The 72089-nt window shown below is 36.4% G+C and overlaps 4 protein-coding genes across 4 annotated transcripts; all 4 read left to right on the top strand.

Moving 5' to 3' along the window:
• Positions 1-24330: 24330 nt before the first annotated feature.
• LOC134749054 (pancreatic triacylglycerol lipase-like) lies at positions 24331-28026 on the top strand. The gene is made up of 6 exons (XM_063683960.1): positions 24331-24344; positions 25238-25444; positions 25828-25976; positions 26493-26738; positions 27161-27503; positions 27905-28026. Exons 1-6 carry the CDS (start codon positions 24331-24333, stop codon positions 27948-27950), a joined length of 1005 nt encoding a protein of 334 aa, XP_063540030.1. The 3' UTR covers positions 27951-28026.
• A 4561-nt stretch (positions 28027-32587) lies between these two features.
• LOC134748854 (pancreatic triacylglycerol lipase-like) lies at positions 32588-36684 on the top strand. Its single transcript, XM_063683677.1, has 6 exons — positions 32588-32625; positions 33338-33518; positions 33935-34083; positions 34607-34852; positions 35236-35578; positions 36627-36684. The coding sequence occupies exons 1-6, from the start codon at positions 32592-32594 to the stop codon at positions 36670-36672; spliced, it is 999 nt and encodes a 332-aa protein (XP_063539747.1). The 5' UTR covers positions 32588-32591; the 3' UTR covers positions 36673-36684.
• Positions 36685-45971: 9287 nt separating this feature from the next.
• LOC134748756 (pancreatic triacylglycerol lipase-like) lies at positions 45972-51370 on the top strand. Its single transcript, XM_063683530.1, has 6 exons — positions 45972-46009; positions 46715-46895; positions 47316-47464; positions 49654-49899; positions 50454-50793; positions 51240-51370. Exons 1-6 carry the CDS (start codon positions 45976-45978, stop codon positions 51283-51285), a joined length of 996 nt encoding a protein of 331 aa, XP_063539600.1. The 5' UTR covers positions 45972-45975; the 3' UTR covers positions 51286-51370.
• Positions 51371-60035: 8665 nt separating this feature from the next.
• LOC134748695 (putative odorant receptor 85d) lies at positions 60036-64857 on the top strand. Its single transcript, XM_063683462.1, has 7 exons — positions 60036-60622; positions 60807-60972; positions 61586-61682; positions 63148-63249; positions 63330-63418; positions 64061-64127; positions 64744-64857. Exons 1-7 carry the CDS (start codon positions 60061-60063, stop codon positions 64807-64809), a joined length of 1149 nt encoding a protein of 382 aa, XP_063539532.1. The 5' UTR covers positions 60036-60060; the 3' UTR covers positions 64810-64857.
• Positions 64858-72089: the final 7232 nt, after the last annotated feature.

The raw sequence follows: 72089 nt of genomic DNA, 5'->3' as shown, positions 1-72089 counted from the left end.
GTTATGGCTCGATAGAAACAGGGAATGGTCGTTTGGCGTTGCGATTGCTGTAGAACATTTATTCTCACTAATGTCAACAGCGCCCATTACCACTGCATCTTACTCGAACCGAAAGGTTGCATAAGTAGTAATAAGTACGAGCGTGATCATGAGGTGAACGTCACACTTACTATTTAAAATCTAAGTAGTCTAAGTCTCAGATAAAATACATTGAGAAAAGTAGTCAGGAATACAATATTGCATCAACTTGCTTATTTAATCTACTTATTTCTTACATAATAATGAAATACTAGGACGATTCATACACTAACGCCAATATCAGCGGTGGCGTGCGGAGTGACATGGTTATCTATCTGCCCGTGCTTCGAATCCTCATGTGTTATCAACTTATCATACAGAGAGTGATGCATAAAAAATACTAATGTACTCCGATGTATCTACTTGGTTTTATTTGTTCATTCTGTCGCTACTGCTACGACACAACACTGAAAGAAATTTTGCATCAGTAACAAAATTTACTTGCGAACTATGTTTGTGATATATCTAATGACCAACAAGTCGGGTTGTAACAGAAATATTGGTTTTAAGATATTGATCAAAATTTATTTCTTTATTAAGGCGTCCGCTAGCTAGCGTAGCGGGTGAGCGGATCAACGAAAATTAGTATGAGGAAAAATAGGCGCGGAAGCGTGCTACGGATTTTACCTACCCGGAACCTACCTATGGAACCCGCGCGTGCGTGCACGCGCTCCGTGCACCCGCGCCAGGTAGTGGACGCCCTTGTTTGATTAGTTATTTTTTGGATTACTCAATTTATATACATATGTGTTGTTTAAAATATTTACTTGTTGTACATATGTAAAAAAAAAATACTAATCAATAAGTTAGGCAATTTTTTTCATGAAGTTGTTAGTGTGTGAACAGCATGAAATCCAGCTTAGAAGTTACACGTGTCCCGTAGTTAATCAAGAATCATAGGACTTATACTTTATTTGCAGACAGTTCTCAAAGCTGTATTATCGTACTGCAGTTGGTAACTATATTGATTGGTGTTATTGCTAATCAAAATTGTATTACTAGTCTGTCTGAAGCTCAAAGCTGATGGATAATGCACTTAGAAACTAGACTCCGATATCGTCTTAATATTCTGATTGTGTTATTATTGATAGATTGCATAAAGTCGATCCACGGTTAACTGACGTGTTGTGATGTGACTCAGTAACGGGCACTCTTTGTCTTTGTTTGTTGTTTGTCTTTGTTTGTTGTAGTTTTGATCCTACATAGTTAAAATGCTCAATACCATCCCTGTGTTCATGATAATACACTGCGAAACATTAGTTTCATAGTAATAAATTAGGCGCGTGAATTCCCGCTCAATACGTTGTCTTTAACCGGTTTTCCGTAAAACTTAAAATGCTTCCGTTGCCTCAAAACTTGCTAATCTATACTACGTCTTACGTAAGCGAACAACTCGCGAACGCGAAGCGGCGCGGCGGGCCCACGGCGTACGCGTTCGCAACGAGATCGCCCACGTAGGACAGTTCTATAGGTATCAAAGGATTGATGCCGCTTCGCGTTCGCGTCTTGTTCGCCTACGTCGTACGCTGCGTAAGAGGCTCAGCTATGCGTTAGAACTAGATCGCAATAACGTACCTATACAGTACGTTCCATACAGTGTGTAAATCTAATAGGGGCAATAAATTAATCCAGATATATAATTTATCCATGTAATCATTAATCAGGAAGTTTTTTAAGTGACAATTAACTTTGACCCCGTATGCCTCGTAATTGATTTTTTAAAAATTTACCGAGCAGCAATGTATGTACTCCAAAAATCACGAGACATAACATGACATTACGAGATACAAGTATTTTATAGTAACTGCCAACAAGCGTTGACAGCTACTTTAAAAAGCTCTCATAACTTGTGTGTAGCTTTACATTGCGGGCCGGTATTTTATATGGTTTATATTTTCATTGTATTAATAAGCAAAATTTTTATCAAACATACCTCTTAGCCCGTATTGCATTTACACACTATAAGTATATTGGTTAACGTTGACGCAATGTGTACGGCTTTTTAGAAGCGATATTTTATAATTGATGAACGTTTGCTTATAAATTGTTTGCATTGTGATGTTTTAAGTTAACCTACCTATTTCGGCCGAAATTAGTCTACATGCCCCGTAAAGCAGGTCCGCTTACGCACGCTTCTTAACTCATACTAAGCCGGTAATCCCTTATTTTCCGGCTTTTGTAGTAACGTATTATACTACTAGTAATATGTAGGTACATATTACGAGTTGTTATCTTACATTAATTAAGTTGGTATCTTTTACAACAACTTGCGGTAAGATACAGCACATTATATCTATTACGGTGAGAAATCATCAAAGCTTCATTGATTATATCTGGGAGACCGAGCTTTGCTCGGTAAATATAAAAACTCAAAAATGCCATTTGATTTGCCACCACCAGTACGTAATTCGAAAACCGTGTCCACCTTTAAAATTCACCTCCGTAAATTCATACTGGCTAAGCAAAAATGCAACACTTAGGCAACCGTGCACACTCAGTCACTCACACACAAATCGCAGACACTTACATACATACACACAAACATTCATAAGACTTAGGTATAGGCTAATTTTAATTAGGTAATTTGATTGTTATTTGTATTTAAGCTTTCCCTTATTTATTTTTTACATTGTGTTTACTAGTCCATCTACTGGGCCTTACTGAAAATCAGCGTCGCGGAGTGTGCCATGTTGGCTCACACCGTGACACCAAGCTGAGTAAGGACCATTTAGCGCAACCTCATTCTGTTTAATTATTTCTAGTTTTAGTCTTGTTATGTTGTGCTAATAAATGCTTTTTCTTTCTTTCTTTCTTTCTTTCTTTCTTTCTATTTTTCGCCCGCGAAAACCCCCATATAGCAAATTTTATCGAAATCGTTAGAGACCTTTTCAAGTTCCCCGAAATATATATATGTATATACAAGAATTGCTCGTTTAAAAGTAAGATATACTTAAATTAGATTTGTAAAGTCTAAGACAAATTATAGATGGCGCTATATGGCTCCGTGCATTAGGCGACAAAACTTATTTCACGATAAAAAAAAACTTGGACTCCTCGTCTCATTCTTAGTATACCTACTCACTATACATATACTTAAATAGGTACCAAGATATATATGTTCTTGTGGCCTGAGGAAGCATCTTCAATGCTTCAGCGAACACTTACTTTGATCACCTTCAAATTCAAATAGCAGTCTCTCGTATGTTTGCACACTCGTACACCACAAAGCGCCAAGTAACAACGTTTATTTGAATTGTGAGACAATCGCGACATAGGTTTATTGGAGACCTTTATTAGTCTGAGTACGAGATGCTCTACGGGGAAACGTAGACGACGAATTTTGAGGAAATGAAAGGATATATCGTGTTCATTTCACTCACAAATATATGTTTTTGAATATTGTTACTTGGTATTTGTACAATCAAAATTGAGTGTCATGAGAGGAGAGGCTTTTCTTTTTGTAATAATGTACAATTTTTGAGCTTCCGGGTGCTTAAGGAACAAAGAAGTATCTAAGTAGTGACAGTGTGGAAAGAATGAATGGGCCCTAGAGGGAAAGTATCTCAAAACATTATATTATTTTTGAAAATAAGCAAAATCGCATTCAAAGATTTTTTTTTTGCTCGTCTAAAAATACGACAGACAAGTGTAAGAGCTAATGTTTCTTGGAGATATGTTATCATTAACATTAACTGTATCGAATAGTAGAATAAAATAGCGTGTTTATTATTTTTATTTTTAGTCGGTTCGATTCCCGGGTGAAACAAGGTTTTTAAAAAAATCCTTGAATGCTGTTTTGTTTCTTTTTAAAAATAAAATAATCGTATCGTATCGTAACGTAATCGTTTATTGCAGACAAATAGTCCATATTATGTACCTACACACTATTTACAAGTAGAATTAAAAATAATTAAAAATAATCAATCACAAAATTCATAAACCAATTAAAAAAATATAAATAAACGAACAATTAAATCATTAAAAAAATATTAAATAAAAATTGAAATAAAAATTAAAAGGATTAAAATTCAAAGATTCAAAATTTCAAATTTAAAATGATTATATATGTATATGCATTTAATATAATATAATAATGTTTCCTTTAAGTAAATTGAGCTAACTTAAGGTTTTAAGGCACTTTCCCTCCAGAGCCCATTTATTCTTTCCACATTGTATACATTATATATAATGTTATGTAAGAGTGCACACATCTTGAACAGGTAACCGCCGACCTGTGCGCTGTGTGCCCACTTTTGGCAGAGCAAATAAAATTGAATTGAAAGTAAGTCTCTGACCAACACTATGAGAAGGGTGCGTCACTGAATAATAATTAGCACGAAGTAAGTAATAAACTACTAGCTTCTGTTCGCGACTTCTTCTTCTTCTTCTTCGTCGGCGTGATGATTGATAAAAATTATCCTCTATGTCCTTCCCCGGGCCTCAAATTCCAAATTTAATCTAAATTGCTTCATCGATTTAAGCATAAAGAGGTCAGAGAGACAACAGAGTTACTATCCCATTTACTTATAATACCTAATAACTACTATTAGTAGGGCTTACTTTACAAAGTTACGACTTGGAGCTCCAAATACTTTACGGTATCAATTTTGTAAAAAAGTAACAGTAATCATCAATCTCATTAAAGTACACCAGTGAGCGGATGAACGCTCTATGACGATCTATTAGCGGCATTCCTGAGTTTCCTGACTGATACTGAGTATCGAATATATTCCGCGAGGCGTATACTGATTGTAATAGCAGGTTATGAATTTGATCTGCATTTGTTATGGGAACGAGCTGTCAGATCTCTTCAACCAGAATAGTAGATTGTGTCACAAGGGAGCAAAGTGATGTCTTTACGGCGAGGGCGTACATTGAATCCTGAACGAAGCAAAGGGTTCTACAATAGAATCTCGCGCGTAGTGAGGGATTCAAGTGTTAACGCCCAAGGTGGAAATAATTTTGCTACCATGTGACACATACTTCTTTTCACATCTGACAATCTGACATTGTGTACGAGAGGTTCAACAGTGGTTACTTATAGAGTACGTCTGAATGTCTGCCAAGTTAAACCAATTCACCATTTACCATGAGGAAATTATTATGTTACAAATCTATAAGGCTAAAAAAACATGTAGGTATGCAAAAAATGAATAAATCGTGTCCTAGAACAGAAAAGTGTCACTTTGATCTCTCCTAGCAGGGAAGAAAAGTAGCACTTTGATCCCTCCTAGCAGGGAAGAAAAGGCCGTTTTTCGAATGGGTGATGTGAAAATGTCACTTTTGTCGCTGAAAAATCATATCCATAACAAATTCAGATCAAATTCAGAACCTGTATTACAATCAGAATACGCCCCCAGTCTCAGTTTATTGTTATGTTAGCGCGTATTACTAGGTCTGGGCTCTGATACATTAATCAACCGCATTTGTATGGATAATGAAAGGATAACGTTACTACCTAATTCCAGTCTGTTAATACTGTTACGTGTCTGTGTACGGTTTAGCTCATAAAAAAAGATTGGTCATCTAGATAGATTTAGAATCTTAGGTAATATTATAAAAACTTTACAAAAAAGTGAAATTATCTCCGTAGTATTAATAAAATAATTAAGCCCTGATTTTAAAATAGCAATTGATCATTGAAACATTGATCTTATTTTATTTTTCGTCAATAGGTATTTAATTTGTACCCGAGCGCACAAGTACCGTACGTGTCCTTTCCATTTAATTTATCTGTTTCTGTCAATTTCCTTGATAAAATGCGGGACGTTCGTTCGTAGCTCCATTACTGCCGCGATTAGAACGAACAAAATTGACAGACACAGTGGCGACTTCAACGCCGCAGCAGTTATGTCGCAACAGTACTGCAACTGCAGCTTGCAGTTGACATCCGAATGTCACCTTAAATAATTTCCAACAAACAATACTGAATAAGATTGTGTGTGTGTGCATCAAATAATCCCTAGCGACGGTATCAATTTCCCAAACTACTAATAACGGTTCGGAACGAGTCTTTGATCAACATTACTTGACATTACGAATGTGTAGCAAGCCGTCATCGTGTAAATGAGCATTAGTGAGCGGATGACGTCGCTATTTGCGACGTCACCGATTAATTACATTCCCGGCTGCTGTTGATGGCTCTGTGTCTCGCGTTATTGCAATGTTAGCGCAAATTACCTCATGTTACGAAGGCGCAGAGCTTCTACTCACTAGATGGAGCAATGGGACTGGGTCACCATTACCTCCTCCACATTTATGAGCCTGGGCAGCCTAAACAGAAGAATTGGCATTAGCTAGAAAACACACAGAGGAAACTAGACCTTATTGGTATTAGTTCGGTTTCTTTACGATGTGTTTGTCCAGTAAAATAATAATCGATATGTATGTTCAAAAACTTATCTTAAGTACATAAGTTAAAAAAAAAAACATATTTTTTTTTGAAAAAAAATCATTACATAAATGTAGACTTTTGCTGTGTATACGCACCTCTAACCTTTTCCGCATGTTTCGAAATAAGTGTAAAGTAAGTACGATATGCTTCAATTAGCTCTGACGGCAAGCGATCCATTTTTACTAATCAATCCGTCGAAAATTGTTTCAATTTAAAATCGGAAATCTGACGCTGCAAGCCCTGTACCTGCGCATACTATATTTTATATTGATAGTTTTTTGGTCTCCCTTAAAATATTTATTATGTTAAATCTATGGAAGGAAGTCTATGTCCACATCATAACATATAGTTAGCCACATGTATTGGTGGTGAAAGACTAATGTTTCTAACCCTGGCCTGTTGATACTGCTAGTACATATTAGCGTAGTTAATTTCACTGATAATAATAAAAATGAAATTACTTTAGACAAGGTACATGGTTTATCATAAATAAGGTATATTTTTTAGTATTTAAAAAACATAGTTAGGTAGGTATTCGTCTTTGATCTCACATTTGTAACATTGTTTCACGTTTAACATAGGAAACAAAATAATTATTAAAAGTATATTGTGAAAGGGGCTGGAAAGTATCCTTTTTGAAGTTTGCTATAGATGGACTGTTCCTCTTTTTATGTTTCTTATGAAAGACGCAAAATATTTTGTGTAAGTACTTATGTTTTGTTTTCTTATGAAAGACGCAAAATATTTTGTGTAAGTACTTATGTTTTGTAATTGTTTAGTTCTGAGCAATCAGCGATTGGAAAGTAACCTCCCCCATACACACTTCATACACCATACACACACGAACACGCACTAACTTAACCACAATTACACACATACTTACACTTATTAGCTGGCTTATTTTCTCTCTTTTAGTATTTGTTGTTGTTGTTTGTATACTTCTTTTCTTTATTTTCTCTTCTTCATTTGCTTTATATCCCTGTTTAAGAACGTATATTGCTACGTGTATACTATTATTGTTATTAAATTGAGAGCTCAAATGTACCTAGGAGGAATCACTGACTCCCGAGACACAGGCTTGCACCTAGTTCGGGAGGCAGAGACTCAACCCCACTACCTAAATGTGTTACAAACCTGTTACACCTGTTTCATATTGTCAAACTTTATAATGTGAAATGTATATCCAAGGTTTAAAGCAATAAAGATTTTTTTTTTTTTTTTAATACAGTTTCACTTTTAAAACATTGTTTGACTTCTGATTTAGATATAGTCGCTACTTTCTAGCCTCCATTTAGACCATCTCACAAACATGATTATTAAATAGGTATGTTATAGTATTTACCCATTTCTAAAACGTTTGATATTTAAATATGGTCGGAAACACATTGGAGGCCTTGATTTCAAGGCCTATTAGGCCATTATATATATAAGTAGGTACGTATGTAGTACTCGTAGGTAGTTTAAAAACAAGACGTATAGCTCAGGAAAACTAAACAACTCAAATCATTAGCGCGTACAGCTAAATTTTTTCATGCCAACATTTATTTTACGACTGTAACATTAATAAATGAAAAATATTTTCTAACGTTAAAAGTTGGTTTTGAGAAGTTTGCAGAATTAGGAAAATAAAACGAAACGCTCCGTTTGTTTTGCGAAGTCCTTTGATAAATATTGAGGTACAGAAATAACGTGGAAATGAAACTTCACTAAATTTAATAGAAGAGGAACGGATGACCGCTGAGGCAGAAATGTTCTTGATTGGCGGAAGGTAGCTATTACTATGTTACCTAGAACTTTTTCTAGCAAAACGGAGTGCCTGACAAAATAAAACGTCGACAAACCTGTTCTAGATAAGCAAAGCAAGATAATATAAAATAAAAATATATTAAAGGAAGGATTTGTAGTAGGTATCGCTCGCTATCTTTTTGATAAAAAATAGTCAAATATAACATTAATGTTGCTTTCCATTTAAATTACTGTTAGGATTTCATATAAAAAGGACCTTCTTGCACTCGAGGCATAAGGACCAGAAAATTACAGACAAGTTCTCCATTTGGTCATATTCTCCAAGATTTCGTAGGCGTAGAAATCAAAACTCAAACTTTCAAGTGTTACGGACACACAATACGTGTCTGCTGTAATATGAGAATCTAATTGAACATAAATATCTTGGTAGTATCTGTGTAGGTTAGGTGGTTGTTGATAGTTACCACAGAACACGTATTTCTAAAGAACTCGTGTAGAGCAATTATTTCATGAAACCGATGCTGCCAGAAATACAGGGGTGCGGGGGACGAGGTGAGCGAATCCCGTGCCGTGATTGGTCTGTTCAAAGACATGTGGTCCGCCGACAAGTATGATTGGTGGCGTGATTCAAAATTCGAAAATTTATAGAGTAAAGCTACCGTATGCGTGGCAGGGGGGTAGCGGGACTATGCTATGTCTTTAGAATACGTGGTCTGTGATAGTTACCTACGTCAGGTAGGTCTTATAAGGGGGATAACGAGGATACGAGACATCCAGGCAACGCTGACAGGTGTTTATATTGCACTTGCACTGCACCCAGGGGCGCGTCAAAGCTTATAATTGTAACAATAAGCCGGAGTGCGCCAGGGAACTGTTAGTATAATATTGTAATTATACGGCTGCAATAGAAAGCGAGTTCAAACAAGATGTTCCGGTATAACTACGTTTGCAAAGCGCCTTGAACGCACTTCAAACGGAGAAGGAAACCACTACTTAACAAGACAGTACACTTCTGATTTTAATCGGGTGCCCATATGTAATTGATATTTTTGCATCTCAAACAAACTTATATAATAACAAGCAAAATGTTATCAACAAAACTGCGATAACTCGGGGCACATACTTGGGATTTGATATCGATAAAAAAGATGTCGATATATATGTTGCATCCATCAGCCGCCTATTAGTCATTATATTGTCAAAATAGTTTTGATAGAGAACTCCTTTCAAGCATATTTTACAAAATAAATAAGGTTTGTGTAGGTACCTAATGGTATTTTTATGATGAGTGAAATTTCACTTTTTATGTACCTACTTTTAGCAATAAATGAAGATTGAGTAATGTTTAAGAAATAATAAATAACGATATAAAATGATTAAAATAAAACATTTAGTGTTAATGTGGAAATACTGACCTGGTTTATAAATGAAATAAATTCTTCGAAAAAACACCGTTTTAGAATTTAAGAAGCAGTATACCTACAAAGCGATTTTGTATTAATATATTTATTTTGTAGAATATTTAGATGTTGACAGTAAAATCGATATATTTAATGTCAGGTGCAATTTATTTAATTAAAAAACACAGTCATCATACAAGGAACATTATCAAATATTAATTGTCGATAAAATATTTTGCTACGTCACTTTAGTATAAGTGCCCCGAGTTACCCCAGGTTTGGTTGTCATTAATATTTATTATTAACAATGATTAATTAATATGGATTTGTAAAGATCGAATAGGCCTCCACGTTAAGAAATACAGCCTTGGAAATTTAAGGACATTTAACAGTCTATGAAGCTATACATTTGCTCTCTAATTGTGGTTCAGTATAATTCATATTTTCACATCAAAGCCAACCGAAATAAACGTTCCTTTTGTACCTCTTTGGTAAATGACGACACGAGATTTTGGCTAAAATAATACAATACAATTATAATTAGGATTCCATACACAAAGGGTAAAAACGGGACCCTATTACTAAGAATCCGCTGTCTGTCTGTCTGTCTGACTGACTGTCTGTCTGTCTGTCCGTCTGTCTGTCTGTCCGTTTGTCACCAGGCTGTATCTCATGAACCGTGACAGCTAGACAGTTGAAATTTTCACAGATGATGTATTTCTGTTGCCGCTATAACAACAAATACTAAAAACAGAATAAAATAAATAGTTAAGTGGGGCTCCCATACAACAATCGTGATTTTTTTGCCGCTTTTTGCGCAATGGTACGGAACCCTTCGTACGCGAGCCCGACTCGCACTTGGCCGGTTTTATTACTCATTTATTATTTGCTCACCAATATGAAAACGAACTTAAACTATGGTAGACAACAGGCGGTCTTATCGCTAAAGAGCAATTTCTACCAGACAACCTTATGGTAGTAGGGACAAGGCAAAAAAAAAACAAGTAATGGAATAATGTGAGTAAGTATTTTAGGTGATGCAATGAGTGATAGAAGTTGAGAAAGTAATAAAGTAATAATACATATTGTCCTGATGACTTCTTTGAAATAGCCTAGTCTTATTTTCCATCCAAACTTAAACCATAGACCAGTACCTACTCTGTTTATATTCTCTACAATAATAGCTTCCAATGCAATGCCTGCTGAAACCGGTTCACGGGTACCCTTGAATGGGTTCCAGCAGGCGGCGTTCTGCATGTCATCAAATCTTTCCAAACGGCCTCTACGTGTTGGATCTATATCCGCACGCACGCCTTATAAATTACCTGGCTCGAAAGACCCTAGAGTTTTAAAACGGAGATACACAGTCATAATAATACACATAAGGCGTAGGGATCTGACAACCCCATCGCCATATATTTAGAAGTATATCTTTCAGCCGTGCTAGCACATGATTGGCGCGAGAGTATCTCGCCGCGACATAGACTACCCGTCCCCCTTTAATTCATACAGTAGGAAAAGACGGGTAGTCTATCTCGTGGCGAGATACTGTCGCGTCAATCATGTGCTCGGCCTACAGTAGGTATTAGTGCGACGCGAAACAGAAAATATGTTAGACGTTCTTAACATTTTCATGGTATAAATAACATGACCCCACTTAGTAGTAATCACTTGAGTCTGAAAGGAAAACATATATTTGGTCGGATGATTGATTGTAATATAAGAATAGTTTAGTTTGAAAAAAAACGGCAGGGTATAAATACAAGATTGAAAATTGTTAGGGCGCTTTATTATACCTATTGTTTTTTAAACCTTTTCTTGGAAAATTTAAAAACATTTTGAGTTTAGGCCTCATTTGGGCCTGATAGAGGAAAAAACATGCTCTTAGAAAATATAACAAAAAGAGGGTGTGAGGGCAAGAAAAGAGAAAGCTTTTTATTCTCCTGGAGCTTCTTATGATGCCTTAAATACGTAAGTCACAAATAATAGCGATGACGCTTTTGATGTTACCAGCAATGTAGAAAGAGTTGATATTTAACAGTACGATACGCAAATATAGCGTAGATAATATTCTAGCGGAGACAATAGTCTTTTGCATACAAATACCAGAGGCCGCGGCGCGGTAGCAGTAAAATTAAATTTTCGTTTAACATTATTTAAATCGGGCCTTTTACGGCCTGGTGGCTTAGATAGTAACGTAATCAAAGCATGGAATAAATGAACACTTCATTTTTGGTGTAAAATGTGTTTTAGCAGCCTATTTTTAAACTCTGATAAGACTTGTAAGTGTGCACATTTCTATATTCTTATCTGTTTTGTAAGTAGGAACCGGGATCATAAGCATTTGGTTCCAATAATTTTACCATGGTTCGAAAGTTCGTAGCAAAATATTTAAAACTTTTACTCCTCTGGTTTCGGATAAATAAACGCGAGTATGCTTAATGTTAAAATCCTCAATGGAGAACACGAATCAATCACAGAAAACAAAGACACATTTAGCAATTGGAGCATATCGTATTGACTGTGTTGCTTCCAAATTGTCGTCAACAAAATTGCAAACTGTGTACAAGTACACCTAAACGCCACTTTTTAATTGCTGCCATCAAACAGCATTCAATATTGAACTTTGAATGTATAGAGTTTAAGAAGTGTTTCGCTTGACCTGTTCACAATTCTCTCGGGCATTTCCCGGAGGACGGCTCTTGGATTGATTGTACATAGTAGGCAATAATGTATCCAATCTCTCCTAAATACCTATAATCATGTTGTGCTGAGAACAAGATTTGTACAGTCGCCATCAGATATATCGGAACCAGGGACCGGACAACCCTTTCCGCGATAAAACCCTTTCAATGGGCAACACTTAAACACGGCTAACACATTGAAAGACTTTCCCTTTTGAACTGCAAGCCCATTCATACCCTTACCTTTGACTAACCCTTACCGAAAAGCTAACCAAAAATAAGGCTAGCCCTTAATAAGGGTTACCCTTATCTTTAAGCGCTTTTTATAAAGGTTTCCCTTTGCGTGAATGAGACAGGATTAGTATATATCTACGGTAGTGTATGAAAAGGAAAGAAAATACGTGCCTAGTCAAAGAACGCCGCCGTCGCCGCCGACGATCGCTCGGATTCGAAGTAATGTGTGCTTTATGAACAAGGTAGACGACTTAAATTAGCACGCTTATATGCTAAAAGTGAAGCCCTTTATAAGGCTAACCCTTATAAGCAATATGCAAGGTGTTGGTGAGCGGGTGATAAGGGTTTTGTAAGGGTATTTGGGCTACCGATTACTCAAATGTGGTAGCTTTATATAAGGGTTTTTAAAACCAAAACAAAGGGTTTCGTCTGGCAAAGGGTATGGTGAGTTAAGCCTTATGCAATACCCTTATAAAACCCCGATAAGGGATAGCGGGCCGGTCCCTGATCGGAACAGTCATGGTGCTCACAAATATCTGAACACGCCTCTATTGTCAAGGCGCTAGAGTGCGTGTTCAGATATTTTTGAGCACCTCGGCCGCTCCGATATATCTGATGGCGACTGGATATAGATAGAGCAATGTGAGCGATTTCAAAATGTTATCCTATTTTTTACTTTCTAAAAATCAGTTATTTCATGAATAGGCACCTAGAGTAAGGTTGCTTGTAATATTATATGACATCCGTACGAGTGATTGTTATTTTAAAAAATATACCTAATTTTGGGCGCAAAAAATAGTGTGAGTTAGCTGTTGTAAAAATAATTATTAGTTATTAATAAGTTATTATTAAAAGAGTTATTAGTTTCATTATGAAGTAGGTGTTTATTTCAATGCGAAAAAATCAGGACTCAATTAGCGTGAGCAAAGGCTAAAATAGATTACACTTATTTTTGTGACAACAATGTCGCAAGATAGAAAAAAACAGGCACGAAGACGTCGAAAACCTATCTCAAGATTGCAAATGCATCTACAACCAGCCGTGTTCGAATAAACCCCATTTAAGGGGCCCCCTGATAATCAGTCCGCTGGATGATATCAACCTGCTAGTTAGAACAAAAATTGGACAGTTCCGAACAACTGACAGGCCGATATCGTTAGGCGGACTGGACACTGGTAATCAGTGGGCCCCTTTAGACGTCATGAACTTGTGATTTTCGTTACAAATGCGGTACTTGGTCGATCGACTGATGATTTAATTATTCTCTCTAGTTAGCAATTGTATTGAATATTGCATGAAAATTCTTGATCCATCTAAATGGGATTCTTGAAAATGAGAGGAAAAGAAAGACACATTTTGCAGTAATTAACAGCGTAAAACATGATACCATTCTGATTTCTTGACAACCCATTTTTTACAGTTCAAAGAAAAATAAAATGAGTATATTATTACACCCATCATTCGTTTATAAAAGAACAAGCGGCCGGTTTAGGCGGAGTATGTCACATTCTTGGGAGATCACTTTCGTGTTAGGTCACGTTCTGAGGTTGTCACATTCTGAGCTTGTCACTTTCTGATTTCGACACATTCTGAGTCAGAGTACGTCACTTTTTATGCTACTATGCTAAAAAAAGTGACGTACTCAGAATGTGACGAACTCAGAAAGTGACAAAGTCAGAATGTGACTTGCGGTTGCTCTAGAATGCAGTTACCTATGGAAAAGCACGACAGACAGATTAAACTGATATCTCATTTCATGTTTCCTGATTTGTACACACAGGAACCTCTTAAGTTTTGAGTTAAAGATTACGAATGCATTGACCATCAGCCGTGTTCGATTAGCGTCACATTTGCTCCCGCACATCGGCTAATAGCGCGCGCGTTTCACGCCCGAACGCGCCAGTGGGCAGACAGCCGTCTAGGCTGAGCTGCGGCTCAAGCCACTCGGAATGATTAATTCCGTCTTGCACATGGCCGTCTCGTCCGGCCTGTGTCTGGGCGCGTTTCGATTGAAACTGAAAGGAAAGGGAAGAGACCTTTGGCCGTAATGAAATGCGTGAAACTTGATACCAAACAGATTTATTGACAACCCATTTTTTTGGTTTAGCTTGAGGAAAAATAGTATGAGAATATTAAAAGTTTCGTTTATAAAATAATGTAAACAAATTTCTCCATCAACATATTTTTTTCTACAGAAAAGCAACCATATTTTAATGCATTTCGGTTATTCTAGAATGAAAATTGGTTTAGAAGCTCGAGGCACTGATATTCATATTAAATTTATATTTTATTTCAAGTTTCCTAGTTTGTCCACATAGGAACGTCTTCAGTTTTGAGTTAATATTGAGAGCAATTGCAATCTCAAGATTGCTAATGCACTGACTATCAGTTGTGTTCGATTAGCGTCACATTTGCTCCCGCACGTCGGTTAATAGTGCGCGCGTCTCACGGTCGAACGCGCCAGTGGGCAGACAGTGTCTGTTTAGGCTGCGTCTCAAACCACTCGGAATGATTAATTTCGTCTTGCACATGGCGGCCTCGTCCGGTGTGTGTCTGGTAGCGACTCGATTAAAACTCTGCAAGTGAGAACCTGCAATTATTGTCTCTGTAACTTAATTATAATTTATAATAAAATGTCACTGTGTCACAATAGCACATTACGAGTACGAAGTACGAAAGGTAGGTCTTCCCTAGGATTCCTAGGAAAGGTAGTTCTATCCTGTTATTGAAATTAGAACACGCCTGTAGCATTTTTTGCAGTAATGCAGTCTGTAACAGTAACAATGCAGTGCAGTGCGAATCCGAATTTAACCTTTAGGCCGTGGACTGGACGGACGTGACCGGCGGCGCGGCGAGCGGTATTACACCTAAAGGCAATGATGATAATATACATCCTGATAATAGCCGGCTAGGAAGGAATAGTTAATTGAACTCTGGCAGTGACGCTGAGCCATTTCTGGGAACGTCTTTAACTTAGACAATGTCGAAGGCACTTCTAAATCTGGAGTAGGTAAGTACAGTCTAAATGGGTCACTGGTGAAAATTGGAAATGGTAAACGGACAAATCCATTTAGAAGACAAGGAAAACTTTATTCATTGCCTTTAAAACATCTATAAAAACCGTAAGTAGTTTTACTGCAAAATAATAAAGCCACACGCACGTCCAGGATCGTACTTTAATCTATGTAAGAAAATGAAGAAGAGTTGAGTTTTGCATTTCATTTTTAGTTGGTATGCCCAAGAAAAATTATATAGTTGATAATAACGATGTCAATCTGTTGATTATATAAAAACGATTGGCCGAGATAGGCATACCCAAATAAAATTCCAATGAGATAAACTTTTATGAAAATGAATAGGTATAATTGGCAAACTGAGAACCTATTCATGTTTGTTTTGTTCCCATGCTAATAATAGACGATGTACTTCATGTACTTATTGATAGCAAAACAGAGGTTAAAATATGTATTAAGTGATTAAAGAGATAATGACTGCTCGGTATGAATTGTATAACCCAAGGGCGCATCGTTTAATCGACAAATTACACATGTCTAAAGCGGCAATACTGGCAAAAAAAACCGGACAAGTGCGAGTCGTACTCGCGCACGAAGGGTTCCGTACCATTACGCAAAAACGGCAAATAATCACGTGTGTTGTATGGGAGCCCCACTTAAATATTTATTTTATTCTGTTTTTAGTATTTGTTGTTATAGCGGCAACAGAAATACATCATCTGTGAAAATTTCAACTGCCTAGCTATCACGGTTTATGAGATACATTCTGGTGACAGACAGAAAGACGGACAGATAGACAGACGGGCAGACAGACAGACGGACAGACGGACAGACGGACAGACGGACAGACGGACAGACGGACAGACAGACAGATAGACAGACGGACAGTGGAGTCTTAGTAATCGGGTACCGTTTTTACCCTATGGGTACGGAACCCTAAAAACAAACCTTGAGACCAATTCAAACTTACACTTTGTTGTCGAAGCGAATACAATGAAATAAATTCGCTTCAAACAAATTCAGCACTACGCGAGAATTTTGAAAGCATGCATTACTCGTACCGCTTCAAAGGGCAGATTATTTTGGCGTGTTAGGAAGGTTGAGTTTAATAATTACGAAGCCTTAGCTCAGGAAGCTTAGTTGAACTAATCAATTGATAACCGTTTGATCTTATTTTGCTATTTAGCCTGTGCATCTCGTGCGTAGTTAAAAAATAGTGCGGGCGAGATTCACTGCGAGTAACATAACAATAATCAATCAATATCCGATTTTTAACTTTGATCGCCGCTGTTACTCAAGTACCATGCAGTTACTCGAGCGACGGCTCCTCCCAGCTCCCTGCCAGTGTTGCCGACCAAATGAGCGCCTAAACTGAATCCGACCAGATGCAAAGAGCTATACGGAGCTCCAGTAGTCTCATGGAGGAACCGCAGGAACTGTCCCAGCCCGCGACCAACGGCGGGGACTCCTTTAGCGGCCGACGTGGAGACGAATGGCGAGGCGGCTCCAGTCAAGGACGATTTTATTGTAATAGTCACCTTTCTCGAGGTACATCTCGGGAAATAGGCGTGATTATATGTATGTATATATGTACATACATACATATAATCACGCCTATTTCCCGGAGGGGTAGGCAGAGACCACGGATTTCCACTTGCTAAGATCCTGACATACCTACTCTTTCGCTTCCTTCACTTTCATAACATTCCCCATACACGCTCGCCGGTTTAGGGTGCTCTTGACCTGGCCTTTCTTTCTTGGCCTTTTTTCTCGAGGTAAGCTGCAAATTAAAGTCATTATCAGACACTGTCTAGGATTTTTCGTACTTGATTTATTTCGTATACTATGATCAAGTTTGGTAAGCTCTCGCACAAGGCTTATCTACCGAAAATACCAGGTAGCATTAAACCTCCATGAATTCATGCACTTCTTTGTGTAGCTTTAACCGGTGGGGCGACACTCCTCCTTTAGGGCATTCACGGCTCCGTTTTCCTCTCCGGCTCCGAGCAATTATTAGGGTTGGCACAACTTGACGTTCCTTTGCGTGCACAACCACAAATAAGATAAACATGAATTTTGACAACCCTAAATAGCTGAAAGGGATAGTTTCATACATTAGAAAGGGACAAACGTGGTAAAGAGGTGTGATTTTTGAAAAACTCCGCTCTCTGAACCTAGGGCACCTAAAAATCGAAAAGTCGATAAAAAGTAGATTTATTATATCTTGTCGTACGTCAATAATTAGTAGAGATTATGGTTATTTGTTTGGCAGGGGTTGCGGTATAATTCATCATCATCTTCCTCGCCTTGTCCCGGCATTTTACCACGGCTCAGGGAGCCTGGGGTCCGCTTGGCAACTAATCCCAGGTATTGACGTGGGCACTAGATTTTACGAAAGCGACTGCTATCTGACCTTCCAACCCAGAGGGGAAACTAGGCCCTATTGGGATTAGTCCAGTTTCCTTACGAACCGTAAAATTTTCCAGCAACTTGCTTCCACAAAGCACCTACATGGCGCGAAAACTTCATTTTCTCCAGAAATCCTCAAAGATCCAACGAGTTATGTGCCTTCGTAAGGGTTTTAAATCGGATGTCCAATTCAAGCTAAACTGGCGGGTCGAGTCCTGCGCAAGTTTTCTGGAAATTATGTACGAGACCTAAGATAAGCTACCAGTGAAAAACGCCGCTAGCGAACGCGCGCGTTTCGTTACAGTATACTTAGGAAGAAGCAGTACCAATCCTCAATGTAAATAATACCTACTGGCGTTTACTTTCCTAAGTAAAACAATTCGACTGCTGGAGTAATTACTTAATTAATGTAATCAAGCTAATATTATTCGACACCTCGCTCATGGTGTCATTTGCCTGATAGATAATGAGTCAAATTTGGGACCGTGCACGACGACACGGCACACAGCGGTTGCAACTATAGGCCCATATTTTGTCAAAACTATTAAGCAAGAAGCAAGTAAATCGTAATAATTTTAGTGAAAACTACTGAACGGATTTTTACGCGGTTTCCACCTATCAATTAAATAGAGTGATTCTTGAGGAAGTTTAAGGCGTGTAATTTGTTGTTTTTGTGTAAATTGGTTGAAATATGACAATATTTGCTTACGAACTTAGAAAAAATTCACGCTGGCCAAGAGCTTTAATCGAAAACGCTGTCCAATCCGTTTGAGATATAACAACATAATGTATGGTGGAAAGGGAGGAAACTAGGCCGTGTTGGGATTAGTCCGGTTTCCTCACGATGTTTTCCTTCATCGAAAAGCGACTGGTATTACATTAAATTTTGTAAATAGATCCGTAATAAGTTCCGAAAAACTCATTGGTACGAGCCGGGGTTTGAACCCGCGGCGACCTCCGGATTGAAAGTAGCACGCTCTTACCGCTAGGCCATCAGCGCTTCTTCTTCTTCTTAATCTTTAAAAAAAAAATAGTTTGTCAAAGGACTATCTCCTTTCAAACATAGACAGAGAGAATCATACTATCTTTCTCTTACACTAGTACTAGCACCCAAAAGAAAGGGATGAAAATAATTTTCCTGGTTGTTACTGACTGACAAATTGGTTTGACCAACTATACATTATTATATTTTATATATAAGTAAAATATGCCCCTCAATTGTTTTACTGTCAGCTAAGAATAGATCTGTGAAGAAAATTTGTTAGGAATTTGCGATAAAAGGAGCGTCGTCGCCAGTATCTTGAAACTGGAATGAGATCGTGCTTAGTAGAACCCGTCAAAGGATATCGGCGTGGTAAAATATCAGTTTGGATTTGATTGTTTTTGTTTTGTTTCAATCTTTAATTCTGATTGTATGTATTATATCTACCGCATAAAGAGTTTCGGCATCCTTAGCTGTTAGTTTATGCATGTGACTGAAATAAAGAAACTAAAGAAATAAGCTGCCCAGCTGCCTTAAAAGTTCACTGAGTTCTTTGATTTAGATAGTCGATTAAATGCATATATTTGACCGAGCGTCAGCGAAGGTCTCCGTTTCAGTTTGGGCGGAAACTGTTCACCGATTCTCGGGAAATTTTGTGAGCAGGTTCGTTGATTAAATAGTTCTTTGTCGATTCATTTTCCAGTATTTTTTTTGGAAACGGACATTTATTTAGTTGTAAACTATGCTCGCGACGTCTACAGCTACAGAGCCACTAGTTTACCTATATTTTATTAAAATAAATATCTATCATAAAAAATATTGGCAGGACGCTGCTAGGTCATTAGGCACCTAACAAAACTTGCCATAGCATCTACTTTATCAGACGCTTTTTATAAATGTGATTATATGCCGTTTAAATAAGTCGAATTGGCCTGCCACTGAGGCAATATGCTCGTCCAATAATACCAAATTATCTTTATTATTCGAACAACCTTTCTATCTTCAAATCCTAATGAACCGAAAAAAAACAATAGCACACCCGTAATGAATCCAAATACTAAATGTGTTTGGTTATATATTGGAAAAAATGAAGTCGTAAACCAAATTACACATATCCCTGCACACGCACTCAGAAAACCAATAATGTAATTTTATTGAAGACAGAGATAAGAAAACGAAGACGTAGATGATTTTATTTCCAAATTCTTCGGTTTGTTAATCTAGAGCAGCGAATTGGTGTGTGTCCACGCACATATAGGGGTGGACGAGATGATCTCGGGGTCGTAGGAGGTGAGTTAAATGACCCTCGTAGTCCAATACATGCATGATTTACTTTGGTGATACATAGGTGTTGGAATATCATTGATTGTAAGCGGACGGGCACGACCGTCCATCGCAAGATTGCTGAGAATGACCGCAGCGCTGCTGGCCCCACTACTCCGCGCCCCGCATGAATTGCGTCGGCGGCGGCTTCCGAAGATGCCCGAACAAAGAAGAGGCGTTAACAGTGTTTTTTGGGTGCTAGGATGCCTAGGATATATCATGCGTTGGGACGTTGGTAAGTACAGGAGACCGCCTAAATACCTAGGTAGACTGCCTACGGCTAGCGGTATATTGGTAGAAGCAGCTATAGGCAGACAGTAGGCATATTTCTGATCCCATTATTCGGCAATATTTTTTATGAAATGATTATTATGTGACTTTTAAGGCCAGAGGTGAGACTCGCCTAGATAATGTAGGCCATTTTGTGATTTACTTAAGTTTGTTCACAATGTTTTTGTTTAACGAATGTATCGGCAGGTAACTCATCACCATCTTCCCAGCTTTGTCCCGGCATTTTGCTACCGTTCATTCGGAAGACACACTTTTCTGTTCGGTGTCCAGATGTGGCACGTTCCTTTACATATGAATAATAAATATATCAATAGCGCATTCGAAAATCGACGTTCTGGAGCATTCGAAGCGACGAAACCTTATTATCCAACTTGATAATGATATTATAAACTGTACTTATGCCTGAATTGGTGCACGCAAGATGGTTTGAGCGTGGCATGTAATGTCATATCAGGTTCTGATTTTTAAAGCTCAAACGTAGCTTTCATGTTTCATTCAGCTTTCATGTGTTTTATTTATAGGTATGTTTCACTTTCCACTGGTTACGCGGATGTTCCTCTAAAGATGCACATTTCAGTGCGCTAAACGGAATTCGACAATGTTGTTTTGTAACTAGTATCCGACAAAAATTGGTTTTAAATTTCGATTTGCTGCCGTATTCATGAGATAAAAATGTTTGTTAGCATACATTTTTTCGTTTTGCGTTTGACATGACTAGTTGCCTGTTTCCCTTAGATGAAGTTCATTGTTTCACACCATACACCTACATGAAAATGTACCTAATTCAAAAAATACACGAAAAATAACTATATTTAACTATAACAAAAAAAAACGGATTAAAGAACTTAAACCTGACTAGTACATACCTACTGTTATTATTCATAAAAAAATGGTTGCCTGTAAAGTCGGTTTACGGACGATAATTTTGCGTGATAACGTCATAAGAAAACATTGATTATGGATGGTATAGAAAGGATGCCAATCTCTTATGGTAGAATTGTTGCAAAGGTGACCGCTTTCTGCTTTAAATAATAGTTCCTAATCTCTCCGGTGGCGCTAGTTAGGCTCTGAGACATGAGTATAACATGAACCATATAAGGCAACAAATAATCCGACCAAATTACGTAGGTTGTTTTTCGTAGTATTTTGGTGTATGGTGGCGCCGCCTAATTACTGTTTTTTGAAGGACACTTTTCATACATAGAGATTTGGCTCCTTAATATAGTCTCCATGACATTGATGAAACGTGGCCGTAACGTTACCATGGAGATCTGCCCACAATGTGACACTTTTTCGTGCATGCTACCGGTGTTCATCGATTTATAAGACTAATCACGTCAAAAACTTCCTCTTTTAAAGTCGTTTTAATTGTAGCCTATCTATGTCACTCACGCCATAGAGACTACTCGATTGAGAAACAAGTTTAAGCATATTTTTTGCGCTTTCAATTATAACAAAATCAATAAAAACTAATGCATCTAAAGAAGCGACTCCTTAAAAGTCACTATGATTATTACTCATACTCATACTCATTTATTTATATCATTTATTTCATATTACACGTCATAATTGGATTTACATAATATATTCAATTCATTCAAATAATCATTAATTAAATTAAAGTAAAATAATACAATATAAAAATAATCAACACATTTAAAATTTCCAATAATTAATAAAAATACAAAATATAAAATTAAATTAAGATTAAATCATTATTATTATATTCTGACATGTCATAAAAAGCTTTTGTGGTCAACCATTTTTTTAACTGTTTATAGAATGTCAGGTTACAGCTCACTTTTCTTTAATTAAGTTCGTAAAAAGTAAAATAAAAAATATAATGTTTCATGTCGAATGGCGACTGCAGCAATGGCTGTTGCAGAGTTAACGCGGACGATGTTACTGTCTTTGATAAATTGCCTTGATATCGTTGCCGCATTGTTGTCGCTATTAGAATATTGCATGTGACATCGCCCGCTTCACAACACTGCTGCAGTCACCATCCGGATGCTTTTACACTTTACAGGCACATGTTTTATTTATACTTTAGACTCGTACACACATCATAATTAATTCATCAACTTTAATCCCATCATAATATTAATCAGGAACATTTATTTTGATTGCGATATGACCTAAGATAACCATCAGACAAATCCTTTTCAGACAAACGATAAGTGTAATTTTAGTTGTAGATAGTTCCGGAAAGTGTTTTTTTGAACTATAGTAGCAAACAAGCATACAAGGGGGGTCTGGCCAAGTTGACAATCGTTTATCGACTATAGAAAACCTTATAAAAATGTATCGGGATGACATAACAGATGCGACGAAAAGTTTCGGCAAAATTTTGATTCATTATTTAAGTTCGATTGTTAAATAAACGTAGCGGCACTACCACTTAGAATATGAACCTGGAACTATTTATGGACTACAGCAATGCATATAGACATTGTGCTAAATTCGGAGCAACGGCTTGCGGCTGCTGAAGATACATATTTGATTGAAATACACAGCTTTAATAGATTCAGAAGGAAACGCGTCATATACGCATTTGGAAAACGTATTAACCGTGAAGAAATGTATGAACGCAAGTTGGATATGGCTACGGAGCGGTAACGATTGGCACAAAGGAAAAACTGAAAACTGATTTTTTTTTGATATTTGACCGAGCGTTAGCGAGGGTTTCCTTTTCAACTTGGGCAAAATTGCTTTCTTATGTCCGGATGTTCTCATCTGTAGGCCGCAAATACAAGTATTTTCTGTACAAAAAGTAATGATATCCCAACAAAAACATAAATGTGAAATGAGAGCAAGTTCAATATTAAGAATATGTGTAGTTGTTGACTCGCTGACAAAAGAATTGAGAACTTAGTATATGGGTGCCAAGTTATTTTTAATTTTAGATTTCGTTATTTCTTATCCCAACAAAAAAATAAATGTAAAATGAGAGCCAAGTTCAATATTGAGAATATGTGTCGTTGTTGACTCGCTGACAAAAGAATTGAGATGTAAGTATATGGATGTCAAGTTCTAGTCTGTGCTGTGTAGAAAATCCTGTAATTATAAAGTATTTTACTTGGCTAGTTTTTACCAACAAAAGAAATTAAAAAACATAGCCAAATACACCCTATGCCCATTACGTAAAAACTAGCCAAGACAAATTCTTTATATTTTAAGGTTTTTTCTACAAAGCACAGACTAGAACTTGACACCCATATACTTACATCTCAATTCTTTTGTCAGCGAGTCAACAACGACACATATTCTCAATATTGAACTTGGCTCTCATTTTACATTTATTTTTTTGTTGGGATAAGAAATAACGAAATCTAAAATTAAAACGTTGTGTCAATGTGAAATTTCATATCGTATAAAATATGCTTGCGCTCTTTGAAATCTCTAAAATTGTAGTTTTTTTTATTTTTCATGCTTTGAAAGTGGCTCATTGTTATATGAAGCGGTTTGAAAGTGACACATTTTGATCCTAAGAAGATTTACTTTCCATGTATATTTTTCTTGTTTTATGATTAGCAATGAAAAGGTACAAAATGAACTTGTAAAATTTCCATTCCGATGTTTAACTCGCGTTTCCATAGTATATATCTACCTATGTATATATCTAAATTGTTCAATAAAAGTTACCGCACTTAACTCATGTTTTTTTTTGTTTGTCACCTGTTTTTCAATTTCCAGTCGATTTTAATCGAATTATCTGTTTTTACATGTAATTACAACAATAATAATACGTACAGGATAAGATAAAGAATCAGAAATGATTACCTACCCGTAAGTATAAAACATTGTTGGCGGGTGGTAGCTTCAGTATAGTTCAACTGGCAGAACTGAACATGAGTACCGGTACCGCCATAATGCTCCTTGCCTTTTCGGGTACGTCGCTAAAATTCAGTTTTGTATAAATACATAATTATTTTTTTATAAACCGTTGCAAAATATAATTTTCATCAGACAAGATTCAAGTTGAGCTACATTATTTTATTTAGGATTTAACTTTTGCTAGGTACTGTTTAAAAATGGTGCAACAAGATCATACAAACAATAATAAATACTTTCGAAACCATGGGCGTAAAAAGTTGCGTTCAAAACGTTGATATGTAAACAAATAAATTATCTGAATATTCATATACTCCCGATTATGTTCCATTTAGTCGAAAAAAGTTAGAAACATTATGAAAAGTATAACCTTAGAATTAGCAATGTAACTAGTTAAAGTTCTAAGTCCCCACTTATAATGAATTTATAATGATTATGATTGGGTACAAGTCCCGTACAGGATAACAGTGCCACCTAGCGTTATCACTATCAGTTGTTTGGGATAGTTATGTAAAATACTTATTTAATTATTTCTTACTTTCAAATGCTGAGGAAGACAATACGAGTATTCCATTATTGTCTTTAAGAGTGCCTTAGGGGCTAACGCAATATTGTAGTTTTTATATCGCATTTTTACACGTTTTAGTCAAGATGGCAAGTGCCACTAAAAATTTGTCATGGAAACGAGACTAAGTATATTTGCAAGGGAAGATTCCAACCAAAACCTTAAAAGGTTGGCCTGATAGAAAAAAAATCCTTTTCCTTTCTTTTAAATTTCCTGGCTCGCCCCCTCTTGAGCTTTTTTTTGTTTGTTTTGTACAATAAAGTGTTATAGAAACTACGCGTAGCTACTACTTAAAATTAACATATTCAGCGTTCGCCTCGGCGGTGCCCGTGCGTGAAGAGCAGGCTGACTTCGAGTACCCGAGGTTCATCCAGTTTCCCGACGGTGACGGCGTTCCTCACACGGTGGACCTTCAGGAGGAAGTCGACCAAAACCTCCTCGAAGAGGTGCAGCGGAACGCGAACAATAATCTGTACCTACTCTTTACCAGGTAAGTTGGCGTTTTTCTACGCAAATATTGATGGATACCCACAGGCTTGTCAGAATTTGGGTCTATATCTATATACATTATATGGGCTGCATACAAAATGCATTTTTAATTAGCTCGAATTTAGCTTCATACTCTACTACTATTAAGATATGCAAGCGTTCATTGATTATAGTATCCGCTTGGCATGGATTAAACGCTAGCTTGTTTACTTTCTGGAACTATCTACAAGTAACATTACACATCCATTTTGGCGTGATATTTATTGTTTGTCTGAAAAACATACTCAACAAATATAATGGTAACTCTTGGTGAACTAATCGCAAATGGCAGGACCCATAACTTCTTGTTTAATCTATTTAAACACCCTTATTTCTGTACTACAGACGGAACCCCCTTACCTCGCAAACGCTGGTCATCAACGACAGGGACTCTGTCCTGAACTCCAACTTCGACCCCAGCCATCCCACTGTGGTCATCGCGCACGGATGGCTCAGCCACCAGAACACCGACCTCAACCCCTTTATCAGAAACGGTAGGTTTTAAACTATCTGATACATTTGATTTTCAAAAACAAACATTAATAAAAATAAATTTAAAGCAGAAAATAATTATTTAAGTACAAGTTGCCTCACCTCATAACTCGTAAACGTTTTACTGTCTTAGGTTTTGCAATAAAATTTGCCTTTGAATCTGATGGACTTGAAATGAATTTATGCAAATTGGAAATAAATCAAATTATTATATAGCCGCAAAAGCTGAAGACGCTAGAGAGCTTGGCCACTTTTTCTCTTGTATATGATGGATATTACAGTTAATAAATGTGAATTTACCTCCTACAATAAATCATCATTATCACGAAATTGTGACCATAATCAAGATCCTTTCGCAAACTACTATAAATTTATTCCTAAACTAATACCTATTAGGGGTTAACTCAAAATGGATAATACTGGCAGAAATATAGACAGGTACAGGCATCGATATAAACGAAATGTAATTGGTGTCTGCTTAGAAATACACACAATAATAAATGAAAACTGATTTCTAGCTTACCTTGACAAAGGCGATGCTAACGTCATCATTCTGGACTGGCGCCGCGTCGCCATCGGCGGTTACGCGTTGGCTGTGAAGGCAGTCCCTGCGGTCGGTCGCGGCCTAGGCCAGTTCCTGCGATTCGTCCATGAAACCACTGGCGCCCCATACAGCTCCATGCATCTCGTTGGATTCAGCCTGGGTGCTCATCTGGTCGGCAATGCAGGAAGAGAGCTGGGAGGAGCTGTTGCTCGTGTAACTGGTAAGTAAATCAATATGAGTTTAAAACATTCATCACGATTTCTGGGGGCCGTATCCAAGATCACCAACGTTTATCGACAAACGCCAAACAAAAAGTAAAAACGTAGGTACCTGGAACACATATGCAATGAAAAGTTCCGTCGTCAGCTTCATACTCGTAAAGTACCTACTTCAATTTTGATTGCTTTTTCTAAAATGTTGTCGCTTGGCTAGGGCCGAAAAATCATAATTAACTATATTGAACGAATGTTTTTCTGAAAGAGGATTGCATTTGTCAGTATAAAACGGAATACTTAGTACCTAAGAACCAGAGATTTTTCCTAATATAACATTAATAGAAATCACTAAAACACAATGCAAGTCAGCTTGTACATAAGGGACTTAACGTTGTTACCTTAACTTTGAGACACTTTTGTCCATTAGGTCTAGACCCTGCCGGTCCCCTATGGAATTTGAACAGCAACCGTCTAGGTCCCAACGACGGCGTCTACGTGGAGGCGATTCATACTGATGGCGGCTATACTGCCGGCGGTCTTGGCATCGGGAAGGCTATTGCCAATGCCGACTTTTTCCCCAACGGTGGTATCTCTCAGCCTCGGTGCCTCACCAACATCTGCAACCACAACCGCGCGTGGGAGCTGTTTGCTGCTTCTGTATCGTACAATCACCTTCTCGGACAAGAGTGCTTATCCAACTTGCAGATCACTTTAAACACCTGCAGAGGACGGTCTCTTCATATGGGCAATGATGATTTGAGAAAGATGGGGTAAGTTAAATTTCTTTTGGTATTCTATGGTTTAAAAATACAAACTTTTATCTACGTGTTGACGCAATTAAATTGTTTATTTGTATATTATTTTCTTAGTGATGAAAGTGTCGTCAAAATGTTTTTAATTCAAACACTTTAAATCACATTTTATGCTAATCTGAGGTGCATAGGTACTCGTGTAATAAAATTGGCATCAGATACATCGAAGCGGACAAAGTGAATACAGATGTCTAAGCATGGTGGAATAAACCTACATTAGATTACGCACATATTTTAAGCACACTGTATAGGTATAGTACAGATATTTTACCAGCATGGACATAATAGTTTTTATCAGATAGGTACGCTACGCTGATTTCCTTCTATTTAAGCATTTATGTGTTTTTTTTTGTCGCCAGGTCTGGCAAATACCGATTGGACACTGCACGAAGATATCCCTTCTAAAATTAGGTATATTGTAAGGATTTGATTATACGACGACTATTATGACGTGTAATATGTAATATTATTATAAATAAATGAGTATGAGTATGAGAGTTTACAAGTTCTGCTATTTAAAACTTGCTAAAATCAAGAATAATCATTTTTTTTAAACCGGAATCTAGGATTTAAATTGGTATTCTCTAGGCGTTCATTGACAAATCATACCTATTCCCGGTGAACCACCTTAAGGGCAAAAATCGTTTAAACGTCTTGCAGACGGTCAGGCTGTAAAAAAAGGTAATACTTATAAATCAGTATAAATTAACCCATTAAAGGATAATTCACGCTAGAACGGTCCGGGTCCGGGCCGAGGCGTCCGACACTTCGTTTTCCATAGAAAGCATCACGTGATCACCGATCACTCATCTTTTCTATGATGAGTGATCGGTGATCACGTGATGCTTTCTATGGAAAACGAAGTGTCGGACGCCTCGACCCGGACCCAGACCGTTCTACCGCGAGTGATCCTTAATACCTACCTATTATTAACTTAAAAATGTTAATCACTGTAGGTGAAGAGGCACGTAATAAATAAATAAAAGGAATTATAATATTCCTTTCTGCCCGTCACATGCATACTAAAAATTTCATAACTAAATATTGTAAATGGCAAATAAAGTACACTAGCGGCCTGATTCGAACTTTAAGATACGTCAAAAATTTGCTAAAGATACGACATGAATCGGATGTCAGTGTCAAAAGTGACGTTTCTTCAAAATCGTCACTTTTGACACTAACATATTCTATCCATATCGTATCTTTAGCAAATTGTTGACGTATCTTAGTTCGAATCAGGCCGTAGATCTATGCATTACTAACAGTACATTACCGTACGCTATTTTCCATTACAAGTTGTGATAGAACTTCACAAGTTTGCGCCGAGACGGCGACAGCGACCGAACAGAGACTCTGGAATGGAATTAACTTTGGAATTTAATTTTAATTATTTACTTACATTATAATTTTACGATTTACTCACTTGTTTTAGTGAGTCTAAACCGTAAAATTATTTATTGTTAGTATGACTTACAACAGTTTAAATTCGATTAGTATAACTTATACCTAGATATTAACGATTTCTACTTCCCGTACCCAAAGTATAAAAACGGGACCCTATTACTAAGGCTCCACTGTCCGTCCGTCCGTCTGTCTGTCCGTCTGTCTGTCACCAGGCTGTATCTCATGAACCGTGATAGGTAAACAATTGAAACTTTCACAGATGATGTATTTCTGTTGCCGCTATAACAACAAATACAAAAAGTACGGAACCCTCGCACTTGTCCGGTTTTTTCATGCACTTACAGAGACAGAAATTACATAATTAATAATAATTCTCATAGGTTAGAGCAACTTTGACCGAGCCAGACCGAGATCTTCGGTTAATCTGATTTGGCACGAATTGGGTAGGGTAGAGCTGGGAGCGATAGATAATATTTTATAATTACCTATTCTACTGCATTATTTTGTTAAAAACTCATGTCCTATCCGTCTCAACAGGCTGGGTATCTTTCGTGCTATCCTTGATTGATCGATAATTATAAAAGGACATTCTCAAGATACTAAGTAGGTACAGGTATTTAATTAATCCAAAAAAAAAAAAAGAGGTAGGTATTTTGTAATAATAATAAAAATGCTTGCAAATAGAAGACACTATTCCTTTAGCAAAGCGATATTAAATCACTATGCCACCATACTAAGCCCAAAAGTGGTAAGCAATTACAAAAGGTAGGTATTAGGTATGAATGGCTTTTTTCTGTAGCGCGACAGAATCCTCCTTGGCAAAAATCTACCAAAATTCGAATGATCCTAATCGGAAATATAATATTACCTACCTACATCATTCAAGCCGAATGGCCTACTTATATAAATCAAATTGGAATGTAATAGAGCAGGCAATTGCGCGTGTAATTCTCGAAGTGCTACTATCACCGACATTCGTACCGCTGAGATATTGCAATCTGATTTCGAGAATCAAATTTCCTTACGGCGCAATAATGTTGTAACAGGAACAAGTAAATAATAAAGACTCGCAATCTGTAAGTAAAGTTACAGCAGTCTTATTTATTTTAGCAGTCTTCATTACTGTGGATAATTCAATAAGATTTTAAATTGCAACAATGAGGATGGAAACTTTCCTTCAGTGCTGAAAAACAACAAGTTACATTGTGATATATCTACCAATGGGCGCGGTCATAAGGCGTCAAGTTCTAAATACCAAAGATAGTAAATACTTACCCATTTCTTCAAATACAACGTATACGGACATACAGACTTTATAATTTACTTATCTCTTATAGCAGTGATACCGCTCACTGTAAGTTTCAAATCCAATAGTAGATAGTTTTGAATGCACCCTTAAAACGGTTGCTGTGATACGAGTATCGTCAAACGCGTTTGCATTGAAGGTGAAATATGATGAGAAGTGAAATCGATTTGATCTTGGTACAAATTAGAAAACTTGTTGAAGGACTGTACTTTTTTTGCTGCAAGTCCATGAAACCTGTAAAATGGAAAATAATATTTAAATTTAGAAGGTCAACAAATAAATCCTGCAGGTGGTAGACACACTCTACAAAAGGTTGATACCCATAAAAATACATCTAAGATAGCTCAAGACCAATACCGCTGAAGATGGTTGAGATAAAAAAGGTGTCACTGAACTTGAAACAGATTTACAACAAGCTCGCTACTTGTGTTTGCTCATTTACAAAAAGTTCGCTCTGGCTCTTCTTCGGTCAGTTAGGAGAAGCCCGAGGTGGGGAACCTTCCTACCAACAGATCTCCCCTCAGAGCGCTCTGGCAAGTGGAGTCGCTATACTTTAATAGCCCGCTGCTACTTGCGGTACACTACTACCAACTGCTCAATAATAAGGTCGACAATCCAACTGTCTTAGAGCGTATCGGTTTGTTTGTACCGCAGGCGCGACTGAGCGCGGAAGACACTGGTGAGGGCGAGGTGCTCTTCGCGCCCTTAAGATTTTTTTGATTGAATTGTGTTTTTACGAGCGGCTTTATGCTATTTTAATTTTTTTTCTTTAGTGTATGATGTCTATTTCAGTATATAATTTATATATAGTTGTGTGACAACTTAAAAAAACACAAATCAAAATATTTCATAAAATAATTTTATTTGTTCCCTAGTTGGAAAACCTAGTTCAATAAAACATTTTTTTTTTAAATAACAAATTAGGTTTATATGTCAATCAGAGTTTAATTTCAGCCCACAGTGCATCGCCCGCTTCGCAACGCTGCTGCTACAGTCACCATCCGGATGCTTTTACACTTTACAGGCACATGTTTTATTTTATACTTTAGACCCGTCATGTAGTCTGATAACACACACGCATCATAACTAATTCATCAACTTATTAATTAGGGTTAATTACATTTATTTTGCTTGCGATATGACCTAAGATAACCATCATACAATTTTTTTTCAGACAAACAATTTTATATATATTAACCTGTTATAATCAGCAGATAAGATATCAGATAGATAGTAGGTAGTTCTGGAAAGTGTTTTTATATCACTATGGCAGCAAACAAGCATGCCAGGTGGTCTCGCCAAGTTGGCAATCGTTCATCGACTATAGAAAACTAAAAATATATTCTGTGTGCATGTGCCTAGTTTTAAGATTTTAAACACAATGTAATATTGTTACTGAATAAATTGATGATGATGATGATGAATGTATCGGGATAACATAACAAATGCGACGAAAAGTTACGGCAAAATTTCCATTCGTTATTTCAGTTCGATTGACGTTTTCTGTACATATACGATTATCATTTGGCTATACCCGTTGACGGTAAAGGGATACGATATAATACTTGCGACTTCTAATATGTTCATAAGGATTATAATATGTGTCTAAAGATTCACCGAAAGCTACGGGTCTGCTAGACGCTACCGTCCGCGGCGGGCGACTGGCAGCGACCGCGGCCGACGACGCTGACTACCAAATACTATGTATTTTTGTTGGGATAAGAAATAACGCCATCTGAAATTAAAACGTTGATGAGGCATGCAACGTTGTATTGTATGGAAGTGAACACTCTATTATACTTTTCTCCGATTGTGCCGTTGCCGGTGTGTCAATGTGAAATTTAATATCGATCATCAAAATATGCCACTCTTTGTATAGTAGTTGTATTTTTTTTAATTTCTTGTGCTTTGAAAGTTGGTCATTGTTTACCTATGAAGCGATTTGAAAGTTGAAAGTGACCCATTTTGATCCTAGGAAGATTTACTTTTCATGTATTTATTTGTTGTTTTACGATTACCAATGAAAAGATAAAAATTAACTTGTAAAATTTCCATTACGATATTTTTTAACTCACGTTTCCATAGAATACTTTTATATCTCAATTGTTTACTGAAAGTTACCGCACGTAACTCGTTGTTTGCTGTTTTGTTTGCTTTGTCACCTGTTTTCCAATTTCCAGCCGATTTTAATTTAATTATCTGTTTTGTACATGTAATGAAAACAAAAATAATACGTACAGGATCAGATAAGGAATCAGAAGCGATTACCTACCCGTAAGTATAAAAGATTGTTGGCGGGTGGTAGCTTCAGTATAGTTCAATTGGCAGAACAGAACATGCGTACCGCCATAGTGCTCTTTGCTTTTTCGGGTACGTCGCTATAATTCCGTTTTGTTTATTTAAATACACATTTTTTTATAAACCGTGTTAAATATAATTTTCATCAGACGTAAGAATAAGATTATGTAAGGTTGGGCTAGATTACTTTAATTGGGATTTAACTTTTGCCAGGTACTGTTTAAAAATGGTGCAACAAGATTATACAAATGGGCGTAAAAAGTTGCGTTCAAAACGTTGATATAAACGAATAAATTAACTGAATATATGTATACTCCCGATTATGTTGCATTTAGTTGAAAAAAAGTCAGAAACATTATAAAACGTATAACCTTAGAATTAGCATGAATTTATAATGATTATGATTGGGTACAAGTACTCTACGCCAATTTACAAAGGACCTTTTTAATCGAGTTGGGGACCGAACAGGACAACATCAGTGCCAGCGTTATCAGCTATTTGGGATAGTTATATTGAATACTTATTTAATTATTTCTTACTTTCAAATACTGAGGAAGACAATACAAAAGTTCAATCTACTAGTTTAGTACTGTTTTTTTAACTATAAAATTATATTGTATAAAAGATTGATTATTAATAATTCTTAACTTAGACCAAGAAAAGTTTGCAGAGATTTTAACGGCACACGCAGTGCCAGTGTTATTTATACGTCATAATTTCATATAAGTTTGACGTTTAAAATAACTCCTGCACTGCTGATACTCATTAAAATTAATATATTCAGCGTTCGCCTCGGCGGTGCCCGTGCGTGAAGAGCAGGCTGACTTCGAGTACCCGAGGTTCATCCAGTTTCCCGACGGTGACGGCGTTCTTCACACGGTGGACCTTCAGGAGGAGGTCGACCACAACCTCCTCGAAGAGGTGCAGCGGAACCCGAACAATAATCTGTACCTACTCTTTACCAGGTACATTGGCTTTTTTCTACGCAAATACGTCAGTTTTTTATTAAATATTGAATGTCGGATGGATAACTTACCCACAGGCTTTCCAGAATTTGGGCCTTTGGGCTATATCCTGTATATTATATTGAACATGAGAATGCTGCATACAAAACGCATGTTTAATTAGCCCAAATTTAGCTTCATAGTCTACTACTATTAGGATATGCAAGCGTTCATTGAATATAGTATCCGCTTATCATCAGGTTAAACGCAAGCTAGTTTACTTTCTGAAACTATGTTACATTACGCATCCATTTTGCCGTGATATTGTTTGTCTGCAAAGTATACTCAACTGTGATGGTAATCTTGGTGAACTAATCGCAAATGGCAGGACCCATATCTTCTGGTTTGATCTAAACACCCTTATTTCTGTACCACAGACGGAACCCCCATACCTCGCAAACGCTGGTCATCAACGACAGGAACTCTGTCCTGAACTCCAACTTCGACCCCAGCCATCCCACTGTGGTCATCGCGCACGGATGGCTAAGCCACCAGAACACCGATCTCAACCCCGCTATCAGAAACGGTAGGTTTTAAACTATCTGATACATTTGATTTTCAAAAACAATCATTAATATAAATAAATCTAAAGCAGACGCAGTGGAGTTATTAAAGTACAATTTGCCTCACCTCATAACTCGTAAACGTTTTACTGTCTTTGGTTGTGCAATAAAATTGCCTTTGATTCTGATGGACTTAAGAAATGAATTTATGCAAATTGGAAACAAATCAAATTGTTATATAGCCGCAAAAGCTAAAGACGCTCGAGGGCTTGGCCACTTTTTCTCTTGTATATGATGGATATTACAGTTAATAAATGTGAATTTACCTCCTAAAATAAATCATCATTATCACGAAATTGTGACCATAATCCAGATCCCTATTCGCAAACTACTATAAATTTATGTCTAAACTAATACCTATTAGGGGTTAACTCAAAATGCATAATACTGGCAGAAACATAAACAGTCACAGGAATCGATATAAACGAAATGTAATTGGTGTCTGCCTAGAAATACACACATTAATAAATGAAAGCTGATTTCTAGCTTACCTCGACAAAGGCGATGCTAACGTCATCGTTCTGGACTGGCGCCGCCTCGCCATCGGCGGTTACGTGACGGCTGTGAATGGAGTCCCTGCGGTCGGTCGCGGGCTCGGCCAGTTCCTGCGATTCGTCCATGAAACCACTGGCGCCCCATACAGCTCCATGCATCTCGTTGGATTCAGCCTGGGTGCTCATCTGGTCGGCAATGCAGGAAGAGAGCTGGGAGGAGCTGTTGCTCGTGTAACTGGTAAGTAAATCAATATGAGTTCAAAACATTCATCACGATTTCTGGGGGCCGTATCCAAGATCACCAACGTTTATCGACAAACGCCAATCAACAAGTTACGTCGTCAGCTTCATAAGTGTACATTACCTACTTAAATTTTGATTGCGTTTTCTAAAATGTTGTCGCTTGGCTAGGGCCGAAAAATCATAATTAACTATATTGAACGAATGTTTTTCTGAAAGAGGATTGCATTTCTCAGTATAAAACGGAATACTTAGTACCTAAGAACCAGATATTTTTCCTAATATAACATTAATAGAAATCACTAAAACACAATGCAAGTCAGCTGGTACATTAGGGACTTAACGTTGTTACCTTAACTCTGAGACACTTTTGTCCATTAGGTCTAGACCCTGCCGGTCCCCTATGGAATTGGAACAGCAACCGTCTGGGTCCCAACGACGGCGTCTACGTGGAGGCGATTCATACTGATGGCGGCTATACTGTCGGCGGTCTTGGCATCGGGAAGGCTATTGCCAATGCCGACTTTTTCCCCAACGGCGGTATCTCTCAGCCTCGGTGCCTCACCAACATCTGCAACCACAACCGCGCGTGGGAGCTGTTTGCTGCTACTGTATCGTACAATCACCTTATCGGACAAGAGTGCTCGTCCAACTTGCAGATCACTTTAAACACCTGCAGAGGACAGACTCTTCATATGGGCAATGATGACTTGAGAAAGTTGGGGTAAGTTAAAATTTTCGTTTGGTATTAAAAATATAAACTTTTATCTACGTGTTGACGCAATTAAATTGTTTATTTGTATATTATTTTCTTAGTGATGAAAGTGTCGTTAAAATGTTTTTAATTCAAACACTAAGTCACATTTTATGCTAATCTGAGGTGCATAGGTACTCGTGTAATAAAATTGGCATCAGATACATCGAAGCGGACAAAGTGAATACAGATGTCTAAGCATGGTGGAATAAACCTACATTAGATTACGCACATATTTTAAGCACACTGTATAGGTATAGTGCAGATATTTTAACAGCATGGACATAATCGTTTTTAGGGTTCCGTACCTCAAAACGAAAAAACGGAACCCTTGTAGGATCACTCGTGCGTCTGTCTGTCTGTCTGTCTGTCTGTCTGCCTGTCTGTCTGTCTGTCTGTCCGTCTGTCACAGCCTATTTTCTCCGAAACTACTGGACCAATTAAGTTTAAATTTGGTATACATATTGGTGTGGACTTAACACCCAATGACGGATATGTAACGTAAACATACAAATTTTAATCACGGGAAAACTAGGGGGGTAAATGAGAAAATTAAAAAATTAAGTTTTTGAAACTATATTGTGTTACATATCAAATGAAAGAGCTCATTATGAGAATCTCAAATATTTTTTTTTTATAATTTTAGGATAAACAGTTTAAGAGTTATTCAAGAAAATAGGCAAAAAATGACCATTCCCCCCTTTATCTCCGAAACTACTGGGTCTAAAATGTTGAAAAAAATACACAAAATAGATCTTTACCTATAGATCACAGGAAAACCTGTTAGAAATATGCAGTCAAGCGTGAGTCGGACTTAATTACTTGGTTTTTGAACCGACCCCTACGGGTTTTTTAAAAACATTTCACTCATGTTTCACAATATACATTGTTTAAATTGTGTAATGTACGGAACCCTTGGAACGCGTGTCCGACTTGCACTTGGCCGGTTTTTATCAGATAGGTACGCTACGCTGAATTCATTCTATTTAAGCATTTATGTGTTTCTTCTTGTCTCCAGGTCTGGCAAATACCGATTGAACACTGCACGAAGATATCCCTTCTAAAATTAGGTATATTGTAAGGATTTGATTATACGACGACAATGACCGAAGACAATATTATATACGACGACTATTATGACGTGTAATATGTAATATTATTATAATTAAATGAGTATGAGTATGAGAGTTTACAAGTTCTGCTATGTAAAACTTGCTAAAATCAAGAATAAACATTTTTTTAAACCGGCATCTAGGATTTAAATTGGTAAATTCTCGAGGCGTTCATTGCCAAATCATACCTATTCCCGGTGAACCACCTTAAGGGCAAAAATCGTTTAAACGTCTTGCAGACGGTCAGGCTGTAAAAAAAGGTAATACTTATAAATCAGTATAAATTAACCCATTAAAGGATAATTCACGCTAGAACGGTCCGGGTCCGGGCCGAGGCGTCCGACACTTCGTTTTCCATAGAAAGCATCACGTGATCACCGATCACTCATCATAGAAAACGAAGTGTCGGACGCCTCGGCCCGGACCCAGACCGTTCTACCGCGAGTGATCCTTAATACCTACTTATTATTAATTTAAAAATGTTAATCACTGTAGGTGAAGAGGCACGTAATAAATAAATAAAAGGAATTATAATATTCCTTTCTGCCCGTCACATGCATACTAAAAATTTCATTACTAAATATTGTAAATGGCAAATAAAGTACACTAGCGGCCTGATTCGAACTTTAAGATACGTCAAAAATTTGCTAAAGATACGACATGAATCGGATGTCAGTGTCAAAAGTGACGTTTCTTCAAAATCGTCACTTTTGACACTAACATATTCTATCCATATCGTATCTTTAGCAAATTGTTGACGTATCTTAGTTCGAATCAGGCCGTAGATCTATGCATTACTAACATTACATTACCGTACGCTATTTTCCATTACAAGTTGTGATAGAACTTCACAAGTTTGCGCCGAGACGGCGACGGCGCTGGAATAACACGCACCGAACACAGACTCTGGAATTAACTTTGGAAATATTATACATTATGAGCCATGAAGCCAATTTAATTTTAATTATTTACTTACATTATAATTTTACGATTTACTCACTTGTTTTAGTGAGTCTAAACCGTAAAATCATTTATTGTTAGTATGTCTTACAACAGTTTAAATTCGATTATTATTTACTTACTTTCAGCTGATTATTTATAATATTACCTAATAAATAATATATTTGAATAAACTTGGCAACACTTTTTTTATGAAAAAATATTTTAGGATGCTTTGCTCGAAAATGTAAAATCTCAATAATCACACACTTTAAATTATTGCTTTGCTTAAAATTTATTTCTTCTTTTTACCTCAAATTTTCTAATCTTTCAAACACTTTCTATAATTCGAAACTTGAACTGTCGTTTTGTAACAACACTTAACGACATTAAAAACAGGTAATTATGAATTTTAATGGCTGATCTGTTGTTAGTTGTGATTTAATTGTTTGTTAAGTAAGTTAAAAGTAAGTATAAGTAAGTAAAAGTAAGTAAATTAATTAAAAGGAATCACAGTATTCCATTCTGCCTGTCACATGCATATAAAAATCTCATTACTAAATACTGTAAATGGCAAATTAACTGACCTAGACGACCGGTCTAGCCTAGTGGGTAGTGACCCTGCCTGTGAAGCCGATGGTCCTGAGTTCGAATCCCGGTAAGGGCATTTATTTGTGTGATTAACACAGATATTTGTTCCTGAGGCATGGGTGTTTTCTATGTATATAAGTATGTCTTTATCTATATAAGTATTTATATCGTCGCCTAGTAGCACCCATAATACAAGCTTTGCTTAGTTTGGGGCTAGTATGATCTGTGTAAGATGTCCCCTAATATTTATTTATTTATTTAAATATACTTTTTTTATACTACGTCGATGGCAAACTAGCATACGGCCCGCCTGGTAGTAAGCGGTCACCGTATCCTATGTACGCCTGCAACTCCAGAGGTGTTCTATGCGCGTTGCCGACCCTAACACCCCGCCGCACCCTCGTTGAGCTCTGGCAACCTTACTCACCGGCAGGAACAAGTCTATGAGTAGGTCTAGTGTTATTTGGCTGCGGTTTTCTGTAAATATACTTTATTGCACCACTAAAGAAAATAATTCAAAAATAGATTTACAATGTAAATAAACAGGCGGTCTTTTGGTGGTTTTGTTTTTGTGAGCTAAATTTGCTTCAAATATAACTGTCATACAATAATCGTTGTATAAATTTTGGGAGTATAGGGATGGCAGGGTAAATAGAAACAAAAACCAGGAATGATATTTATCTGATAATTTCTTAAAAACAAAGTAATTTTGTAAGAACACAAATTATATCATGCGATTGAAAACAATGTGAAATAGAATGCCTGATACAATTTATGTGGGTACTTTTTAAGAAATTTGAGTCTGGCTAATGAAAGTTGAACCTGAAAAAACGTGGCAATTTCAAAATAATCTGTAGCAGGCGGCACTTTGCTTACAAGGATTGCATAATTTTTATACTTTTTATGATTTCTAGAATATGAAAATTATAAAAAGTATAAAAGTTATGCAATCTTTGTAATCAAAGAGCCGCCTGCTACAGATATTTTGAAAATGCCGCGTTTTATCAGGTTCAACTTTCATTCCAGACTTCATCAGGGTAATGTTATTCCCGGTTTTTATTATTAATCACTTCGCAATCCGTATACACCGCGTTGACGCGGAAAACGCAAGGCGTGGGTAAATGTGGACGGTCATTTTCAAACCATTTGACAGAAATGTCAACAACTGTCGGACGACTAACGTGTTCCGTAGACGCCAGGGCGGCGCCATCGTCATGCACAGAGTAAATCACTAGAAGTATCTGAGCTGAAACTACCTAAACCTTAAGTCATACATACAAGGCAAACTAAATGGTAAATCATAGCTGGGCAGCTTTTATTGACTTAACATTACATTAGATTAAAAATCGATTGTTAATGACGCGCTTTTGCGTACGTGCAACAAAATGTGTAGAAGAAAATATATCATGGACTAAACAGTATCTACGTCCACTCACCTGTCTCGAGACCCAGTTATTTCTCATGTATTCTTCGTTTACCGATCGCTGTTGAGTTTTTGCGTGACACAAAACTGGCATATTTTGGCCTCAAAACCCGTTACAATATCAAGAAATCTTAGGGCCGTGATAATAATGGCTTGCCTATGCTCGAGAATCGGCTGGAATGCCTCTGGTTGGTGCGGACCAAATTCCATTTTATATCCCTCATAACTTAGGCTATTCCAATAACCAATAACGCACCTGAGCCGTCGGCATCTTCGTGACATAGGTGTTAACATAAATATTGAAATAGTAACTTTGGGACGTTTGGGTATGATTTTTGGTAAAGTTATTAACGTTTAACAGAGCAACTGATTAATATTAGTTTATTTTAAGTTCGAACAGACCTCCTTGTCGAAAACTTAAGTAAGTATAACTTATACCTAGATATTAACGATTTCTACTTCCCGTTTTTAGGTTTCCGTACCCGAAGTATAAAAACGGGACCCTATTACTAAGGTTCCACTGTCCGCCCGTCCGTCTGTCTGTCCGTCTGTCTGTCCGTCTGTCTGTCCGTCTGTCTGTCCGTCTGTCTGTCCGTCTGTCTTTCCGTCTGTCTGTCACCAGGCTGTATCTCATGAACCGTGACAGGTAAACGATTGAAACTTTCACAGATGATGTATTTCTGTTGCCGCTGTAACAACAAATACAAAAAGTACGGAACCCTCGCACTTGTCCGGTTTTTTCATGCATTTACAGAGAGAAATTACATAATTAATAATAATTTTCATAGGTTAGAGCAACTTTGACCGAGCCAGACCGAGATCTTCGGTTAATCTGATTTGGCACGAATTGGGTAGGGTAGAGCTGAAGGGATAGATAATATTTTATAATTACCTATTCTACTGTATTATTTTGTTAAAAACTCATGTCCTATCCGTCTCAGCAGGTTGGGTATCTTTTCTGCTATCCTTGATTGATCGGTAATTATAAAAGGACATTCTCAAGATACTAAGTAGGTATTTAATTAATCCTAAAATAAAATAAAAAGAGGTAGGTATTTTGTAATAATAATAAAAATGCTTGCAAGTAGAAGACACCATTCCTTTAGCAAAGCGATATTAAGTCACTATGCCACCATACTAAACCCAAAAGTGGTAAGCAATTACAAAACGTAGGTATTAGGTATGAATGGATTTTTGCTGTAGCGCGACAGAATCCTCCTTGGCAAAAAACTACTAAAATTGGAATGATCCTAATCGGAAATATACCTACATCATTCAAGCCGAATGGCCTACTTATATAAATCAAATTGGAATGTAATAGAGCAGGCAATTGCGCGTGTAATTCTCGAAGTGCTACTATCACCGACATTCGTACCGCTGAGATATTGCAATCTGATTTCGAGAATCAAATTTCCTTACGGCGCAATAATGTTCTAACAGGAACAAGTAAATAATAAAGACTCGCAATCTGTCAGTAAAGTTACAGCAGTCTTCATTACTGTGGATAATTCAATAAGATTTTAAATTGCAACAATGAGGAAGGAAACTTTCCTTCAGTGCTGAAAAACAACAGTTTACGTTGTGATATATCTACCAATGGGTGCGGTCATAAGGCGTCAAGTTCTAAATACTTACCCACTCCTTCAAATACAACGTATACGGACATACAGTCTTTATAATTTACTTATCTCTTATAGCAGTGATACCGCTCACTGTAAGTTTCAAATCCAATAGTAGATAGTTTCGAATGCACCCTTGAAACGGTTGCTGTGATACGAGTATCGTCAAACGCGTTTGCATTGAAGGTGAAATATGATGAGAAGTGAAATCGATTTGATCTTGGTACAAATTAGAAAACTTTCTGAAGGACTGTACTTTTTTTTGCTGCAAGTCCATGAAACCTGTAAAATGGAAAATAATTTTTCAATTTAGAAGGTCAACAAATAAATCCTGCAGGTGGTAGACACACTCTCCAAAAGGTTGATACCCATAAAAATACATCTAAGATAGCTCAAGACCAATACCGCTGAAGATGGTTGAGATAAAAAAGGTTTCACTGAACTTTAAACAGATTTACAACAAACTCGCTACTTGTGTTTGCTCATTTACAAAAAGTTCGCTCTGGCTCTTCTTCGGTCAGTTAGGAGAAGCCCGAGGTGGGGAACCTTCCTACCAACAGATCTTCCCTCAGAGCGCTCTGGCAAGTGGAGTCGCTATACTTCAATAGCCCGCTGCTACTTGCGGTACACTACTACCAACTGCTCAATAATAAGGTCGACAATCCAACTGTCTTAGAGCGTATCGGTTTGTTTGTATCGCAGACGCGACTGAGCGCGGAAGACACTGGTGAGGGCGAGGTGCTCTTCGGGCCCTTAAGATTTTTTTGATTGAATTGTGTTTTTACGAGCGGTTTTATGCTATTTTAATTTTTTTTTCTTTAGTGGATGATGTCCATTTCAGTATATAATTCATATATAGTAGTGTGACAACTTAAAAAAACACAAATCAAAATATTTCATAAAATAATTTTGTTTGTTCCCTAGTTGGAAAACCTATTTCAATAAAACATTTTTTTTAAATAACAAATTAGGTTTATATGTCAATCAGAGTTTAATTTCAGCCCACAGTGCATCGCCCGCTTCGCAACGCTGCTGCTACAGTCACCAGCCGGATGCTTTTACACTTTACAGGCACATGTTTTATTTATACTTTAGACCCGTCATGTAGTCTGATAAGACACACGCATCATAACTAATTCATCAACTTATTAATTAGGGTTAATTACATTTATTTTGCTTGCGATATGACCTAAGATAGCCATCAGACAAATCTTTTTCAGACAAACAATTTTATATATAATAACCTGTTATAATCAGCAGATAAGATACCAGATAGATAGTAAATAGTTCTGGAAAGTGTTTTTAATTCACTACTAGCTTTTGCCCGCGACTTCGTCTGCGTGGACTTAGTAACAGCAGCTAAAGTAAGTATAGCGCTTGGAAAAATTCTCATAGCAAATTCAATTTGAGCATATTATGCACACAAATTAGCAGGCACTTCATTAATTATCTCAATTCCACCCCGCTTTTTACTTTCTTAAGGGATGATTTTCGGGATAAATACTATCCTATGTCCTTCTCAGGGACTCAACCTATCTCTATGCCAAATTTCATCTAAATCGATTCAGTGGTTTAAGCGTGAAGAGGGAACACACAGACAGACAGACAGACTTTCGCATTTATAATATTAGTATGGACTAGTATGGATATGAATGGCAGCAAACAAGCATGCCAGGGGGTCTCGCCAAGTTGGCAATCGTTTATCGACTATAGAAAACTAAAAATATATTCTGTGTGCATGTGCCTAGTTTTAAGATTTCAAACACAATGTAATATTGTTACTGAATAAATTGATGATGATGATGATGATGAATGTATCGGGATAACATAACAAATGCGACGAAAAGTTACGGCAAAATTTCCATTCGTTATTTCAGTTCGATTGACGTTTTCTGTACATATACGATTATCATTTGGCTATACCCGTTGATGTTAAAGGGATACGATATAATACTTGCGACTCCTAATCAGTGTTGGCCGAACGCTAATGCCATTAACCATTAAAAATTAACAATTAAAAAGGTTAATGGCCATTAACCATTAGCCATTTAATTCGGATTAAAGTTAATTCGGATTAAATTTTTGAGACGTTAATGGCCATTGAAGTTAATTCGGATTAACTTTAATTCGGATTAACTTCAATGGCCATTAAAGTTTCAAAAAATTAATTAGAATTACTCTCAATTGCATTAACGTCTAATAAAATTACATTCGTGATATTTTAAAATGAGACAGCAAAATGACCCTGACTGAACCCTGGCAGTAGTAGCAGTACCTACCTACTACCTAGTAGAATTCTGGTTTGGTGCAACACAGACATACGCGGTTTTGATCATTTAAATCGTCTTGATGAGCACTTCGGAGAGCCGTACCCATGATAGAGCTGATGCTGAACCCTGGCAGTACCTAATGGATCTAAGGTTTGGTGCAACATAGGCACACGCTGTTTTAGTCATCCGACTCGTCTTGATGAGCACTTAGGAGAGCAGTACCCATGATAGAGCTGATGCTGAACCCTGGCAGTACCTAGTGGATCTAAGGTTTGGTGCAACATAGGCACACGCTGTTTTAGTCACCCGACTCGTCTTGATGAGCACTTAGTAGAGCGGTACCCATGATAGAGCTGATGCTGAACCCTGGCAGTACCTAGTGGATCTAAGGTTTGGTGCAACATAGGCACACGCTGTTTTAGTGACCCGACTCGTCTTGATGAGCACTTAGTAGAGCGGTACCCATGATAGAGCTGATGCTGAACCCTGGCAGTACCTAGTGGATCTAAGGTTTGGTGCAACATAGGCACGCGCTGTTTAGGTCGTCCGACTCGTCTTGATGAGCACTTAGGAGAGCAGTACCCATGATAGAGCTGATGCTGCACCCTGGCAGTACCTAGTGGATCTAAGGTTCTAAGGCTCTATCATGGGTACTGCTCTCCTAAGTGCTCATCAAGACGAGTCGGATGACTAAAACAGCGTGTGCCTATGTAGCACTAAACCTTAGTTCCGCTAGGTACTGCCAGGGTTCAGCATCAGCTCCATTATGGGTACTGCTCTCCGAAGTGCTCATCAAGACGAGTCGGATGACTAAAACAGCGTGTGCCTATGTTGCACCAAACCTTAGATCCACTAGGTACTGCCAGGGTTCAGCATCAGCTCTATCATGGGTACTGCTCTCCTAAGGGCTCATCAAGACGAATCGGATGACTAAAACAGCGTGTGCCTATGTTGCACCAAACCTTAGATCCATTAGGTACTGCCAGGGTTCAGCATCAGCTCTATCATGGGTATGGCTCTCCGAAGTGCTCATCAAGACGAGTCGGATGACTAAAACAGCGTGTGCCTATGTTGCACCAAACCTTAGATCCATTAGGTACTGCCAGGGTTCAGCATCAGCTCTATCATGGGTACGGCTCTCCGAAGTGCTCATCAAGACGATTTAAATGACCAAAACCGCGTATGTCTGTGTTGCACCAAACCAGAATTCTACTAGGTAGTAGGTAGGTACTGCTACTACTGCCAGGGTTCAGTCAGGGTCATTTTGCTGTCTCATTTTAAAATATCACGAATGTAATTTTATTAGACGTTAATGCAATTGAGAGTAATTCTAATTAATTTTTTGAAACTTTAATGGCCATTGAAGTTAATCCGAATTAAAGTTAATCCGAATTAACTTCAATGGCCATTAACGTCTCAAAAATTTAATCCGAATTAACTTTAATCCGAATTAACTTTAATGCAATTGGTTAATGGCGGAACTAATGGTTAATAAAATTGATCAATGGTTAATTAAAATTAACAATTACGGCCAACACTGCTCCTAATATGTCCATGACGAAAAGTTACGGCAAAATTTCCATTCGTTATTTCAGTTCGATTGACGTTTTCTGTACATATACGATTATCATTTGGCTATACCCGTTGATGTTAAAGGGATACGATATAATACTTGCTAAGGATTATAATATGTGTCTAAAGATTCACCGAAAGCTACGGTTCTACTAGACGCTACCGTCCGCGGCGGGCGACTGGCAGCGACCGCGAGCGACGACGCTGACTACCAAATACTATGTATTTTTGTTGGGATAAGAAATAACGCCATCTGAAATTAAAACGTTGATGAGGCATGCAGCGTTGTATTGTATGAAAGTGAACACTATTATACTTTTCTCCGATTGTGCCGTTGCCGGTGTGTCAATGTGAAATTTAATATCGATCATGAAAATATGCCACTCTTTGAAATCTCTAAACTAGTAGTTTTTTTTTTCATTTCTTGTGCTTTGAAAGTGGGTTATTGTTTACCTATGAAGCGATTTGAAAGTGACCCATTTTGATCCTAGGAAGATTTACTTTTCATGTATTTATTTGTTGTTTTACGATTACCAATGAAAAGGTAAAAATTAACTTGTAAAATTTCCATTACGATATTTAACTCACGTTTCCATAGAATACTTTTATATCTCAATTGTTTAATGAAAGTTACCGCACTTAACTCATGTTTTGTTTGCTTTGTCACCTGTTTTCCAATTTCCAGCCGATTTTAATTTAATAATCTGTTTTGTACATGTAATTAAAACAAAAATAATACGTACAGGATCAGATAAGGAATCAGAAACGATTATCTACCCGTAAGTATAAAAGATTGTTGGCGGGTGGTAGCTTCAGTATAGTTCAATTGGCAGAACAGAACATGCGTACCGCCATAGTGCTCTTTGCTTTTTCGGGTACGTCGCTATAATTCAGTTTTGTTTAAATACATATTTTTTTATAAACCGTGTAAAATATAATTTTCATCAGACGTAAGAATAAAGTTATGTAAAGTTGGGCTAGATTATTTTAATTGGGATTTAACTTTTGTCAGGTACTGTTTAAAAATGGCGCAACAAGATTATACAAATGGGCGTAAAAAGTTGCGTTCAAAACGTTGATGTAAACGAATAAATTAACTGAATATATGTATACTCCCGATTATGTTGCATTTAGTTGAAGAAAGTCAGAAACATTATAAAACGTATAACCTTAGAATTAGCATGAATTTATAATGATTATGATTGGGTACAAGTACTCTACGCCAATTTACAAAGGACCTTTTTAATCGAGTTTGGGACCGAACAGGACAACAGTGCCACCTAGTGTTATCAGTTATTTGGGATAGTAATATTAAATACTTATTTAATTATTTCTTACTTTCAAATACTGAGGAAGACAATACAAAAGTTCAATCTAGTTTAATACTGTTTTTTTAACTGTAAAATTATATTGTATAAAAGATTGATCATTAATAATTCTTAACGTAGACCAAGAAAAGTTTGTAGAGATTTTAACAGCACACGCAGTGCCAGTGTTATTTATACGTCATAATTTCATATAAGTTTGACGTTTAAAATAACACCTGCACTGCTGATACTCATTAAAATTAACATATTCAGCGTTCGCCTCGGCGGTGCCCGTGCGTGAAGAGCAGGCTGACTTCGAGTACCCGAGGTTCATCCAGTTTCCCGACGGTGACGGCGTTCTTCACACGGTGGACCTTCAGGAGGAGGTCGACCACAACCTCCTCGAAGAGGTGCAGCGGAACCCGAACAATAATCTGTACCTACTCTTTACCAGGTAAAATTGGCTTTTTTCTACGCAACTACGTCAGTTTTTTATTAAATATTGAATGTCGGATGGATAACTTACCCACAGGCTTTCCAGAATTTGGGCCTTTGGGCTATATCCTGTATATTACTATATTGAACATGAGAATGCTGCATACAAAACGCATGTTTAATTAGCCCAAATTTAGCTTCATACTCTACTACTATTAGGATATGCAAGCGTTCATTGAATATAGTATCCGCTTATCATCAGGTTAAACGCAAGCTAGTTTACTTTCTGAAACTATGTTACATTACGCATCCATTTTGCCGTGATATTGTTTGTCTGCAAAAAATACTCAACTGTGATGGTAATCTTGGTGAACTAATCGCAAATGGCAGGATTCATATCTTCTGGTTTAATCTAAACACCCTTATTTCTGTACCACAGACGGAACCCCCATACCTCGCAAACGCTGGTCATCAACGACAGGAACTCTGTCCTGAACTCCAACTTCAACCCCAGCCATCCCACTGTGGTCATCGCGCACGGATGGTTCAGCAACCAGAACACCGACCTCAACCCCGTTATCAGAAATGGTAGGTTTTAAACTATCTGATATATTTGATTTTCAAAGACAGACATTCATAAAAATATATATGAAGCACAAAAAGTACTTAAATACAATTTGGCTCAACTCCTAGCTCGTTAACATTTGACTTTCTTAGGTGAATAATTTTTGAAATCAATAAGTTTGGTTAATCACAAGAATTGCAGTAAAATTTAAAATATTTTTTTTATTCTGATAGCCTAAATTATTTTTTTTTTTTTCATTTATTTTTCAAAGGCACATATACATAATTAATTTCAAAATTACTCGCCAAACTGCGTATGCAGTTTGTTGGCGAGAAAGCGCTCTTTTTTACAATTTTATGCTTACTTAAGTTGCTATCTTACTATGCTTACCCTAAGTTTGACATTAAAGTTAGTCTTAGAAAAAATATACCTATATAATAAAGTAATAAAGCATCCTTTTACAAATAAATGTTTCTACCTAAAGGATACACTATGCTAAAATAACAAACAACAACAATTATAATTTAAATAATAATACACGGTTGCTAAGTCAAGGTAAGTTATCTATAAGTGTTTTTTTTAATTTGTTCTTTACTTCCAATATGCTATATTTATTATCTCCTCTTAACCATTCTATTTCATTATATATTTTTGGGACCAAAAATGTATCTGTTCTCCTACCATAATAATTTTTGACAAAAAATGATTATAAATGATTATATTATACTAGGGTAAACCCACCAGTGAATGAACACCCCCCAGTGAATGAACAAATTCACGTTTTTTGTCTAAAATAAGAAATATAGCAATTTCTACCACTTGTCGTATTTTTTTTCTTATAATGAACTTTATTTCCTATGCAATGGCAACCCGTGATAAATTTATTTTCAACCAATTTGATTGTGACTGGCGTTTGAAGTTTACGTGTTTCTGGTTTTGAAGTTTTGTATAGAAAAATTAGATCCCAGATAAGAACAGTGTACGTTTGGAGCAACATATGAAGTGCTTATTTAATGTTTACCTGTACAAAGTTTAGTTATTTCGATAGGTTAAGAGTTAAACCTTCTATAAATGCACACTTTGTCAGCGTATTACGCGATTAAGTGTTTATTTTTTAGAGTTCCATTACTGGCGTGTGTTCATTCACTGGTGTCGTCTAGATTTCATTTTTTTCTAAATTTGTATGTAAACGAAATGGTATTGAGTTTGTTTTTTGTGATTGGGCATAGAAAACGATTCTGATTCATTCAGCCAGTATTGGAACAAACCAAATTTCTAGATTTTTCATAGTCCATTTACTAGATTTTTCATGCCTATGTATGAACAGTACATAATTTGGCTTGTTCATTCATTGGGTTTCTACTAATTCTATGTATGAACAATGTAACCACGAACAACAGAATGAAAAGTCTATTATTTTAAGCATTATTTGCTGAGCCTGACCTTTTTTTCATCAAAATATGCACGTTGTTTCTTGTTTTAAATATTGATTCTCTTTTTCTTATTAATATGTAACAGATTTCTGTGTTATTGGTGAATAACCATGATTTTATTACATTTTTATACATTTAATATCAAATAGAGGGTATAAAAAGATATGAACGCTTTCGCTATACCTACTAGAATAGAGCTGGAAACGGGTTTTGTGTTAAAAAAAATTGAAATTATGTTCATTCACTGGATTTTGCGGTGTCCATTCACTAGTTTTCATGTTCATTCATTAGGTTTTTGGGTACTTTTTGATAAATAATGTTATAACTCATAAACTATGAAAGTAATAAAAAATCGCAGAAATTACTTTCTTAATTATTAAATGAGGATTGATTAAATTGCAAATAATTATTCAAATTATTAATGAATGCTGAGAAATGATTTTTCATGCTTGGATAATTGCTTAAGTGTTCATTCACTGGTGGTCTTACCCTACTTGGAAATAAATCAAATCATTAGCCGGGAAAGCTGAAGACGCCGGTTCGTATCCGGTCTCGGCTATTCGAGGGCTTGGTCATTTTATTATTTGTCTATGACATCTATTTCAGTTCATACCTAGATTTCAATTACCTACCTCTTAAAATAAATCATAATAATCACTATCATCAACCTGTAATCATCAACTTTTGAGCATAATGTAGGTCCATCAACATATACGAAATGTACCTAATTGCCGTCTGCCTAGAAATACACACATTAGTTATTGATCATTGATTTCTAGCTTACCTCGACAAAGGCGAAGCTAACGTCATCGTTCTGGACTGGGGCCACCTCGCCATGGGCGATTACGTGACGGCTATGAATGGAGTCCCCACGGTCGGTCGCGGCCTCGGCCAGTTCTTGGGATTCGTCCATGAAACCACTGGCGCGCCGTTCAGCTCTATGCACCTCGTCGGATTCAGCTTGGGCGCTCATCTCGTCGGCTTCGCAGGAAGAGAGCTGGGAGGAGCTATTGCCCGTGTAACTGGTAAGTAAAGCATAAAAACAGAGTATTATATTAATTTGCACAGATCGTTGTAATTAGTTACAGCACATATAGTTCAGAACACGTAAGGAGTTGCCCATGGCCTGAAGGTTCATTATGATTTCTCCGTTTTATCCGTTTTGTCTTGTCTTGTTAAATTAAGTTCAATGTATAGCAACCTAGCTATAACTTACATGTTTGGTATAACTGTTAATGTAAGTTAGTCGATGAATAAATAAATGAATAAATAAATAAATAAACTTCTCCGGGTCGAATCCAAGATGACCCACGTTTATCGACAAAGGAAAAGTAAAACCGCATCGACGAAATCACTAAAGCCCACCGCAAGTCGTACCTTACCTACCTCGTACCTTAGGAACTTAGCGCCACTTGCACCATCGTACTAACCCGGGGTTAACCGGTTAAACCGTTAACCCAGTGTCAAATTATACTGGTAACCATGGTAACTCCAGGTTTAACCGGTTAACCCCGGGTTAGTACGATGGTGCAAGTGGGCCTTACCGTTAGTACCCTAACTCTGAGACACTGTCCATTAGGTTTAGACCCTGCCGGTCCCCTATGGAACTCGAACAGCGACCATTTGGGTCCCAACGACGCCGTTTACGTTGAGGCGATTCATACTGATGGCGGTACCGTTGGCGGTTTCGGCATCGGGACGGCGATTGCCAATGCCGACTTCTTCCCCAACGGCGGTACCTCTCAGCCTGCGTGCATCACCAGCATCTGCAACCACAACCGCGCTTGGGAGCTGTTTGCTGCTACTGTGTCGTACAACCACCTTACTGGAAAAGAGTGCTCGTCGAATTTACAGATCAGTTTGAACACCTGCAGAGGTCAGTCTCTTCAAATGGGCAACGATGATTTGAGAAAGTGGGGGTAAGTTATGTTTTTCTTGTTCTATTAGGTACTGATAAAAAAAAATCATGCTGTCTTTTGACTCAATTACATTTTTTAAATAGATACATATTTTTTATAGTGACGAAAGAGTATTTAAAATTATTTAATTCAAGAATATTAAAACATTGTGCGAAATGGGACGGCGGTATATCGATTATTCGATTGGCGGGAAGACGAATCAGAATCAGAATCAGAAAAATATTTATTGCCACAAAAATTAATACTTTAAGAACTATAAATATAATTTTAAAATACTAAAATAGGTACGATATGCAACCTGCGCTATACTGACGATACATATGATAGCATGTACACACTCATTTTTTTCAAATAGGTCAATACCTTAGCTTAAGTAGCCAATTGCCAGACTAAGCTGAATATAGTGTATTCAATAAAAGCATTAATTTTATTTTTTTGGTCCCCAGGTCTGGCAAATACCGGGTGGACACTGCACGAAGATATCCCTTCTAAAATTGTTCTATGGATTTGACGATAAACGAGATCTGCTATGAAAAACTTGATGAAATCGAAAATAAAACATTGTCTAAGACCTAAATCAAGCATTTTTAATTAGTTTTCTCGAGAGGTTCATTAAGAAGTCATATCTATATTTATATAAATTACGAGCATAGGTACTAAATATATAAGTTGCAAATAAATGCCCTGACCGGGATTCGAACCCAGGACCACCGGCTTTACAGGCAGGGTCACTACCCACTAGGTCAAACCAGTCGTCAAATAAATTATCCTATTAATGCAGGATGGAACAAAAATAGTGGGGATCCGTTTAAGGGCATATTCGGTATCGTGTTTTGATTAAGATTTGTAGTATGTACTAAAATAAATAGTATCTAATGTACCATTCGCTTACCGGCCGCTATCAAGTTTTTGCGAGACACAAACCGGTATATTTTTTTCCTCAAAATCTATTACAATATCAAGAAATCTTATGGCCGTGATTATAATGGTTTGCGTGAGTTTAACTTGCCTAAGCTCGAGAATAGGCTGGAATGCCTCTGGTTGGTGCGGACCAAATTCCATTTTATATCCCTCATAACTTAGGCTATTCCAATAACCAATAACGCAGCTGAGCCGTCAGCATCTTCGTGTCATAGGTGTTAACATAAATATTCAAATAGTAACTTTGGGACGTTTGGGGTATATTTTTTGATAAAGCTATTAACGTTTAACAGAGCAACTGATTTAAATTGTTTTTTTCTTTCTTACTTATAAGTTCGAACAGACCTTCTTGTCGAGCACTTAAGTATTTGTGTATTGTGTATCTTATACCTAGATAATAATGAGGGAGCATTATTCGAAAACGGCCTTAACGATTTCTACTTCCCGATTTTTCATGCACTTACAGAGACAGAAATTACAGTTAATAATAAATTTCATAGGTTAGAGCAATTTTGATTTGGCACGTATTGCGTGGGGAAGAAAGAGCTTGGAGCGATAGATAATTAATTAGTTAATTTAACATTTCATAAAAAAAGTGTCACTCTAATTTTGTATTTTTTCCATAAATCTTGTACTATTTCTACTCAGAATCACGAGCTCTTTCGATCCGGATAAAAATGTCCCAAAGTTTTTTCCTATTGTGGCGGTAACAAAAAGAAAAATGTATGGAAATTTTGAGACACTTTTTTCTTCTATAAGGATGAAAAGGGCTCGTGATCCTGACTAGTAATAACACAAAAATGGCAAAATAGGTCACATAAAAAAATGCAGGCCTGTAATTCTCGAAGTGCTAATATCACCGACATTCGTACCGCTGAGATATTGCAATCTGATTTCGAGAATCAAATTTCCTTACGCCGCAATAATGCTGTAACAGGAACAAGTAAATAATAAAGACTCGCGATCTGTATAAAAAGTTACAGTCCTCATTATTGTGGATAACTCAATGAGATTTTAAATTACAATAATGAGGAAGGAAACATTATTTCAGTGCTGAAAAACAACAGTCTACATTGTGATAGGTATATCTGCCAATGGGTGCGTTCATAAGGCGTCAAGTTCTAAATACTTACCCTCTTCTTCAAATACAACGTATACGGACATACAGTCTTTATTATTTACTTATCTCTTATAGCAGTGATACCGCTCACTGTAAGTTTCAAATCCAATAGTAGATAATAGTTTCGAATGCACCCTCGAAACGGTAGCTGAGATACAGGTATCGTCAAACGAGTTTGCATTGAAGGTACCTACTTAATGTTAGAATTATGATGAGAGGTAAAATCGTTTTGATCTACTTGGTACGAATTAGAAAACTTGTTGAAGAAACTGGTTGAAAATTAAAAAGAAGTAAAATCATATACATAGAAACTGTTATTAATATGAAATCTTACAAATGTAAAATTTGTTTGCTTGAAAAAACTTCCAAACTTTCGAAATCTATTTGCTTAAAAAAATAAATAAAAATGTCTTATTAAAATGAAAATAACTATGGTATATATTTTTAAAATTATTATCAAGCTAACAATCATTTAAAGAATATATTTTTCCTTAATTCTAAAATCAACTTTGTAGTAGCTCCTAAGAACTCGTTTTCGTATAATCTCACAGTTTAAGATTTCCCATATGAGCATACTACTGCATTTCACACCCTACGTACCTAAGTGTTAGTTACATTATATTTCACATGCAACACCAATGTACAGGTTCATATTCATGCTTATACATTGTGGTTCTTCATATTCACCGCATTCGCATATTAATGAGATTCATTGCAGCGTTACCTCAATCGCGTCGCAAGATACCTCAATAGGCTTAACTCTCCAGCGGTGTAGCGATAGCGGTTATAGTTATTAATTTATGATGTCCCCGTCTCATCGTCTGCCGAAGACGGCTTAAAGCGCGATAATCTCGAAGCGCGGCAATATCAGCAGTGCCTGGCTTGTAGGTATTATGTAAATTTTGCCCGATAAGGCTAACGGTGGCTGGCGAAGCAAAGAGAATGGAAGCTTGTTCACTGTTACAACACTTATTCGGTAAACTTTGCCTTTGTTGGTGGGCAATGCGATCGGGGTTAGTTAGCCGGATCCCGAAGTTAGAACAGCGAACTGTTATATTAATCGACTTACTCAAATAATATAATGGTATTTGAACACTGAATTCGTTTATTTAATTACTCAGAATTACGTATTTAGATAGATACGGTACAATATTTAGATATCAAAATGGGTAGATCTATAGCTGAATAAATAAAGTTTTGATTCGGTTCGGTCTAATCTTAGTTCCTCGTAACTAAAAATAACAACAACGAAGTTAAAAATAAAATGCACACAGATTTCATACACCATATAGTTTCATATCCTCTCGCGTGGCAAGCTACCTCGAATGAGAGTAATGGGACGCTTAACGCCAGCAATTCAGTATTACAAAACGCAAAAATTGTGTAGGTAAGTATGTAATTTTCTAATGACCATTTTGGCACATTTATTTAGTTAAATAATTCTTAGGTACATATATATATATACGTTCATTGATAGGTACAATAATATATTGAACGGGGAACATAACTACCGGGATATTTTCCTACGTTTGCCGACGATTATATCCGCGCCATTATCCCACTTCGGCCGTATGCTGCAGTTTTCTGCTATACCAGCGCGATTTACGATCACAGTAATAAAGATTTTCTGTAGCATGAATATGAATTTTGAAAAGTTAGCGTTATTTTACGCCGTAGAAGGTTATAGAATGTGCTTACATTTGTTGAAAGTGTAGGGTGGTGCATTTTAAATTTACCTGCTTAAAATTAAACTTTATGCCAAGGTACAAATATGTTATGTCAGTTTGTGGCAGGTACCATCATGCAAGCTCATTAGAAGGAAACAAAAGATAGTGCACCGTGCGAAACTTGCGACGGAAGATATGTCTGTCGGCCCGGTTTTTCCTTTATGTCATTTGTACTGAAAGTACACTTCTGTTAAAATTTTGTTTGTCAGATCCCACGGTCTCTAGCTATTTTTGCTAAAATTGTACTGCTATGGTATCCAGGGCAGGGTACTTAACGATATTATACAACTGAAAAAAAAAACGACATGTTTTCGTGATGTTTTCTATCGAGCCAACTTTTGCCTTTTAAGGTTGTTGTCGGAGTTCGCAAATATATATGTTTCTGTGTGAATTATTTCACACAGAAACGAGTAAGATAACATATTAAAAAAACCGGCCAAGTGCGAGTCGGACTCGCGTTCCAAGGGTTCCGTGCATTACACAATTTAAACAATGTATTTTTTATGTGGAAATGTCTTTAAAAAACCCGTAGGGGTTGGATCAAAAACTAAGTAATTAAGTCCGACTCACGCTTGACTGCACATTTCTAATAGGCTTTCCGGTGATCTATAGGTAAAGATCTATTTTGTGTATTTTTTTCTAAATTTTTGACCCAGTAGTTTCGGAGATAAAGGGAAGGGAATGGTCATTTTTTGCCTATTTTCTTGAATAACTTCTAAACTGTTTATCTTAAAATTATAAAAAATATATTAGATTCCCACAATGAGCTCTTTCATTTGATATGTAACACGATATAGTTTGACAAAATTTATTTTTTAATTTTCTCATTTACCCGCCAAAAGTGGCCCCCGTGTTTAAAATTAATTTGTTTACGTTACATGTCCATCTTTGAGTCACAAACTTACATATGTGTACCAAATTTCAACTTAATTAGTCCAGTAGTTTTGGAGATAATAGGCTGTGACAGACGGACAGACAGACAGACAGACGCACGAGTGATCCTATAAGGGTTCCGTTTTTTCCTTTTGAGGTACGGAACCCTAAAAATCAGAAACAGTGACAGAATAATTATTAAATCCAGCGGGATTATGAAACACGTTTCTTCTACTTTTATCCGCTAAATTACTTCTTAATTCTTAATTCATCATGGAAAGTCACAGTTCACTGGTTATTGTGGGCTACCTCCACGCTTAAATTAAAAATTAAAATCATTTTGCAACTACTTACCCTCCTTAAGTTCGTGTAACTTAGGATCGATAGGCACTTCTAACTTCTTAGAAGGGTAAGAAATGTCAACCGCGTTAACTCGCTATGATCTGATAGCGCGCGCTTGTTCCGAGTTTCGGGTGCCATTACTCAAAGAGGGTTCTAAGAGGATGGCCACCTGAGCCGCACCGCAATCTTTCCTGCAATGCAGTAAAGGACACATAACCATCGCTCAAGATTAAAAGGCTTGCTTAAAGTATAAGCCTTAGTGCTCTTTAACAATGTAATTTCGGCTTAATGATACACGGTGAAAAGAAAAAAAGCGACTTTATTACACATTCTAATACAGACATGGAGCGGCCCTTTTATAGATCCAACAAATGCTACCAACAGCTATCATTACTTCAACATACATTATTGGTGAATCATCAATCTGGGGGCACGGTACTGCCTCCGCCAAGACGAGCAAAGCGAAGCGCAAGCCGCAAGGGCACTGCCTACCTTTTCTCGAAACGCTTCGTCGTTTTTTTGAATCCTCATAACTTGGGTTTGGATTAAACCCTGAAACAAAATTCTCGGGATATGATGTCAATAGTAGATTTATTAAGCATAAAAAAATTCAATTGCATAGCTCTTATACTTTAGATTTTATTCATATCTAAAACACCCCGATTTCGTCACTGACTCACTCACTGATGATCATCAAAACCTTTAGGGTACTTCCTGAAGTCATGGGAAGGTAAAATTTGGTATGTAAGATATTCATAGTACACAAACAACAAAAAAATTCAAAACCTTAATTTTTAGGCCCTAAGGGGGTGGAATTTTGTGTGGAGAATCAATAACCGCTGAACCAATTTAGTTGAAATTTGGTATGTAGATAGTTTTTGTTATGGGGAAGGATATAGAAAAGTTTTCAACCCCAAAATCACCCCATAAGGCTGAAGGGCGTTAGGGGGGAAAAGTGGGCTGAAGTTTGTATGGGGAATCAGTAAAAAGCAGGTTGTATAAAAGATGCCCCCAGATACGTATTTCAGGTATTTTAATAGTAAAATGGGGTCTTCTGCCACAAGTATTTACAATACTTACAAGGAGATTCCAAGCATAACTAAATTGTAAATTGTGAAATGTTTTAACCAAAATAAACAATTTTTCATTTTTTTCATTTTTTTTCAAATACACCAACTCTTTAAATTACGAGATGGAATATTGTCATATTAAGTAATTCACAAAAAAAGTGGAATCCCACCAAAAATTTTTTTTAGGTGGGATAGGTACTAGGTAAATATTTGTCAACAGCTACATTTGATTGCTTCTACTGAAGCACTTTAATAGATTCATCAAATGCTTCAGTATACCTTACCAACAGCTATCATTACTTCAACAGATATTATTGGTGATTACAATCATCAATACTAGTATTTTCCAAGAATAACCAACGGCTTTTACTGAAGCATCTTGATACATCCAATAAATGCTTCAGTATACTTACCCTATCAACTGAAATAGTTAGGTATCAAATAGTTATCAAAAATACTTACCAAAAAGTTATCGAAGTTCTAAAAATGATGACACGGTTAAAACAACCAATGTGAAATTTGTTACATCTACCGAGTGTTATTTGTAAAAAAATTACTTATGCAACAAATGCGAATTCATTGTCATTACCAAAAATAATTGTTACCTATTTGTTACAAAAACAAACCGACCAAGTGCGAGTCGGACTCGCGCACGAAGGGTTCCGTACCATTACGCATAAAACGGCAAAAAAGCATGTTTGTTGTATGGGAGTCCCACTTAAATATTTATTTTATTCTGTTTTTAGTATTTGTTGTTATAGCGGCAACAGAAATACATCATCTGTGAAGATTTCAACTATCTAGCTATAACGGTTCATGAGATACGGCCTGGTGACAGACGGACAGACAGACAGCGGAGTCTTAGTAATAGGGTCCCGTTTTACCCTTTGGGTAAGGAACCCTAAAAACAGTTGAACTAATCTATTTATTTGTAAAGGTTACGATTTTTATTTGTATCAGTAACAAATTCGAATTTGTTGTGTCATCAAAAATCTTGATTGACGTTATTTTAACGTGTAATTTCGGTTGGTTTGGTTTTCGGTTGAATCAACATGTAATTTCTTTCTGTGTATCGGGCTAATAATTATACCCTGTCGCTATACAGTCAATACCGTCAATTGAATCGGAATGTTGTTGTAATTTGAAAATTTGACATGTAAAATTATTATTTTATAAATAAATAATTGAAATTGAAATTGAAATGTACTTGTATGTTGCTTACACCATAATACTTTTCATATTGTTCATTTAACGGACATACGGGTGTTTTGAAAAATACTTTAAGCGACAGGATTGGGAAAGAAAGGAATGTAGTTTAAGTGAATGAAGCGTATACCAACAGCAGAACAGTTGTTAAAATCATCGAGGAAGAAATATTTAAGTGCCATGTTTAATAAAATAATTATGTAACTAGCAAAACCACTTTAACGCCAGTAACACAGATTATATAATATGCCATTACGTCGAAGCACGTATACCTTAAGCGTACTTCGTTTGAAATTGTGTGAATGTGGAAGTGACACCAAGCAAAAGTTTGTAAATTGAGGCATTTTTTTCATTTTGCCTTAAGCGACATTTAAGTCGTTAGATTGCCATGAAATCCAGCTCAATCGACGTAGTAAAATCGCTGATTTCAACAATACCTATACAATTACATAACTAAATTTCGAACAGTGTCGCTTAAATTAACTAAATTTCGAATAGTGTCGCTTAAATTAACTAAATTTCGAACAGTGTCGCTTAAATGGTTCTGCCAGTGCCTTTCGAAAAGAACAATCATAATAATATAATTTAATACATGCCGTTTTTGAATGATACAAATTGAATTATTTAGTACTTGTACTTGCAGGTCTTGTAGTAGTATTTAGTACTTGACTTATAAAAATTTAAAGCGCTAACTCACCCTGTGTTAAACTGATTGTTTAATTGTCACGTCACCATCAGCTGTCGTCTGTTTTAAATGTTAATATTTAATGCCCAATTTTGCTAGTGACATTTAAAAGTGAATTGCTGATGTGTCATTTTGATTGTGTTGGATTTTATAATCACAGAGACCGAAATAACAAAGCTGTCATCGCTGTTTTAACATCGTTCTCCACCCACAGAGTAGGGTTACCGGCTACTAAAGAAAACAATTTTTTTTTTAAGGAATATAGATCCGGAAAAATCCGGGCTCGAAGACCTGGTGTCAGAACCGAACATTGTCGAAGAGATCAAATCAGCGAGACTCCGCTGGCTTGGTCATCTCGAGAGAATGCCAGCGAATAGGGCGCCTAAAAGGGCCTACGTGGGACGCCCTAGGTGTATTTCGGTCGTCCCAATTACTGTTGAAGGGAACAGATTGACAAACACTAACGGCCCAATTCGAGCAACGTTTATAAGACGCCACAGCGATACGATACCGATCTGTCAGTGTCAAAAGTGACATTTCTTCAACCAAAAACGTCACTTTTGACACTGACAGATCGATATCATGTCGCTGTGACATGTTAGGCCGCTACTCTCACTAACCCAACGGAGTAAGTGAGTAAGGAATATAGATAAGCTTTTAATACAAAAAAAATCTAAAAAACTGCAATACTGCAAGCTGATAAATGAATATATTTTAAGACTAACTTTTTTTTGTATTTTCAGCTATATAATACTAGTTTTCTCTTGGAGCTATTTAGTAAAACAATACTGTATAATGATTGACAAACTATCTACTTATTCTTGCCATAGACTGATTTAGATTTTAGATTAAGAACCAACCCGATTAAGGACTAATTTTGTATAGGGAGGAGGGTTTATACAAAACTGTATTCTTGGAAGGAAATCTTTTTATTTTATACGACGAAACGCGCCGAGAAAAGGTAGGCGTGCCCTTTATCTTGTCTTGGCGGGGGCACGGTCGTAGCACCAGATATCACCTAGATTATAAAGACGAATTGATTGATACCGTTCATCGAAATTGGCTCTGTAGTTTTGACGTTACTGTAGGAACATACGCCGCAAACATAAATATGCATATACATACATATATATGTAAATACTAAATAGACCGTTTAGGAAATAACTTTCCGTTAGCCGTTTAAAAATATGGAATTGGTTAAGGAATAAAAAAAATATAGTTTAATGTTTATGTGTTATTTGTCAACCCTACGAGTATACAGCTTAAATAAGGGAAAGAAATGTCTTTAACAGTCAAATGCTTCATTACGAAAGCTGCATCGCCATGAGCACCCCCACATTCGACGAGGTGTTCCGGCAAATCAGGATCAACTTGACAGTCATGGGCATACAGAAAAATAAACCAAGGATTGGTGTAATGTTTTACATCCTTTATGCCATGACTTTCACAATGGCCTCATCAGAAGCTATGTTCTTTATCGTTAATATGGCACCGGAAAATTTTCTCGAATTGACTGGCCTAGCTCCATGCATGTGTATCGGTATCTTATCACTTTTGAAAATAGCTACTCTAGCACGGAAAAAAGAAACAGTTTTCTCTTTAGCTGACAAATTGGAGAGGCTTAGTACAGAGAACTTGAAGGACCCTATTAAGAGAGACATTGTGAGTCCTGACATAAATATGTTGAAAACTCTCATCAAATACTATTTCGTCCTAAACGCCATGCTGATTTGTGTGTATAATTTTTCAACACCATTCTATATTTTGTATCATTACCTTACAACGAATGAAGAGATTTTTATCTTGCCGTACGCTATCATTGTGCCATTCTCTATTGAAACGTGGCCGGCGTGGATATTTGTTTATATATTTTCAGTAATTTGTGGTAAGAATAACTAACAATTTATTAGCTTTTTATTAGCTATCTTCATCATGTTAAACGACAGACGTCCGCTATAACCTTCCTCGAAGATTTCCAAAATGTCCGGTTGTAAATCGCTAGCATCTATAATTTTCTACAAATATTGATTCACAGAATAATTATTTTTTAATACATGTTTGATTTCCAGGTTTCAATTGCGTATTATTTTTCACTGTTGTGGATACACTTTACTTTACTTTGACGTCTTATGTATGCACAATATTCGCTGTCCTGAACAACGAAATAATATGTCTAAACCAACCTACAGGTGATATGTTAGACCAGATAATAAAAAAACACCAAAATGTTCTTGAGTAAGTAAACTTAATACCTACATAAATACTTCTTTTAATTCATAGACCAAGTGTTTACAAAACTGGCCAAGAACTCGTTGGGCCATCCTAAGTGTATGTTCTGTGGTGGGCCGTCGGTAAAATACATAAATAAAAAATACATATTTCCTTTTTTATACTACATATGTATTTAATTACTTTATAAAAGTACCTAACTTATGTCATCTACCTTGAGGCCAATTCGAACTTGCATTGCGATATCAATATAGGTATGTTGTTTTCATTTTGTTATCATTCGCCCGTGCGTCTTGCTTGCGCCAATACGTTCAAAGAAGTATTTAAGAGTGAAATGCATGCGTAAATGATAGCAAAATTACTTACTTATTTAATTACTAAAATGTGTCTTGGCCTCCAACACGACAAAATTACACCATTTTTATATCGGAGTGTAAGTTCCAAATGGCCTCCTTGTTAATAAATTGCGTCGTTTATAATAATCTGTATCTGATTATATCTGCATATTATCATGACTGTGTTATATATTTCTTTTATTGGGATAAGTTGCACAGGGCGTCTAACTGACCTAAATATTATTATGTTAATTTTAATTTAATAAATGTGCAAGTTATTTCAGATTAGCGGAAGATTTGGAGGATATCTTTACCTTACCAAATTTTTTCAACGTACTGGTGGGATCGGTAGAAATATGCGCTCTTGGGTTCAACTTAATGGTAAAAACAATAGAATATAATATTATTTTATTATGTTTTGTCCGGAAAAAAATATGTAAGGAAATTTTTTTTATTTTTATTTTCCTGATCCTGATGATTTTTAATACCTCCTAATATCCTTCGAGTTCCTACCTAACGGTAAACGAAGTATAACAATTCCAAAATAGAATATTGTCAGTAGGTACAGAGGAGAGTTGTGACGTCGATTTTTAGGAACTTATTAATTAATAAGCCCCCCCCCTACCCCCTACTTCAAAGCATACCATCAAGGTGACTTTGTCTGATTTTGTGTACGTTTAACGTAGTTCTAAGAAAAATGAACTTATTTATAAGATATAGCCTTATTTAATTACAAACTAATTAATAAAATAATTATTTTACTTTCTAAGAATAATGGTCCACGACGCAATATCGACATCAAATTAGAGTGGATCACTAAACAGATTATATTGGACGAATGAGTGATAAGGCAGAGATTTCTGGGTTGCATCTTAAATTTTGGCAACATTATTTCGTGTTGAGGTTTTCTTAAACGATTGATTTCCAGAAAACCGCATAATATAATACCAAGAATTGAAGATTACTCCAGTTTTCTCGTGATGTCCTCCTATACAAAAAAGCATCTGTAAATATCAAATGCTATTTCGTAGGTTTTTCAAAACACTTTGAGTTGTAAACCGCTTCCTCCGGATTAAAAGTCTCATCCATACTGCTTCGCTACCAATGCTTTACGTCCTTACATTTACTATTCCTACTATACCTATATATTGTATTGACTAATAGTAAATAAGTCTTCGTGAAAGCTCGTAATAGATTGACAGACTAATCTACAAGATCTGTATATTTCTAAGTCATAAATAAATGGGTCTCTATTGTTTCCCATATAGTTTTAAGTCATTTGTTTGTCCACATTTTCGTTAGTCATAATTTGGTTTCAGAAACGCGTAACTTTTCAGGATTTCCATAAAACAAACCTAACCTATCTATAGGATAACCTAAGGAAAATCCTGAAAGTTAACGGTTTCAGAATTCTGACTAATGATAATATGACAATTATTTTGTCAATAATTATGTCAAACAAAGGGACCCCTAAATAAATACATGTGCCTGTTCAGGTATTTTTTATGTTGTAATATTATGTTAATACATTTACATTGACAACAATCCTAAATATTTGATTTTACTGTTTATCTTTGGTTTTTGAACTCAAAAACTTTCTCCTTGTTTTTCTTGTATTTGACGTACAAAATATGTTTCTTTTTATTAATATGTTTTTAACTAAATAAAGCTTGAAAAGATAATGCTACCAGTTCAATTCAGTATATTTATATTTATTTTATAAAGTATTTTCTTTTCTTTTTTGCCAAGCAGGAAAGCGGACCCTGATGGAAAAGGCCGAAATAACGCTCTAGGTAGGAGAAGAAAAAGAAAGTATATTTTCTTTCATAGATTTATTTTATTTCAGATTGGTGATTGGAACAATGTCCCCGGTTGTATGCTGTTCATAATGTCTGTTCTCATTCAACTATTTATGATGAGCGTTTTCGGGGAAAAATTAATTGGAGCGGTAAATAATTCTATCCATCACATTGTTCAGTATTCTTAACAAAAATTGTGTTATAATAATAAATTTACACCATGTTTTAGAGTATTAAAGTTGGTGAATCAGCTTTTTTATGCGACTGGTATAAAATGAATCGGAAAACGCAGAAAGTTCTACTGATGCTAATGATCAGGTAATGTTATACATTCCAGGCTGTCTGTCAAGGGACTTTGAGTTTTACGTTGAAAAGAAGCACATTAAGCTCTTATTTCTTTTATTTGCATTAATATTTCCATTAAATGATACACATGAGTTACATTAATAATTGTCAATTAAAGTTACGCTAATACAAAAATACAGCTTAAAACTAAAACTAACAACTAAATATAAAAGACTTCCCCCAGACTTCTTCTTTCTTCTTTTTCAGCACTTATTTTATTATCTTGCAACATCTTTTTTATTCGCACTTAAACTATCGTGAGACATATTTCAAAATATTTATCAGTACGGTTTTTACTCACTATTATTTTTAGTCGCTTTTGGCGACATGTTTCGGATTCTGGGAATCCATCCTCAGGCACGAGTGTCCGCGGCGGTTGTACGTCGTGCACTGCCCTTCACATGTTTCGGATTCCGACAAAGAATCCGAAACATGGCGCCAAAAGCGACTAAAAATAATAGTGAGTAAAAACCGTACTGATAAATATCTTTTTTATTATCTTTAGTAAAATAATAAGTGCTAAAGAATATTAAGTTTCAAGCTCGTATTGTAGTTTTTTCATGTGTTTTAAATTACGTTGAGCAAGTTAACTCGTCCCGTTGTTTGTGTTTTCAGGACTCGTAAACCTACACGCCTGACTGCGTTTAAATATTCTGTCATTTGCTATGAAGGATTTACTAAAGTAAGCATCGTTGTTAACTTGTTATCTCATGTTCTTTAAAAAGGTCTTAAAAAATACAGACACCTGTAAGTAATCGCACTTAAGCTATCGTGAGACATATTTCAAAATATTTATCAGTACGGTTTTTACTCACTGTTATTTTTATTCGCTTTTGGCGACATGTTTCGGATTCTTTGGGAATCCATCCTCAGGCACGAGTGTCCGCGCCGCCCGCCTCGTCGCTCGTTGCGATTATTAAAATTATTAAAATATTTTAGTTTTTTACGTCAAACTGGACTGCATTCTAATTAATAAAACATGATAGTTTTGTAGTTTGTGACGTTTGTGACACTAACTCATTAAATTTATGTCAAATAACGAAATCGAATAGCACCCTTAGTTATCTGTAGACCTTGTCAATAATTTTATACTCAACAATGCTTGATACAAACTTGGAAACATTATGGACGACCTCAAATAGTCTGCTAAAACGGAAGATTATAAATAGTTATTATAATTACCATAGGTAAATTTATGATCAATAACTTACACGTGAGTAATTTAAACATGAATTTTGAATTGAAACGAGAAAAATATAAAATTGCATTAGTTTCTAAATATAATATTTTATTTTCAGATAATCAGTAACTCCTGGTCATACTTCACAATCCTACGAACAGTGTATTCAAAAGAAGACCAATAGAAACACGTTTAGATTCATTTAACACCTACCAAATATTAAAAAGTGTAACTGCGTACATACGTATACATTCATATAATAATATAGTATTCTTTGATAGTAATAGCTCAATATTTTATTAGTAAGTATGTAGTGAAATGCCAGATATCTATAAATCATAATTTTGACTATCATTATATATTCACCAAATAAAATACATGAAACTTATTATTAAGTTTTTTCTTCGCCTGGAGTAGAGTGTAAAAACCATAATTTTATTATAATCATGTATTTATATTGCCAACCTATTGGAATCAAATATTTATATACAGACCCGGAACCCTAAGGTAAGTAAACGCTTAAAATATGGCTCGCTTTTTCTTTATGACTCTTTTTGCAACCTTTGATCCTTCCGGTAAAAAAATATTTTTTACTTGTAATTTTTACACAGTGAAGCGAATTTATTGCATTTCATTATTTTATTTATTTATACAAGGAATTCCGACTGCAATGAAAACCAGCTCTCGGACCATAACTAAATTCATGGAAAAATATCTAAAGTTGCTCAAGTTACCTGGTTCTCGTCAGCAGCATAAATCTTTAGTATAACGAGGTTTTTTTTAAGTACATTATCAATTTTTATATAAGGTCTGGATCTCGCTGTCCTATGTGGACCTTAAACCACAAACGCCTACAGCCCACCCATGGCGGCTACGTTGAGGCCATCCACACCGACGGCGGCTACAACCGTCGGTGGTCTCGGCCATTGCCGGCGCCGACTTCTTCCCCAACGGCGGCCTCTCCTAGCCCGGCTGCCTCACTAATATCTGCAATCATGCTCATCTTGGGAGCTCTTCGCCGCCACCGTCACTTACAAGTCTTACAACCACTTGGCAGTGCACGCCGAATCTTCAGATCACTTGGAATACGTGTCGTGGATCCAGCTTCAATATGGGCAACGATGAGGAAAACGGGGTAAGAATTTAGTAGTCGAGTTTTTATACTACCGCTTTTTTAACTATTTTGTATACGACGGTATCCCGGACATTTTGGGAGACGTGCACCGGAGCCGAAGCCAAAACGTAGAGAACCTTTCTATAGTTTCATGGACAATACCCCTACTAACCGACCTATTGCTACGATTACAAGAAAAAATCAATTGCATTGCCTTTAAGATATCTAGGCCTTTTTATTTGATTATTCCTGGTGCTTTCTGGTCGTCCATCATATGGCCATCTGCATCAACTTAATATAATATAAATTCAGATCCATCTAAGTGCAGTCTCTGAACGAAGATCGGTTTTTTCTTGCAAACATAAGTACATAATATAAGTATTCGCAATGGAATGCTACTTTCGGTCTAAATTATGCTCTGGATTGCAGGGATAGTTACTAGCATACGCAAAGTCTTGAGCATGAGCATGTCAGCTAAACGGGTTGTGTAGCTCTTATTAGGGTTATATAAATTCACGAAAAATAACTCCAATAGTCTACAGCAAACGGAAAGTATCCCTTAGAAACGGCACGGTCCGCTACGCAGACCCAACACTGCAATAAAGTTTACAATCTGATCGGGAAAACTTATTCCCGGGTGTTCTAACACAGCCAACACGCGAATGCAGAAATACTTTCCACCATATTGGAACTCCGACTCGAATCCCGAAAGCAAATACTGAAGTACAAAAAGTTTGACTAACTTTGAGGATATAGAAGTGGAGTCGAATGTTTTTTTATATATATTTATTTAAAAAAAAACACCAATTGACTTACAGAGATGTAGCTTATTAATTTATTAGGCCTTGATAAAACTTGCATGTTTTGTTATGCTAAATGTATAGATAGAGTAGTGGTGTACTGACTATTGATTTGGCAGACTAGCTAACTAGCCGAGTAATTGGCGCTCAGATTGCCGATTAAGTTCACAAGGTTAAATTCTCTAAATTCGTATGCACTTATAGCCACTTATGCACTTATTTTCTCGTGAAAACCAATATTACTATTTGATATTACAAATCTCCTATAATTAATTAATAAACACAAATAATAGTATTTTGTGCCACAGGTATATGTACCATAAGGGTAAAAGGGCTTTAAACTTCAAGGGCCGAAGTTACAAAAAGGAAACGAAGGAGAGTTTTGTAAAGACGGGCCCGAGAATTTTAAGACCTAATTACATATGTACCGTAAACCGTTGCATACAATATTTTCTACGATAGCAGCAAACACCTAGAATTATAAATAAAATGCGGTGCCCAGAATGTAAGAGCACGCAAGCGCGCTGAATGTCGGGATTCGCCCGACCTTTTAGTGTGATGGGCACCGCAGAGGCCCCTTAACACGAATCTCTCGAAATTAAACAAAACGGTCGCCATCTTCAATTTCTTTATTTTTGACCCGATCTTGATGAAAATCGATATCCGAGGATCCGAGAGGCCCCTTAACACGATTCTGAAGTCGAAATTGAACGAAACGGTCGCCATCTTCAATTTATTTATTTTTGACCCGATCTTAATGAAATTTAATATCTGAGGACCCCACAGGCCCCTTAATACGAATTTAAATTCAAAATTGTACTATCAACGTAAAACGAAACTGAACTAATTCGTGTTAAGTCAAACGATAATAAAGCAATTCGGTCAAAAAGTGGCCTTATCGTGACTAGTTTCTGAAAATCGAATTGCTATCAGGCTTGATAGTTATTTTTTTTTTCAATAATAAAAGGGCAATTTACTTAATTCATTTAGGAGATATACTTATTATACTTATACTATTGCAGAAATTACTCAACTCAACATCAAATATTATTTTCTGATTTCCCAAAAGTTGGGATTTTGAATTAAGTCAGTTTCATTTTAAAACTAAGTTTTACGTCGATTTAGGACTAATTAAAGGAAATTTGAAAGATTTTTTTGCAAAATTTAGTTTTAGTATTTCAAAACGTCACATAACGGACATTGCCAAGCCGGCCTAGTCCCTTCAAATATCCCATAGATAATGCCAAAAATAACGTACACTACAATACAAATCATCTTTATTGCACAACCTCAGAATAAATGTACCTACATGGAAACACAAATAATACATGAAGACAGAGGTAAACAACATACACTTAGATTATCATAAAATTTACAAAATATCAAAATATAATTATACAATAGTGCGCATTTTTTTGCAATCCATTTGCTATTTTACCTCTATTTTCTATAGAAAACGTTTTGTAAAATTATAGTCTCACTCTTATGAGAGAGATAACATGTACATAGCTTTTTTACAAAGTGTAAATTTTATCTTCATAATTAAACAATATGTATTTAAAACCATTTTATATATTTTAAAACAATTTATAATTATTTATATTTTTACATTTTACAATTATGTTATATGTATTATTATAGAAATACTCATTTGCACTGGTTTTGTATTGAGCAATAAAGTTTAAGTAAATAATAATTTTGTAGTTAGTGAATACTGGAGAAAGAGCACATCATTACCTACATATAATATTATCTACATACACGAAATCATTTTATTATTAATAAAATTCCGCCGCTCCATATCATCGTTGTTCTCAATGAAAGATTATTTCACCGCCTAAAGGGAAAAAGAGTGCAAAAACTTTAATTAAACAAGTTTTGGTGAGAATCGCGCTGGAGACTTTTGTAAACGGATAATCGAACCTCCACCTGAGGACTGAAGGGTCTGACAATCTCAAATCAAAGTGGAATTCAAAGTGAAGTCTGTATAATAAGGCGTATACTTAATATGTGTGGTGATACCGACGGGCGGGATCGCTTTTATAACTTGCAAAGTTCGTCGGTGAGCGGTTTGATAAAAATTTTGCGGAGTTTTGACGAACGGGTTCGAATCAATTATTAAGTTTTCAAGAACTTGGATGTGTGAGGGATTTTTAGATATAAAAGTTCGACACTTTTTGACATTTTTGAAGAGTTTTTACCTACCTTATAGTTTTGGCTGGTGTTCAAGAACAAAAGTTAATGTTTATTTTAATTTTGTCTATGACCAAAATGTTACTGGCAACACTTTTTTCTATCACACAATACAAGTATACAAAGTTTATCCCGTGTATTATTTCTAGTACAGCTGGTTTTAAAAGTAATGAGCAACTAGTAAGTTACCTAATCTGACATGTTCATTGTATGAATATTGTTCTATGATATTGATTTTTACAAAGGTTAGTAATTTAGTTTGTATTATATAGGTAACCGACACGTTAATTTTTTTGACGCAGGAATTATTATAACCTGATGAATTGACTTATTTTTTAGTTTAACACATTGGGTATCTTACTGTACGTACGTTTTTAGCCTGTCCCTTTCACTATCATTTTATACTCAGCGTTAGCACGTCACAAGTTTAGAACTCCTCTTATATTATGTAGATACGAGAAGAATAAGCCAAAAGTCGGCATGCTGGCCAGTGTCCGATTTATTGAACCAAAGTACGACATAACCACACCTCCCCGCTCTTTGACGAGACCCGGGTGTGTTGTCTTAACGACTTTGGGCAGATGTGGCGATATTGCGCAATGTTGGACCCTGTGCTGCTGCCGTAAAGTTTATGGCGTGACTAAAATTTTAAGAAGGGTCACATATAAGTATAAAGATTATTACTCTTCGTAGCTTGTGTTTCAACTGCGTAAGCATAAAAATTACAGATCTGTTGTTTCAACTTGTCAATTTGAGCCAAGAACAGACTTTGACATGTGGTTTGAAGCATATAATTACTATATTCCACAACCCACAGTTATTTATGCTAACTATGATGACCAATCATTCTATTAAAATCATCTCTCGAAATAGGATTTTTAAAGGTTTTCAAGATGTCATTGCACAAATCTGCTTTGTTAATCTGTTCTTCATTATTAAAATAAAACATGAGTAAATACAGCTGCAAAAGTGCATGGTCACTTTATGAGTGAATTCCATTCATGATGACATATACACGGTGGCTAAAAATAAGTGCATTCCCGTTGCCAGGGAGGTTTGGGATTATACTGAGCAACTTTTACTATGGGACCAACCTCTAAATCGCGAAAAAAAATTGGCTGTTTCATACATTTTAGCTGAAATTGAACGGAACGGTCGCCATCTTCAATTTATTTATTTTTGACCCGATCTTAATGAAATTTAATATCTGAGGACCCCACAGGCCCCTTAACACAAATTTAAATTTTAATTTTAATTTTAGCTGGTCCTTTTTTATGGGAGGGTAACTTTTTTTTCGCGATTTCGTGGTTGGTCCCCTAGTAAAAGTTGCTCTGTATAATCCCAAAACCTCCCTGGCAACGGAAATGCACTTATTTTTTTAGCCACTCTGTATATCTTATATCTCACTGCTTATATGCTAACAAAGACAGAAATACAATAAATTTTGATTAATTATATTTATACTGTAAAGAGTGTAAAGTACGATTCCCACCGAACAGGCGGAGTCGGCGCGCATTTCACAGTTGTACGGGCGCTAGCCGGACAGACTCCATCGCTTCTGCCATACATAATGTATAGGCACATTGAAAATGCGCTCCGGCGCGGCCCGACTTCAGCCGATCGGTGGGTATCGTACCTAAGGCACTGTAGTACAGCCGCACGACACGAGACACATTAGGTATATTCCTACTTAACTGAATAGATTTCTTTCTATATCTACTTATTTCTTGTGCGAAAACTTCTGAGTGAGTATCTTAACTTTGCTAATAAAACAACTACACGGATCAGGTTTAAATAGTTCAAATTTGTTCAGAAAACTATGAGAAGATGAACTTTGAAAACTTTGTTGATACCACAACCGCCGCACCGCCGCGCCACTTCGGTATATAGAAAGTCTGCTACCTGTTTTTAGAATTTATAAGATAGAATTGCAAATTTCTTAAGAGCCCATCAACGTGCTCACTAGCGCCACTGCTAAATAATTGTGATTATTTAAATTTAACGAAAGATATTTAAAAAAAGGGGCCGCTACGTGCTGTATTTTGTATTTAAGTACCCTTTGATCATCGAACTAGTTTTTTTATTGCTGGATTCGTCGATCTATGAACTCAAAACAAAAACGGCCATTTTAACTTCGGACGCATAGATTGACGAATCCAGCAACGTAAAAACTATTATAGAGTATTCAAAAGGTACTTAAATAATAATAAAGGTAATAATTTGTAATCTATTTGTAATTGAATTTTTACATGTAATTAAATTTTTATTTGTAATTAAATTTTTATTTTATTTTATTTGTACTTAATTGTATATTTACTATGGAAGTATGGACTTTGTCTGAAATAAATGCATTTTATTTATATTTATTTATTTAAATACAAAATACAGTACGTAGCGGCCCCCTTTTTTAAATATCTATCGTTAAATTTAAATAATCACAATTATTTAGCAGTGGCGCTAGTGAGCATGTTGATGGGCTCTTAAGATCAGATCTATGATAAGTTTGCTGAAGAGTATCATTACCTAAGTTGTTGTTGTTTTTGTCTTCCTACGGTACCATACCGTGCCCTTCACAAGCTTCCACCGTGCTTTTCGATACCCAGCAGCGCTTATAGCATCATTGCAATAGATTTCAACGGCTATCAATTCCTCCTTAGATACGATGATCTTAGAGAATTACCACTACCGCCTCATAACGCCGAATCACGTTATCGAAGTCTGTACAGTTCGTCTACATAATGGGCCCGCCAGTGTACAATAGGCTACCTCAGGTATATCAGAGATGCAGCTTCCACCGCAGCATTTAGAATTAGGCTACGCAAGTGGCGGCTTGATTTAACTTTGTACAGCGTGAAAGACTTTCTTGAGTTACCATGCACATAAAACATGATGTGATAAATTGCTATTGACAAAACTTATCTGATAATGAATGATTAATTTTATATTATGTAACAATACAGCTATGTATAATTACCTATTTTGACATGTAACATTGGTGTTATCAATAAATATTTGTATTTGTATTTGTTCACATGGTGTCTATCAGTGTGATATACGGTTGTATCAGATTTATTGAGTTAAAAACACGCCGTATTTTTTACGAAGCCTTTAACAAATTTGAACAAATATACTAATTAATTTTAAACAAATGTTTTTTTCGTAAACAACATCAGTGTAAATTTAGATCTAGCTCAATCACATAATATCTCGATTCCGTATTCCGGAATTATAATAAGTGCAATTATTTTCCCCGAGTGCTGATTGATTAGGCATAGCAGTGCAACGAGATAGTTGTTAAATATAACCATGATAGCTCCGCATCCATTAATGTGGAAAATAAATTGTTTATCCATAAGT

The sequence above is a fragment of the Cydia strobilella genome, chromosome 17, assembly GCF_947568885.1.
Source record: "Cydia strobilella chromosome 17, ilCydStro3.1, whole genome shotgun sequence".
Classification (NCBI taxonomy): Eukaryota; Metazoa; Arthropoda; class Insecta; order Lepidoptera; family Tortricidae; genus Cydia; species Cydia strobilella.
The sequence above is the reverse complement of the archived record's forward strand: the minus strand, read 5'-3'. Positions and strand labels throughout refer to the sequence as shown.

Excerpts from the sequence above, each read along its gene's own strand:
- LOC134749054 (XM_063683960.1), top strand. Across the intron at positions 25,977-26,492 it reads CAACCCCTTTATCAGAAACG|CTTACCTTGACAAAGGCGAT; the intron begins GTAGGTTTTAAA and ends ACTGATTTCTAG. Across the intron at positions 26,739-27,160 it reads AGCTGTTGCTCGTGTAACTG|GTCTAGACCCTGCCGGTCCC; the intron begins GTAAGTAAATCA and ends TTTGTCCATTAG.
- LOC134748854 (XM_063683677.1), top strand. The coding sequence starts at position 32,592 with ATGCGTACCGCCATAGTGCTCTTTGCTTTTTCGG. Across the intron at positions 32,626-33,337 it reads AGTGCTCTTTGCTTTTTCGG|CGTTCGCCTCGGCGGTGCCC; the intron begins GTACGTCGCTAT and ends TAATATATTCAG. Across the intron at positions 33,519-33,934 it reads CTGTACCTACTCTTTACCAG|ACGGAACCCCCATACCTCGC; the intron begins GTACATTGGCTT and ends TCTGTACCACAG.
- LOC134748756 (XM_063683530.1), top strand. The coding sequence starts at position 45,976 with ATGCGTACCGCCATAGTGCTCTTTGCTTTTTCGG. Across the intron at positions 46,010-46,714 it reads AGTGCTCTTTGCTTTTTCGG|CGTTCGCCTCGGCGGTGCCC; the intron begins GTACGTCGCTAT and ends TAACATATTCAG. Across the intron at positions 46,896-47,315 it reads CTGTACCTACTCTTTACCAG|ACGGAACCCCCATACCTCGC; the intron begins GTAAAATTGGCT and ends TCTGTACCACAG.
- LOC134748695 (XM_063683462.1), top strand. The coding sequence starts at position 60,061 with ATGAGCACCCCCACATTCGACGAGGTGTTCCGGCAAATCAGGATCAAC. Across the intron at positions 61,683-63,147 it reads CTCTTGGGTTCAACTTAATG|ATTGGTGATTGGAACAATGT; the intron begins GTAAAAACAATA and ends ATTTTATTTCAG. Across the intron at positions 63,419-64,060 it reads CTACTGATGCTAATGATCAG|GACTCGTAAACCTACACGCC; the intron begins GTAATGTTATAC and ends TTGTGTTTTCAG.